This window comes from Gymnoscopelus microlampas, assembly GCF_963454915.1.
Source record: "Gymnoscopelus microlampas genome assembly, chromosome: 14".
Taxonomy (NCBI): Eukaryota; Metazoa; Chordata; class Actinopteri; order Myctophiformes; family Myctophidae; genus Gymnoscopelus; species Gymnoscopelus microlampas.
Window position 1 is genome coordinate 3,647,679 of NC_139951.1, and position 72,089 is coordinate 3,719,767.

At 41.1% G+C, this 72,089-nt stretch overlaps 3 protein-coding genes and 1 long non-coding RNA gene across 6 annotated transcripts in view; 2 read left to right on the top strand and 2 right to left on the bottom strand.

Moving 5' to 3' along the window:
- The first annotated feature begins 1,787 nt into the window (after positions 1-1,787).
- Positions 1,788-17,460, top strand: LOC311060929 (myosin heavy chain, fast skeletal muscle-like). Its single transcript, XM_084079330.1, has 39 exons — positions 1,788-1,997; positions 2,092-2,235; positions 2,503-2,659; positions 2,753-2,780; positions 2,871-2,979; positions 3,115-3,207; positions 3,296-3,359; positions 3,579-3,677; positions 3,761-3,864; positions 4,303-4,441; positions 4,698-4,816; positions 5,413-5,562; positions 5,656-5,826; positions 6,265-6,568; positions 6,815-6,879; positions 7,158-7,245; positions 7,359-7,476; positions 7,602-7,725; positions 7,831-7,967; positions 8,353-8,608; positions 9,100-9,342; positions 9,470-9,646; positions 9,736-9,881; positions 10,011-10,101; positions 11,175-11,564; positions 11,678-11,804; positions 11,976-12,094; positions 12,183-12,379; positions 12,472-12,655; positions 12,745-12,910; positions 13,054-13,178; positions 14,530-14,838; positions 14,947-15,150; positions 15,232-15,357; positions 15,976-16,146; positions 16,230-16,334; positions 16,435-16,530; positions 17,150-17,285; positions 17,397-17,460. The coding sequence occupies exons 1-39, from the start codon at positions 1,791-1,793 to the stop codon at positions 17,405-17,407; spliced, it is 5,799 nt and encodes a 1,932-aa protein (XP_083935456.1). The 5' UTR covers positions 1,788-1,790; the 3' UTR covers positions 17,408-17,460.
- Positions 17,461-32,394: 14,934 nt separating this feature from the next.
- On the top strand, positions 32,395-49,545 carry LOC311060990 (myosin heavy chain, fast skeletal muscle-like). The gene is made up of 41 exons (XM_084079442.1): positions 32,395-32,461; positions 33,135-33,175; positions 33,301-33,519; positions 33,609-33,752; positions 34,017-34,173; positions 34,265-34,292; positions 34,383-34,491; positions 34,627-34,719; positions 34,808-34,871; positions 35,077-35,175; positions 35,261-35,364; positions 35,796-35,934; positions 36,203-36,321; positions 36,923-37,072; positions 37,166-37,336; positions 38,418-38,721; positions 38,971-39,035; positions 39,327-39,414; positions 39,527-39,644; positions 39,770-39,893; positions 39,999-40,135; positions 40,522-40,777; positions 41,179-41,421; positions 41,549-41,725; positions 41,815-41,960; positions 42,080-42,170; positions 42,255-42,644; positions 42,755-42,881; positions 43,053-43,171; positions 43,265-43,461; positions 43,554-43,737; positions 43,827-43,992; positions 44,135-44,259; positions 44,394-44,702; positions 44,809-45,012; positions 45,092-45,217; positions 45,833-46,003; positions 46,087-46,191; positions 46,292-46,387; positions 48,695-48,823; positions 49,433-49,545. Exons 3-41 carry the CDS (start codon positions 33,313-33,315, stop codon positions 49,451-49,453), a joined length of 5,802 nt encoding a protein of 1,933 aa, XP_083935568.1. The 5' UTR covers positions 32,395-32,461; positions 33,135-33,175; positions 33,301-33,312; the 3' UTR covers positions 49,454-49,545.
- A 3,065-nt stretch (positions 49,546-52,610) lies between these two features.
- Positions 52,611-56,633, bottom strand: LOC311059865 (uncharacterized protein). The gene is made up of 4 exons (XM_084077966.1): positions 56,580-56,633; positions 55,441-55,474; positions 54,474-54,588; positions 52,611-53,440 (listed from the first exon to the last, which is right to left on the bottom strand). Exons 2-4 carry the CDS (start codon positions 55,471-55,473, stop codon positions 53,268-53,270), a joined length of 321 nt encoding a protein of 106 aa, XP_083934092.1. The 5' UTR covers position 55,474; positions 56,580-56,633; the 3' UTR covers positions 52,611-53,267.
- A 9,862-nt stretch (positions 56,634-66,495) lies between these two features.
- LOC311060438 overlaps positions 66,496-72,089 on the bottom strand; it is a 7,125-nt gene continuing 1,531 nt past the window's right edge. Inside the window, exons 2-6 of one of the 3 annotated variants that reach the window (XR_014602258.1) lie at positions 71,544-71,621; positions 70,570-70,668; positions 70,191-70,287; positions 67,337-67,693; positions 66,496-66,915 (exon numbers count right to left, since the gene is read on the bottom strand). This is a non-coding gene — a long non-coding RNA (uncharacterized lncRNA). Of the gene's footprint in view, positions 66,916-67,211; positions 67,694-70,190; positions 70,288-70,569; positions 70,669-71,543; positions 71,622-72,089 lie in introns of those variants that run through there. The other 2 variants (XR_014602260.1, XR_014602259.1) reach the window with 2 other exon arrangements.

Sequence of the window (72,089 nt, forward strand, 5' to 3'; positions counted from 1 at the left end):
TTTACTTAAAATGAATGAAACATTGGAATATTGGATCAGAGTAGGCTATTTTGGGTTAACGACCCCTTGATGGTAGGGCTCGCTTGGCTGCTTGATTTGATACGCAAGCTGTGATAACAACCTTGGACCGTATCAGCTGTGTGAGAGAGGCTGTGTGTGCATTTATACATTACAGAGTCTGCTAAGGAATGCATTTTGGTGAAATGTAATGCTGAAATGAAATGTGAAGAGTACAAGGAATGGAAATAACGTTAAGTGGACACTTTTTTATGGTCCGGTCAAGGATTAAGTGACACTGACTATACACCTACAGTGAAGCCTGTCCCGTTAAGCCAGTGCCAGACTATTTGTTGGAGCTGTTAACAACTCATAAACATCTGAACTGTGACCCTGACTACATAAACATCAAAACCCCCAAAAACTAAACTAAAGCTGTCAAATTTAGTGAAGTGCCCTGCTCAAATGGAGCGGAGTGGAAGAATGAAGTAGCATACAATAACAAGTACAGTATTTGAGTATTTCCTTTCCTTACTGAATATTAACATGTTCCAAATAAGGCCTGCTGCAATGAATTCACCTTAATGAAGAAACCCAGCACCCCACCACCTTGCCAATTAAACTATTTTTATACCATAGCCACTGTCATGGTCATAAACCACATAGCCAAGAAGCACTACCAAATATCATGTGAGTGTTGGAAGTATAATTTTACAAGATTATTAATAGATTTGAAATGGTTTTGTTTTTATGGCTAAATGGATACTATTGCAATGTCAACAGGAATTAAAGGACCTTGAAAGGTAACTTCTACTTTTACTTTCTACCCAGCATGCAATGAACACCTAGTATAAAGCATGCTGAGACGGTTGACTCGGACCCATTGCAGAGGAGTTCAGAGTTTCATTTAGTGGTGAGTGAGACTTCATCTGTCCTTCATAGTCCTATAAATGTTTTAGAGATGTTAGTTATTCATAGTCATATAAATATATCATGTTAGCTATTCATAAAAATGACTACGTACATAGTGCCAAATAGCGACAGACATGATCCGAGGTTACAGACACTGAATGAGTGGACAGAATAATTTATGTTATATTGAACAATTTGAATGATTGATACAGTGTATGTGTTTTTACCAGATACTTTCTTAGTCTTCATCAAGTAATTATTTGGAAGAGTACTTTTATATCTACTAGAGTTATTATTAGTTATTAAGTAACAATATTTTTACTCGAGTAGTGCTTGGCTAGACTGCCCACCTCTGAATGTAACCTTAATTCATACAATGGAATTAAAGAAGAAAGAAATCTAGCATTGCTTCAGTACAAATACAAAATTAGAAACACGGTTGTAATAACAAAAAAAATACTTGGTGAAATTAAGAAGAAGCAAAAAACAAACAAACAAATAAAAAAACAGAACGGGCAAGTACAGTATAATTTCAACCTTTCAGATATGGAACTGAATTTTTTAAATGTGTCTCTTACAAAGTGGTGTGTGGCAAGAATGAACATTAAGATTTATACAGTCCAATCTAATTCATGATTATAAATTGTATTAAATCATCAACTCATGTTAATATCCTCAAAATTATGTGTTTTTTCACACGTAGGGATTGCACTCAAGATTCCACTGCTACTGGTAGTGGGTAAAAGTGAGTGTTCATATGTTTTCTAATAAACCTACAATAAGCTATAACCATAAGAATAGTCCTACAATTATGTGCTCAGATCTCAAGTCAGCAAAGGCATCAACACCATCTATTTGTCTGTCTACAGAAAGCCGCCACCATGAGTACGGACGCAGAGATGGAGCAGTATGGCAAGGCCGCCATTTATCTCCGTAAGCCAGAGAGGGAGAGAATGGAGGCTCAAGCTATGCCCTTTGATGCCAAAACTGCAGCATATGTGGCTGATACTAAGGAGCTGTACCTCAAGTGTAAAATTATAAAGAAGGACGGTGACAAAGTCACTGTGGAAACACTCTTGGATAAAGTGGTAGGTAGAGGTGTATCTAAAATCAAATAGTGGAACAGTACAACTGTAATCACAATACATTATGGATTTGTGCTTTTTTTTTTTTTTTTTTTAGGAAAGAACTGTAAAGGAGGCTGATGTTTCCCCTATGAACCCTCCCAAGTATGACAAAATTGAGGACATGGCCATGATGACCCACCTCAGTGAAGCCACTGTCCTGTATAACCTCAAAGAGCGTTATGCAGCATGGATGATCTATGTAAGGTTTTCTACATGCTGAGAACAGTACAGTATTGCACCTGTCGATAGCAAAGAAAGAAAAATACAGTGTACAAGTTCTATCATCAAGTGAAAACCATAGAAAAACAAATGCAAACAAACTCTTCTGAAGTTAACTTGCTCATTAGTTGATGCCACTTGAAACTCATGACTGTAATCCCAGCTCTAGTGATCTGTTGTCCCAGATATGTGGCATGCTCAGTGCTATGTTGTATGATGTTAATGTTCTCTCTCTTCTCCCCTTCAGACCTACTCTGGCTTGTTTTGTGCAACTGTGAACCCCTACAAGTGGCTCCCAGTGTACGACCAGGACGTTGTAAATGCCTACAGAGGCAAGAAGCGTATTGAGGCTCCACCCCACATCTTCTCTGTCTCTGACAACGCCTATCAGTTCATGCTGATGGGTACGTACTACTCAGGACAATGTAAAAACAATAATATAACTATAATGGTTTTGTGGTGTATCCATGGCTAAAAGTTTGCTTTACATTTTACAGATAAAGAGAACCAGTCTGTCCTGATCACGTAAGTTTCCCATCTACTAGGCTTTAAAAAAAGAACATTGTACACAAATTCACTAACTGCATTTCTCTGAATATGTTTATTTATAATCAGTGGAGAATCCGGTGCTGGAAAGACTGTGAACACCAAGCGTGTCATCCAATACTTTGCAACAGCTAGTTCTGGTGAGGGGAAATCGGCGGCCGATAGCGGTAAAATCAAGGTATATGTACAGGTTTTTAACTTCAACATATACATGTTTTTGAACATAAAGCATTTGTATGCAATATTATATAGCAATTCAATGTACAAGAATTCTGACCAAATTTTCAATTGGGCGATGTCTAAAACATTCTAGGGGTCATTGGAGGATCAGATTATTGCAGCCAATCCCTTGCTGGAGGCCTATGGTAATGCCAAGACTGTGAGGAATGACAACTCCTCTCGCTTTGTAAGTGTAAATAATTTTATGAGAAAACCTGCAATAATTCCACAATGTGATGCAAGAGGGATGCAACAAATTGTGCTGTATCAAACAGGGTAAATTCATCAGAATCCATTTCGGCACAACGGGTAAACTGGCCAGTGCTGATATTGAGACATGTAAGTATGAAGTTCACAGATGATAAATTATACATGCCTTCATTTGAGGATTACATTTTGAGTTATGTACAACCCATATAGATTATTATTATTATTTATTTTATTTTATTTTATTTTATTTTATTATTACTATTACTAATATTACCCATATAGAATAGTATTATTATTATAATACTAAAAATAATTATTATTAATATGAGTTATGTGCAACCCATATAGATCTGCTGGAGAAGTCCAGAGTGACCTACCAGCTTCCTGCAGAGAGAGGTTACCACATCTTTTTCCAGATGATGACCAACCACAAACCTGAGATTATTGGTAAATGGAATGACTGATAATGCAGCGAGAACATACATTAATGAATAAAAACACATGATCACCCTTTTTTAATCCCTTTTAAGAAATGTGTCTGATCACCTCCAACCCCTACGACTTCCCGTTGATCAGCATGGGTGTGATCACTGTGGCCAGCATTAACGACAAAGAGGAGCTGGACGCTACGGATGTCAGTAAACATTATTTTAATATTCTAATACTCACTGTGCGCTGCAGTGCTCTGCAAAATGTATTTTCTAAAGCAGTGGTTCTCAAAGTTTTCAGGCCTTGACCCCCCAAAACAAATCCTATTTGAACTGGGGACCCCCCACCCTGACAAGCACTTGGAATGGTAGCGGTTGAGGCATTACATTTAGTTTGACTCGGTTTCACAGATTTGTGAAAATAGCCGATCTACATGTTTTCAAATTCTTCTTAGATAATATTTGTCAATTTTTATAGTATAGTTTGTTGATTACTTTTGACACCGTAATGGTCTTAAGTAAAAGGTCTTAAAAGTCCTTAAATTGTCACTTTAGAAATGTGCAGATACCCTGTATACACATATACTGTCTGTTAATCTAATGCTTAATCTCAATCTTTTGAATACATCTCTGCTGCTTATCAGGATGCTATTGACATCCTGGGTTTCGACGCTGAGCAGAAACAGTACATCTACAAGTTCACCGGTGCAGTGATGCATCATGGTGTCATGAAGTTCAAACAGAAGCAGCGTGAGGAACAGGCTGAGCCTGATGGCACAGAAGGTAAGCTGCATATTCAACTAAGGAATGAAAATAATGCATACTTTGTCAGTATTGAATTATTTTACGTCTAAATGAACTAAGCTAAATATATTTTCAATATATTTCCTTTTTTTGTTTTTTATATATTATACTGTTTAGAGCTATGATCCTAGATTACTATGTCTATGCATTTGACGTATTACCTTGTGTTTACCTACCTACTGTTAATCTCTCTAAGGATTAAATGCCAAAATTGCAAATTGTATGAACATTTCAGAGGCTGACAAGATTTCCTACCTGTTGGGCATAAACTCAGCAGAGATGCTTAAGGCGTATTGTTACCCCAGAGTGAAAGTTGGAAACGAGTATGTCACTAAGGGACAGACTGTGCCACAGGTGAGTAAATTACATTATTTCCATGTTCTGATTTCATAAACACTTTATATTCTCAACACAGCATACCATTAGAACTCTAATACCTTTTTGAGTTGTGTCCAGACTGTCTTAAATCATCTTCTGTAAAAACACCCGGGACAGACTCTTCTCCCTTCTGGCTCCCAAACAGTGGAACAAACTCCCCATTGCAGACTCACTCCCAATCTTCCGCCGTAATCTGAAGACTCACCTCTTCAGACTCCATAGCCCGTAGCACTTGCCGTAGAACTTCCCCTAGCCTTGATGACCTTGCAGGCTTATGCAAAGGCTAAATGTAATTTCGATGGCATGTTATGTAGACAGATGCCAGGTTAATCTGTAGACCTGGCATCCAAGTGTATAGTTTCAATGTGCAGATTATAGATTGTTTTAGATTATAATGTTTAGACTGATGATAGGTTCTTGGTTTACCTATGATCCTAGATTACTAATGCAATGCATTTGATGCATTACCTCATGTTTTCCTTGCTTACTGTAAATCACTCTGGATGGAGCGTCTGCTAAATGCCTAAATTGTGTAATTCACACCCCTACTAATAACGTTCCTATTTCCATAGGTAATGAACTCAGTTGGTGCCTTGGCCAAGTCCCTCTATGAGAAGGAGTTCTTCTGGATGGTCGTTAGGATCAATGAGATGCTGGACACCAAGCAGCAGAGAAACTACTACATTGGTGTGCTGGACATCGCTGGTTTTGAAATCTTTGATGTAAGCATGGACTTGTTTTAAGTGGGAGACTTGTTATTTTTGTCACAGTTACATAATTACAAGAAATTGGGCTAATGATATTTCCACTCACAGTTCAACACCCTGGAGCAGCTGTGCATCAACTTCACCAATGAGAAACTGCAACAGTTTTTCAACCACACCATGTTTGTTCTGGAGCAAGAAGAGTACAAGAAGGAAGGAATTCCCTGGGATCTCATTGACTTCGGCATGGACTTGGCTGTCTGCATTGAGCTAATTGAGAAGGTATTATTATATTTTATTACACGGCTTGGTTGGATGCTTAATTCTGATTGGTCAATCACTGAATTCAGTGGTGTGTTATTTCTGGATAATGACCGATGAGCTCAATAACAGACCGCTGTCTAATCAAAGGCTCAGAGCACCTGTGCTAGTAGATTTTGTGCACCTGCGCTAGTTGATTTTATGTAAACAAACACACAATGTCATTTACAGCTAAACATTGATCTCAAGTGAAGAAGCAAAGAAGCGAGAAATAGAAATGCAGTAACCGAAAATTGATTCTATTTGATCAACACTTCCTTGTTTTCCGAGGTGACCGTGTCCGCACGGCGTAACACTTATGGAACACTTTGTTGTGCTTTAATGGACATGATGTTAATATAGTTTTTGTCATTGGCACTTCGTTTGTGGTGATTTGTCTCTTTTGTCTCCTTTACAAAGCCATTGGGCATCTTCTCCATCCTTGAAGAGCAGTGCATGTTCCCAAAGTCTTCAGACAAAACCTTCGCCGAAAAGTTGCTTGACCAGCATCTTGGGAAGAACAAGGCCTTTGAGAAGCCCAAGCCGGCCAAAGGCAAGGGTGAGGCCCACTTCTCCCTGGTCCACTACGCTGGAACTGTGGACTACAGCATTACAGGCTGGCTTGAGAAGAACAAGGACCCCCTGAACGACTCTGTCATTCAGCTGTTCCAAAAGTCTTCAGTTAAACTGCTGCCTGTGTTCTATCCTCCTCCCGAGCCTGAAGGTATGTTTGTTAATATAATATAATGTGTTCTATCCTCCTCCTGAGTCTGAAGGTGTGTTAATTAATCAATATAATAATAATATAATGTGTTCTATCCCCCACCTGAGCCTAATAATATAAACACTCCGAATCTGACAAGAAGGGAGGAATATTCATTCTGTATAACAAAAAATACAATGTCTGTTGACTTTAACAAAGAAAAGGAGGGATGCGGGATCCACTCATGATTCTTACAAATATACACAGATACGACAAAGAAGGGAGGCAAGAAGAAGGGTGGTTCCATGCAGACTGTGTCTAGTGCTTTCAGGGTAAGAATATTTATTCATTATTATCAACATTATAGTCCTGTAAAAAATAGGCATGTCTTTTCATGTTGGAATTAAACAATTTCTGTATCACATGATGTGAGCTTGTAGAGCAGCTATCTTTGAATGGCTGAAGTTTAAAACAGGGCTTAAGTGGTTAATGTATGTTTTAGAAAAATCTAAATCTGTAAAGTAACTAGAATCTAAAGAGTTCCAATAATTCTACTGGGGGGAAAAGTACAATATTGTCTTACTTTTTGCTAAAATAATTGTCTCAATAGGCGAACTTGGGGATGCTGATGACCAATCTGAGGAGTACTCATCCTCACTTTGTGCGTTGCCTGATTCCCAATGAGTCCAAGACTCCCGGTAAACACTGAAAATAAACATTTAAACAAATGATTGTGAGGTGGCCATTGAATGCAACTTTGGCCAGTGTGTAACTATTTTGTCCTAATAATAATGAAGCAACATCTTTACAGGCCTGATGGAGAACTTCCTGGTCATCCACCAGCTGAGGTGTAACGGTGTGCTGGAGGGCATCAGGATTTGTACAAAGGGCTTCCCAAGCAGAATCCCCTATGCTGACTTCAAGCAGAGGTATTCATTCCTTTTTCCAGCAACTTTTAGTTCCACACCTATTAACACAAAATGACCCACTTTTACAAAACAGGTACAAAGTACTGAATGTCAGCGCAAAATGACCATGAACTTTAAAAAAACAGGTACAAAGTACTGAATGCCAGCGCATGTCCCGATGGCGCGTTCATGGACAACAAGAAAGCCTCTGAGAAGCTTCTTGGGTCCATTGCCGTACCTCATGATGAGTACAAGTTTGGACACACCAAGGTAAACACACTCCCAATCTGGTTTAACATTATCCAGAGATGACTAAAAGTAGATTTTACGTTTTTTTAGTTGCTCAATGCTCAGTGTTTGTAACACTGTATTCAGGTGTTCTTCAAAGCTGGTCTGCTGGGTGTCCTGGAGGAGATGCGAGATGAAAAGCTGTTTGCTCTGGTCACAATGACTCAGGCTCTCGGACGAGCTTACGTCATGAGGAAGGAGTTTGTCAAGATGATGGTTAGGAGGTAATATGAAAACATCAATTCAATATTAAGTACAATTTGTAAGTAAACGTTGTCATTGCTGTTCAATAAAACAAAAGTAAAATGTCAAATCATTATAATAAAAATAGCAAAAATTGCCGAGGAAGCTTTTGATGACTGTGGTAAGGAAAAACACTCCCCTTAAACAGGAGAAGAAACCTTGAGCAGATACGGGCTCTAAGACGGATGGCCATCTGCATTTACTTTCCCGGGGGTTAACAACAATAATACCAACAGCAATAATAACGACAACAACAGAAACGACTATGACACAATAATAACAGCTTTAATAACAGCCTGCAGTCGTATTACATGGAAACCCTCGATCTTCAGCTAAATCATGATCCATTGAAACCGCTTTCCACAGAGAGGCCATTTACACCATCCAGTTCAACGTGCGCTCATTCTGCAATGTGAAAAACTGGCCATGGATGGGGCTGTACTTCAAGATCAAGCCTCTCCTGCAGAGCGCTGAGACTGAGAAGGAGCTTCAGAACATGAAAGAGAACTATGAGAAGATGAAAATTGACCTGGCTGCTGCCCTGGCCACGAAGAAGACACTGGAAGAGAAAATGGTATCTCTGGTGCAGGAGAAGAATAACCTTGCACAGTCAGCGGCATCAGTAAGTAGCTACAGTTGTACAGGAAGTGTTGCTAATATTTCATATGGTTTATCATCTTTTATCTAATGTAGAATGTAGATGTAGACCATGGCAGAGAATGTCTGGTGGTCGAACGGCTGTTGGCATCGTTGTATAGCTACATGGCTACCAGCACAAAGGCCTGACCCAATTTGTCGTTCTTCTGAGGGGGAGGTTGAGTCTTTATATGCCACTGCTCCTCACCCACACACTACTATAGTATATCCTTTTGGAGTACTGTAGGTTGATAGCCTCCAGCTTCTTCCTTGTCCTCACCTCCACCTCCGTACCGTCCAGGCTCTGACAACGATAGAGCCTGCCTTTTTCACCAGCTTGTTCAGTCAGTTAATGTCCGCTGTGTTAATGTACCCCCCCCCCCCAGGAAGCAGCTGCAAAACAAATAATCTCATATATCTCACCCAGAACAAATGCTGCAACAAGTTCCCTCACTTATCTTTTTCATTGACAACCAGGGAGATGAAGCATTGAATGATGCTGAGGAGAGATGTGAGGGTCTTATTAAAAGTAAGATCCAGTTGGAGGCAAAGGTCAAAGAGACGACTGAGAGACTGGAGGACGAGGAGGAGATCAATGCTGAACTGACTGCCAAGAAGAGGAAGCTGGAAGATGAATGCTCTGAGCTCAAGAAGGACATTGATGACCTGGAGCTCACCCTGGCCAAAGTGGAGAAAGAGAAACACGCCACTGAAAACAAGGTTCAACATTATACACTCTAGCCGTCTCATCAAGTTATAGAACAATAATGATCCACTCATGATTATACACTCAAGCTTTCTTATCAAGTTATAGAACAATAATGATTCATTCATTCTGCATATTTAGGTGAAGAACCTGACTGAGGAGATGGCCTCTCAGGATGAAGGTCTTGCTAAGCTGACCAAGGAAAAGAAGGCCCTCCAAGAGGCACATCAGCAGACTCTTGATGACCTGCAGGCAGAGGAAGACAAAGTCAACACTCTGACCAAGGCCAAGACCAAGCTGGAGCAGCAAGTTGACGATGTGAGTTCATCAAGTCAATTGGCTGTTTTGAACATATACGGTATGTTTATTGTGGTACTGAATAATAAGACAAATATATTGTTGTGCAGTTGGAGGGTTCTCTGGAGCAAGAGAAGAAGCTCCGCATGGACCTTGAGAGAGCCAAGAGAAAGCTTGAGGGTGATCTGAAACTGGCCCAGGAATCCATCATGGATCTGGAGAATGACAAGCAGCAGTCTGATGAGAAGATTAAGAAGTAATGTGGACCACAATATGAATAATTGATAATTGATATTAATAATAAATCATATGAATACAAATAACAATATGAAATGCGATGGATGAAAACTACCACTAAAATATGATGTATGACTGTATTCCACAGGAAGGACTTTGAAGTAAGCCAGCTTCTGAGTAAGATTGAGGATGAGCAATCTTTGGGGGCCCAGCTACAGAAGAAGATCAAAGAACTCCAGGTATTTCTTTTATTCAGCTTCTTTAAAATCATTGATAACTAGAAAAAGTTCTCCTCGGAGCACAGGTCTCCGCCAGGTCAGGTAGATTAGTGTGGCCTTCTGGTGGTGCTATAATAGGCCAATGTGAAAAGGGTGCCATTTCTTCTTAGGCCATTCACGGCAATCGGACACTGCATTCACGATTTGAGGGCTTTTTGTTCCAAAAATGTGTTTTACTAAATTAGACCTGCTGGTGGCGCTATAACAGGCCAATGTGAACAGGGTGGCATTTCTTCCTCGGCCTAGTGGGAATGTGCGTGCAAAATTTCATGGAAATTGCACACTGCGTTCATGATTTGAGGCATTTTGTTCAAAACGGACCTCTCCTCAAACTTTGGAAGCCAATTTAGCCAATTAGAATGGAATATGAAAAATCGGACAGATCTGTGTTGATCACATGACTATAGAGTGTGTATAGATTTGTGTGATTTTTTGACAGAATGTGTAGGAATAAAATCTAAAAATGTGTTTTGCACAAATCGGCCTCCTGGTGGCGCTTTAAAAGGCAGATATAAAAAATGCAGGGCAAAGGTTTTTCCTTGGCTTCCAGGTAGTATGCGTGCAAATTTTCACGCAGATCGTGCAGTTATAGGTAGGTATAGGTAAGAAACGCAAAACGGCCTGTTATAGCGCCACCATGAGGCTGATTTGAAAATGTTCAAGTGGCATTTCTTCCTCGGTCTAGTGGGAATATACGTGCAAAACTTCACTGACATTGCATGTTGCATTCATGATTTGAGGCATTTTGTTGAAAACGAACCAATCCTGCAAACTTTGGAAGCCAATCTTAGGCAATCAGGATGGAATATGGGAAATCGGACAGATCCGTGTTGCACAAATTGGCCTCCTGGTGGCACTATAACAGGCCAATCTGAAAAACTCGCATTGACCGAGCTAACGGTGCCGGCGATTAGCTGCTCACAGACACACAGACGGTGAGGGTGCAAAACATACTCTCTCGCCAAGCCTTTCGGCCTGGTGGAGACAATAAGTAAGTGTAAATTAGGATTTTAATACGTTCATTAATTTGAAAGGCTCGTATTGAAGAACTGGAGGAGGAGATCGAGGCAGAGCGTGCCGCTCGTGCCAAGGTTGAGAAGCAGAGAGCTGACCTCTCCAGGGAACTTGAGGAGATCAGCGAGAGGCTGGAGGAGGCCGGTGGAGCCACTGCTAGTCAGATCGAGATGAATAAGAAGCGTGAGGCTGAGTTCCAGAAGCTGCGTCGTGACCTCGAAGAGTCCACCCTGCAGCATGAAGCCACTGCTTCTGGTCTCCGTAAGAAACAGGCGGACAGTGTTGCAGAGCTAGGCGAGCAGATCGACAACCTCCAGCGTGTCAAGCAGAAACTGGAGAAGGAGAAGAGTGAATACAAGATGGAGATCGATGACCTGTCCAGCAACATGGAAGCTGTTGCTAAGGCAAAGGTAGAATAGAATGCTTGTGTGTAACTCTTGACAAATACAAGAATTACTAAAACAAGGGAATACATTGTAGGTTACTTCAGTGATTGAATATTATGTCCAACGTTAATCAACAGGGAAATCTTGAGAAGATGTGCCGCACGCTTGAGGACCAACTCAGTGAAATCAAGTCCAAGAGTGATGAGAATGTTCGCCAGTTAAATGATATTGGAGCTCAGAGAGCAAGACTGTTGACAGAAAATGGTAAATGTTCATTGTAAAGTCTACTAGCCTACATGGTTTGTCAATGGTACTTGAGCAAATTCCATAATTAGAGATAATGCTTTGATCAGCAGTCATCCCAGGAATTTAAGGAATATGTATTCAACAAAGATTATTTAAATGTTTGAAACTAATATTCAAATTTCTAACTAGGTGAGTTTGCTCGTCAACTTGAGGAGAAAGAAGGTATTGTCTCTCAGCTCACCAGAGGCAAGCAGGCCTTCACCCAACAGATTGAGGAGTTGAAGAGACACGTTGAAGAGGAGGTTAAGGTAAGGAACAGCTTTTTTTTTTTGTTTAAAAATAGTCTTTTTGTAATTATATCCAGCTGACATTTCTTTGGCATTTTTGTTTTGACAGGCAAAGAATGCCCTTGCCCATGCTGTGCAATCAGCTCGCCATGACTGTGACCTTCTGAGGGAGCAGTTTGAGGAGGAGCAGGAGGCCAAGGCCGAGCTGCAGCGTGGAATGTCTAAGGCCAACGCTGAGGTGTGTCAGTGGAGGAGCAAGTATGAGACTGATGCTGTCCAACGCACTGAGGAGCTGGAGGAAGCTAAGTAAGTGATCAGTGTTTTTAAAACATCAGGTACCACTCACTATACAAAATATTGCTCACAATAATTTGATTCCATTTAAAACTGATCAACAGGAAGAAGCTCGCCCAGCGTCTTCAGGAAGCTGAGGAGCAAATCGAGGCTGTGAATTCCAAGTGCGCCTCTCTGGAGAAAACCAAACAGAGACTCCAGGGTGAAGTGGAAGACCTCATGATTGATGTGGAGAGGGCCAATGGTTTGGCTGCCAACCTTGACAAGAAACAGAGAAACTTTGATAAGGTGCTTTGACATACATTATTTTACAACAAAATCATTCTTGCCTCCTTAAACTGGGGTAAATGACACATTTTGTTACAAATGCTGTGCAGGTCTTGGCAGATTGGAAGCAGAAATATGAAGAGGGCCAGGCCGAGCTGGAGGGAGCTCAGAAAGAGGCTCGTTCTCTCAGCACTGAGATGTTTAAAATGAAGAATTCCTATGAGGAGTCTCTGGACCACCTGGAGACCATGAAGCGTGAAAACAAGAACCTGCAACGTGAGTTTTATCTTTTAATAACGGTAAAGGAATAAAATCGTTAATATTCAAGATCAAGCTTCAACTTTATTCAAATGCAAATACAAATACAAAATAGTTGCTGATTGGAAAGTTCCTCATTCATTATTTTCAATCAACTGCAGAGGAGATCTCAGACCTGACTGAACAGATTGGTGAGACTGGAAAGAGCATCCATGAGCTGGAGAAATCCAAGAAACAGACGGAGACAGAGAAGGCAGAGATCCAGACAGCCCTGGAGGAAGCTGAGGTAAATCTTTTAGGTTCTACATGTCTATATTTTAGATTTCTTTCAATAAGGGTTATATTCAGACAGTGTAGCAGTATCGTCGGTGTCCAGCCGGGACCAGCTAACTCCATTTTCAGGTTTTCTTTTTTTTTTCATAAATCAATGCTATTGAACCCCCTTTACATCTGTGTAAAGTTTTTTTTAATAATAACCTATGAAAAGTATTAAAAAGCGCCTAGGACGAAAACTCCCAACTCCATTGGATCCTCAAACTGTCCGTCAAAACAAACAACTCCCCCCTCCTCTCATGCTCTCCACTGCTGCATACTATATATACAGGGTTTTTGCCAATTGTCAAATATAAATACTACAGATTTAAAAAAACGTAATTCAGACTTTGTTTTTGACCAATTGTCAGATACAAATTTGGACAGTTTTCACTGTGTAATTTCAGCGTTAAACCAATATGCAGGATGTGACTGAATATCACTCAAGTCAGACTGCATTCATGCTTTACCCTCCACCTTTAGCAGAGACTTTAAGTGAACAGTCATTTGCTCTCGGCTCTGGTCACCGTTTTGCGGGTTGTTTTCACCAACCCAGTGACTGGAAGGTTTAGGCAACACACAACAGTGTAATAATAAAATGTTGATGGATAGGTAAATGCAACTGTGGTTGTTATTGTTAGTGCAGTAGGCTACAGATTTGATAGGCTACAGATTCTATTATTCATGAATGTATTTCTTTTATTGATATGCCATTTATTTATTGTTGGTGTGCCATGATTGCTTTTGTTAAATACATTTAGTATTGAGTATTGAGGCAGAATTGTTTGTTGTACTCAACTGTAGAAGAACAACAGTGGTAACAGTTAGATCCATGGATGTTTCCAATGCATGTTAAACTAAAAGTTGTTTAAGTACAGTATTCAGCTTGATCTATACTTAGTATATGAGGATGGCGCACACCATAAATAGCTGATCTCCAAGCTCACAATGCGTTGTGATGTGTTGTGAGCTTTGAGATTCATTGTCAGCTGTTCTTATCAATGATGGACAAAACCTCCTAACTCCACTCAATGATGGACAAAACCTCCTAACTCCACTTGTGCTGGATTTGGGTAAAGTGGTGATAATATAATGACACATGCAAGTATCTGATAATATATAAAGTCACAATACCAAGTTTGATGAGGCAGTATTGCTTTGTTTTAAAAATATAAGGTTTTCTTCATTTTCTGAAAAATTCATATTTTGTTTTTCATTTCCTGAACAATTACCATTTTGGAGTTAGCTGGTTCCGGCCGGACAGCAGTATGATCGATGTTACATTAAAAGGTCCGACAACCTTTTGATCCTGTATTACATTTTAGGGTACTCTGGAGCACGAGGAGTCCAAGATTCTTCGTGTCCAGCTGGAGCTCAACCAGATCAAGGGTGAGGTTGACAGGAAGCTGGCAGAGAAGGATGAAGAGATGGAGGGGATCAAGAGGAACAGCCAGAGGGTGATTGACTCCATGCAGAATACTCTGGACTCTGAGGTCAGGAGCAGAAACGATGCCCTGAGAATCAAGAAGAAGATGGAGGGAGACCTGAACGAGATGGAGGTTCAGCTGAGCCATGCCAACCGCCAGGCTGCTGAGGCCCAGAAGCAGCTGAGGAACGTCCAGGGAACGCTTAAGGTGCAAAACATATTAGATAGACACATATTCAAACAATAGAACTGCACTGAACAAGTCACATGCTGATATTTCTCTTAACGTGATCACCTCAAATGTGATTTATTTTAGGATGCCCAACTGCACCTTGACGATGCTGTCAGAGGCCAAGAAGATGTGAAGGAGCAAGCTGCCATGGTGGAGCGTAGGAATGGCCTCATGGTTTCTGAGATCGAGGAGCTGAGAGTGGCTCTGGAACAGACAGAGAGAGGCCGCAAAGTGGCTGAACAAGAACTAGTGGATGCTAGTGAACGCGCTGGCCTGTTGCACTCCCAGGTAAGTCAATGGAAAAACTCTCAACATATTTAACTTACAAGTCATGCATACTTGCATTGCTAAACTGAATCTTTATTTTAGAACACAAGCCTTCTGGGCACCAAGAAGAAACTTGAGAGTGACCTGATCCAGGTCCAAGGCGAAGTGGATGACAGTGTTCAAGAAGCAAGGAATGCTGAGGAGAAGGCAAAGAAAGCCATCACTGATGTAAGTTAGGATGACCGCCCCTTATCCAATATACCAGGACAATTAGACATCCTTTTGGCATGCTTAACATACAATACAATACAGCAAGCTCATTGCATGCGCATGTTGAAAACCGTTGCTCTATAATAGGCTTCAACAGAGGATGTATTTTAGAATGCTAAACTTGTCTTATTCAAACAGCCATGATGAAGATAATAGGGAAAAAAGGAACATCGCTATGTTCAGACTTTATATCAGAAATATGTGCTCAGGTAGACAAATAACAACAACAATTCTGAACGCAGCATTCTGAGGCGCTGGCTTCAGACAGATATGGCTCAGAATCCTACAGTGCAGACTGAACTGGTACAAGAATGTATTCACTTGATATTTACCTTGTTTGTTTCCTTCTGGTCTTATGACACTAGTATCTGTTTATTACCTTATTATGACCTGTTTATTATCAATAATTAACTATTTTCTCACAGTCAATATGTGAATTTATATAAGTATAATCTTTACCATGTTTGTATTTTTGGATTGGCTTGGATTTTCTTGGCAAGTGTGATAAAGCAGCATAATGTTTTCCTTGATGGACAATTAAGTCTATTTTTTATCTTAAAAAACATTACTTTCCAGGCTGCTATGATGGCCGAGGAGCTTAAGAAGGAGCAGGACACTAGTTCTCACTTGGAGAGGATGAAGAAGAACCTGGAGGTCACAGTCAAGGACCTGCAGCATCGCCTCGACGAGGCAGAGAACCTGGCCATGAAGGGAGGCAAGAAGCAGCTCCAGAAACTGGAGTCTAGGGTAAGATTTAGTTTACTTCAACACAGCTTATAATCAATGAAATAAGAAGAAACAATTTCATATTGCATCATTCCATTGTGAAGGTGCGTGAACTGGAGGGAGAGGTTGAAGGAGCACAGAGAGGCGGAGCAGACGCTATTAAAGGTGTCCGCAAGTACGAGAGGAGAGTGAAGGAGCTGACATACCAGGTACTGTATATCATGTTCACTTAAATAGCCATCATGCCACTGATTAGATTAATAGATGGCATGAACATACAACTGATGTTATAAATTCACTTTACTTCAGACTGAAGAGGACAAGAAGAATCTTGGCAGGCTTCAGGATCTGGTAGACAAACTTCAGATGAAGGTGAAGGGCTACAAGAGGCAGGCTGAGGAAGCGGTAAGACAAATATACATCTTTAGTTGTGGTCGCCATGGGCATAGTGTTGTTGTCATAGTTTAACTAATGGAATAATTAAAGGTATACTGTAATAGGAATCAGTTATGTAATGTCAATATGACCAACAGCAGAGCATTTTTCAGTGTCCATCTTACTGCTTTCCAGTAGCGGCACATGGAATCTCTAGCTTGCCATGTTTCTGCAGTATAGCATGCACACAGCGGTACTGCAATGCACTGCACACATGGGCGGGGGAAGCTCTGACCTTATACTGTAACATGGGTGCTGAAAGGAAAAGCATGCACATGCTGCAAACACAGGCAGTTTCAGGCATAATGGTAAAAGTACATTTCCAAAATGGACTACAGAAAGCAACAGATTTTGTTTCCTATAATCTGCAATTTTTGGCTCGGGGTGCCGAACAAGAACAAGAAAACAGCCACGATTGTGCCATTCTAATGAGAACCTGTCAAGGCTCACTCATTAACATGCTACATGGGCCACTGTATTTGTCACATTCACACATTGATTACAATTTCCTGAAATTGTCTTGTTTGGACTAATTGTAAGATGCTCTTTTCAAATATTGAGGCTTTCAACCATCTCTATCATATTGTAGGAGGAAGCAGCCAACGCTCACCTGTCCAAGTGCAGAAAGGTTCAGAATGAGCTGGAGGAGGCTGAAGAGCGTGCTGACATCGCTGAAGGCCAGGTCAACAAGATGAGGGCTAAAAGTCGTGACTCCAAGGTAATACGTGTTCAATATGAAGGTTCATTATGTTGACTATCTTTAACTAAGATTCAACTGAAAATTCATGTTGAATATCTAAAATTATATTCTTTACTTTTGTTACAGGGAAAAGAAGCTGCTGAATAAGTTCTCCAATTCAAGTCACCGTACAAAGTCATAAAATATGACCCATTGTATTCAATAAAAGTGCATGGTAACAAAAGCATTTTGTTGTTTCTTGTATTCATTAGTTAGTCTTGTCAATACTTTTTATTGTGTGGTTTGAATTCTGGGTCCAACTCATATGTCCACTATACCATTTTATAAACATAAACAAATGAATATGTATATTATCATATGAATTATGATGTTTAAAGCTGGTCAATACTGAATCCATTATTTTTTGGTCCAGAAATAACCTCTGTTAGGCCAAAGACTTCACGGTGAAAGTGGGGACAATGTTATCACAAGGAAAAAAGAAATTACCTACCTGAGTTTTATTTTAGAGGACAATCTTTCCAGTGAAAAAATGGCAACAAAAGTAATCAGGAAAGTCAACCAAAGAAGAAGATGTTTTAGCAGGATACTCGTTGGTCAGTAGGAATACACTGAGGACTCTAGCTGGATCACTCATCCAATGTCATTTTGACTATGCATGTACCTCATGGTAGCATATTACTTTTTTTGCATTTGCTTTTTATAGCTATATATACTCACCATCTATCTAACATTAACTTGGAGATAAATCTTTTTTTTTTTTCACAACAGTATGTCACACCACTGTAGTGTCCCTTGCTGCAACAAACGCAAATCACCCTATTTGAGGTTTTACGAGTTTCCTGTGGATAAAACAATACGGGCTCTAAATTTGGCCAAACTGGCTAAAGCCACTAATTTGGGATTTAGGACTAGGCAAGGGGCGTTTCCCCACAAAAGTTGCTATTTTGGGACACCTGCCTTACCCGCAAAACACCTGCACTACCCGTTATATTATGCAAAGGTGTGGTGTGGGGGTTACAATGATAAAACCAATCACAGTGCCAGATGCCATTACCTTTAAGAGAAGACTGTGCAAGCCACTGGCCCTCATTTATCAACGCGGTGCAGCCCGAATAATGAGCGTACGGCGTGATCACCGCACCTTTCGGCATTTATCAATATATCCTGACGTGGGCTTAATCCTACTTTACGCTGAGATCTCACGTCTGGTCGAGACCAGTTGTTGACATTGGCTGCGCCCGTTTATTCCATTCTAGACCTGCAGAGCAACATTGTCTGACTGTCTGACAGGCATCTAGACCCATAATCCACTCCAAAATGTATATCTACACTAATAAATAATCGCTGTGAAAATATAACATTTTATAAAGTAATTTAAACAAACTGCTTTTGCTTTAACAGTCATTCTCCCGGTGGCCATGAAAATATAACAGCAGCGCCGTTGCACCGGCAGAAGCGCTGTATATTTTGAAAATAGCAGATATACAAGCTCACAAGCCAGCGTTGCATCGCGACGCGTTGTGAGCTTATAGATGGGGACTCGCCCATCCGACGGTCCGAGCCTCACTGGGAAATGGGAATAGCCTACACATGACGGCTTTATTTCAGTGTAACTCGAACGCACACTGCTCGGTATGGGTTAAATACATTAATGTACAAACGTATTCCTTGATGTGATTGGTATCATAATAAGTCATTCATGTAGGCTACAAGCCTACGTGACAACCGCTACGGTACGGATAACATGAAAAACACAGCTGGGCGGCCGTGTGTGTGTGTGTGTGTGTGTGTGTGTGAGTGAGAGAGAGAGAGAGAGAGAGAGAGAGAGAGAAAGAGAGAGGGGCGTGTGCGTGTGCGGCGAGGCGAGGCGAGGCGAGGCGAGGCGAGGCGAGGCGAGCGAGGGAAGCTATTTCTTATTGGCTTTTCATGTCTTTGGTCATATTCTGGTTCGTCTTCATGTCGTAAAATCGGGGCGTTTTGAGAATATTTAAGGGCGTGTTATTTAAATGACGCTCGTTTCAGCCGTGACATTTATCAACGCTGGGACCAAGTGTAAGCTCGGATCAGCTGTGTAGGATGCGTTGATAAATGTGACTTCGACGTTGGTGTACGGCCGAATATATGGAAAAATATACGCCGGTTTATACGCTGCGTTGATAAATGAGGGCCATTATCCCCAATCCAATCTTACGCACTCCTTTCATCCCTGTCTGCAGTGTTGCCAGGTCTGCTTTATTATAAGCCAGATTGGGTTTGTTTTTCTGAAGTCGCTTGAAAATACTGGTAGAATGGTTGTAAGCATGTAGATCGTCTATTTTCAAATAGCCAACATATAAAAATATAGTCACTTCTTTTGGGCTTGTTTTCTTGTTTTCTTTTTTCTCCTCTTTTTTTTGTCTTACATTTTGATCCCACGATTTTGTGACCCCATTTTTTACACCCAGTGCCAATTGTCTATGTTATCCTGGGCACTACACTCCCTCTGCCAACCTAGGGAGCTCATGCCTCCTTCAATGCATGAGAGCCAACTGACCTTCTTATCACCTGACAGGGGAGAGTTTCCCCGGTTGGGTGTAGCGCGTGGAAGGAACACGTTATTCCAACCAGTTCCTTTCCCCTCCATCAGGCGCCCCGGCTGGTCAAGGGGAGGCAGTATTGTCACCAGGATTACTGCATGTTTTTGTGAGGGTACCTACCTTAGGAGACACGGGGAGAACACGCAAACTCCACACAGAGAGGCCCTTTCGCCAACCCCACCGAGGGTATGGGCACTGATGACGCGGAGGAGAGGAGGGCTGGGGAACATACGCCTACCAAGGGGGGGAAGGGGGAAAAAAATGGAAGGGGAGAGGGGGGAGAAGGGGGAAGGAGAAAAAGAGAAGAAATAGAGAAAGAAAAGGAAAACAAACGTGAAAAAGATGAAAAATGCAACAGGCCCGTCTTTTTGTGCTTCTCCCCAGTGATTCATCCAAGTACTTTAAGAGTATACACGATAGATTCATGAAAATTGGGACTTTGACAATTTTAGGTATGCTTGGTGAGGATCCAAAGTTCGGGGGCTATGCCATGAAAAAAAAACACAGAAAAAAAAATCTTTATTTTTTCTTTATTGTTTTAACCATCTAAATGGACCAAGAAACAGCATTTCTCACCATCAACTAACCTATTTGTACTATTTCATTTTTACAATATGTAGGCCTACATTGGCAAACTTTGACAGATCCTCCCTGTCTCAGCTGTTCCTTGTGTATGATTAGGACCTGAGACTATAAAGAGGAGCTGTTGCCAGCTCTTAGAGTCTCCCCAGCAGAGCAAACCAGTTTATAAGAACCCGTGGTTATTTTGACTTTCTTTATTTCAGTTCTGATGGGCTGGTCATAAGTATTGTTTGGCACGTTATCGGTTACAGTAGTTTAGTTTTATTTTGTTCTGGTAGTTATGGGAGTCTGGTGAGACGAGGGTCAGATAGTGCTTGGCTCACCAGACTTCCCACTTTTGAGTTGAGCCAGCTCATCACTTTATTGTGTGCAGGACTTTAGTCAGGTTTCAGTTTTGGCTCACTATTATTCATGTTGCTACAACATTCATCATTTCTTGGTGTATATAAATTAACACACTTGATGTATTTTGTATTGAAGAATAAACCTTCAAACAAGTGTGAAACCTGACTGTGTTCTTTTATGTTGTAGCCCCTTGGGTGTTCGAGCCAAGGTTAAAGGGGCCGTTATAATGGATATTCACTGATGAGTGATGATTTTGTACCTCAGTGAAGTTAGCACCCCATATGATGAATAAAATGGTATCATACTTTAGTGCTGGATTTGTGCTCCATTGTGCCGTACATTTTATAATTTGTGCTGGTATAATTTTGTAGGTATTTTAGAGTTAAATGTAAATCAATATTTATAAAATAAATAGAACTATTGTTGATTTTGTATCAACAATTGGGGGGGGGGGGGGGGCTCAGCATTACTCATAACCATACAAATATTTATATAAAAATAAAAGCACAATCGTTGATTTTAACGGCACAAATTAGAGCATAATGAGCACAAAGGAATGAGACCATTTTTTGACCAAAACCAATGTAGAGGGGTGCAAGGCTCAGCTTTACTGCTAAAATTCAGTCTATTATATTAGCATTTCATATGAGACTACATTTGTTAAAAACGGTTTAAAAACCTAATTCATAAAACGACACAAGAAAGTAAAACAATATTCACAAGTGTTAAAAATATATATGTAAAGCATGGATATTTGCATGTATTATTTCATGTGCATTGTATTTACAGTTATTTCTTATTTTTCATTTAAGGTTTTTCACCTTACAACCTTACAACTTACAACAACTATACACTACCTGCATAAGCTGTACTGCAACAACAAAAACTAAAGTAAAGAAGAACTAAAAGGAAAACCAAAGTTGTGGTATCACTGAAACCCAGTTAAAACCTCCTATGGACTGTACCATCCCTTTCAAGCGGGGAAACTGCAAATATACTACATAGCTTGACAGTAGTAGATCAGTATAGCAGTTAGTAGTAGTAGTTTGATTAGTAGCAGTGAGTAGTAGTTATAGCGGTTTCACACTATGGTCCCGGGTGCGCACTCGAGACCGCTTGGCAGTTTTCGCGCTAGTGTGAATGTTGCGCATCGTTCCCCGAAACGGATCGCCGTTCCGTTCCCGAAACCACCTCGGGAGGTAGTCTCGGGTGCGATTCTTGCGTCCTCGGTTACGGTACACTGCAATGTGAAAGCAAGCGTATCGTTTGACGGAAGTGGCCCGCTATTTGTAATAGGTGACGGTATATAAACTCGACAAAAACAGTCAACAAAAACACGTCGCAGATCAATCCACAGGGGTTCAACCATGGCCGGATCGGTTACATGGCGGCTTTCCGACATGTCGCCTTTCCGACGTTAACGAACCCTATACCTAACCCTCACCCTAACCCTAACCGCACGCGGAAGCCACTAGTCGGAGTGGCGAGATGTCGGCATGGAAGACGGTTACCAGCCGGATCCCGCGGGTTAATTTCATCATTAAATTATAAAATGAACCCGCGGGATGATGAAAGATTTAGTACCGCATCATCCCGCGGGTTAATTTTATCATTAAATGACCAAATGAACCCGCGGGATGATGCGCTAAAACCCGCAATATTTATATATAAAACTTTTTTTTAAATTTATATAAAACATTACATACAGAAATAGAATGAGAGCGCAAGATAGAAAGAGAGGCCGTGTCATGGCCATATAATGACAGCAACAATATATATATATATATATATATATATATATATATATATATATTATATAGTATATCTTGTGGATATCTTGTGGAGTTTCAGCTACTATGCATCCCAGAAATATATAGCTTATAAGGCTTTGTAATTTGAAATTTGTAAGTAAATATGGTAACTCATTTAGATGTAGGCCTACGTAGGTTTATGGTTTCCCAATGACTATAGCCGTTTCAATCATGATGCAATTTCTCTTTCATAACAGATACATACATGTGCCAGATAATTCCCACACAAAGAGAGTAAAAAAAGAAAAGACGTTACTTATTTAGTAAGACATGAGAAACAGCACATGGAAGTACAATTCACAATACAAGGTTTCAGTCATTCAGCCCGACTTCACTGTGTAGGCTAGTTGCCTTTTCATAAATGATATATTTTTTAACTTAAGCTGTCGTGAAAGTTTATAATATTTAGAGAAATGTAAAGTTTCAAATACAAAAGTAGTAGTAGTTGTGAAGGTTAGCAAACTGGACATTTAGACTGAATGTTTCCTGTATCCTCATCTTGCGCTAATGCACACAAGTGTTTCACCAGGTTTTATTTGTGTTGTTTCTCATAAGCGTGCATCCGTTGTCTGTCAACAACACAGCAGTCTGTGCCTTGACTTCTGTGCGCTCAGTGCGCTCCTGACTCTCTCCCCAGCGGCAACCCTATATTTATGCGCGACCAGCACAAACATTGTCGCATAGTTGATGACGTCTGTGTCCACTGGCGAAGCACTATGTGCATGCCGCCACCTATAGGATCGGGGGTATATATGGTATATATGTATATATGGGTATGTATGTATTCGGGCGCGTTAGAGCCTTGGCCAGTGTGAATGCTGGCCAGCCAAGCGCACTCGGGAACGGAGCGGTCTGGAGTGCGCACCCGGGACCATAGTGTGAAACCGCCCTTAGTTTAGTGTAGTTCAGTTTAGTTCAGCCATGCCAAATAAGCCGAAAGTCCACACCCCGGACCGGGATCGCTCCGTCAGCGGACGCTGGAGGAGACAATGCGGTCGCTTGCGACGCGTTGTGAGCTTATAGATATCGTCCCTCGTGCCATTCTCGGCGCGTTGTGAGCTTGTAGATCTGCCATTTTTGGTCTGGTATTTTTGTGGGGGTCGTATTGTATAAAATGTATAAAAATCCTTTGAAAATAGCAGATCTACAAGCTCACAACGTGTCGCAAGCGACGCGTTGTGAGCTTGTACAGTAGATCTGCTTTTTTTGGTGTGGTCTTTTTGTGGGGGTCCCTCGTGCCCAGAAATGTAAGGCCTACATTGGATGCTATTGGAGCAAGCTGTTCCACAATAACTCTTTTAACGCCATCAATTGCTACTTAATCCACCCACGCCGTAGACGCGTTTTGGGGGTTCCGTGGTTTTCCACTAGCTGGCACCTTTCCGCATCTTTTGGTGTCTTTGACTCGTCTGGGTCACAAACGGTTAACCAGAAATCATGTGATCAAAACAAAAACACATAAAAGCCTCCCAGGAACAGGGTTTTCTGTGGGTGTGGGTACGTGTTTTGAGCAGAGATAGACGTGAGCGGAGACAGAGAGAGTTGAGAGACAGAGAGTTGAGACAGAGTTGAGAGGGTTACATGGCGGCTTTCCGACATGTCGCCTTTCCGACGTTAACGACCTAACCCTCACCCTAACCCTAACCGCACGCGGAAGCCACTAGTCGGAGTGGCGAGATGTCGGCATGGAAGACGGTTACCGTTGAGAGACCGAGAGAGAATTTGAGAGAAATCAGACAGTTTGGTGAGATTATTGGTGAGTTTATTGGAGTTGATAGTGAAGGGAGTTGACAGAAAGAGGAGGGGAAGAGCAGATTGTGTTTGTTGTGTTTGTAAAAAAAAAAAAGAGAGAAAAAAAAGTATTTGTTTAGTTAGTTTAGTGTATGTATTTTATAGCTTGAGATCTGAGAAAGGAGTTTGAGAGAGAGCGGTGCGAGGGGGAGATCAGAGTGAGTTAGTTTTATGTAATTGTATTTTGTATTGTAGCCTTTAGTGTATTTGTATAGTTTATTTGTAGTTTAGTTTGATAGAGCCATGCCAAGGGCTAAGAAACAGCTCAAACGTCCTCTCCCCGGTGGTAGCAGTAGCTCGTCGGCCGCCGCTACGGGCTCCATGCGGCAGTGTACCCTGGAGGAAACCATGAATTTCTGCGACAGAAAACGTCTAATACCAGAGACCGATTCCGACCTCTCTGGCGAGGATGAAGTTTGTGTCGAGAGTGTACCGGTGTGTGTTGGGACCAACACACCTCCACGTCGGAGTAGCAGAACCACCATTGTACCTCCCGATCGCCGCAGAGAGGCCGTTGAATCGCCGTACAATTCTTCCCAGACCTCCACACTGGCCACAGACGTGGATTCTGAGGATGAATGGCGTCCGATGAGAGAGGAACCAGATCCAGGGAGGAAAGGTTCTTTCCTTGACAGTGGTAAGAACTTTATTCATTCATAGGCCTACTATTCATTCATCTGCTTTATATTGTTAATGTTCAAACCCAATACACACAGGCGCTGTAGCCTGGTCTCCATAGAAAACGACCCTGTGTGTGTTGGGCTTGTAAAAAAAAATGCATACAAATCTAAAATTAGAAAATGGCAGATCTACAAGCTCACACGCGACGCGTTGTGAGCTTGTAGATCTGCTATTTTTTATTACACCCCGAAGTTGGAGCCCTCTGTGTGCAAGCGTTTATTTATTCATTCATCTCTGAATGAATAAATAAGCAGAGGTGAGGGGGAGGAGGAGGAGTCGTCTACCTTACCACCTGTTGGCAGTGTAAAGAGAGGTAAGAAAAAAGTTTTTGTGCTGAATGCAAAGTGTTCATGCACCCGGGGAGTGTTACGCAAAGTACCACTCGGATCCACACTACTCACCTCACACTGAATAGAACACTACTCATGTACATTACTGAATAGAACTGTCGTGTATACAAATCTTTTGAAGATGGCAGATCTACAAGTTCAAGGCAATGCGTTGTGAGCTTGTAGATTGTCTATTTTCAAATAGCCAAGTGTATATAGAGTTGAGTAATAGTAACTAAAGTTTTCAAATAATTGTAGTGGAGTAAAAGTACAATGTTTGTCTCTGAGATGTAGTGGAGTAGAAGTAAAAGTACAATGTTTGTCTCTGAGAAGTGGAGTAGAAGTAAAAGTACAATGTTTGTCTCTGAGATGTAGTGGAGTAGAATTAAAAGTACAATGTTTGTCTCTGAGATGTAGTGGAGTAGAAGTACAATGTTTGTCTCTGAGATGTAGTAGTGGAGTTGCAGTAAAAGTACAATGTTTGTCTCTGAGATGTAGTGGAGTAGAAGTAAAAGTACAATGTTTGTCTCTGAGATGTAGTGGAGTTAGAAGTATTGAAAAGTGGAAATACTCCAGTGAAGTAAAAAAGTTGTATGCATTACCTGTACACAAGATGTAACAATAAAGTACAAACTTGAACCTCGAATAGTATTTTGTTTTTTATATGTATACTGGAAGCAAGCTAATTATCCTTTTTCTAACTAAATGGTGATGCATAGTTTTTTGTTTCGGCCTGGCGAGAGAGTATGTTTTACCCTCCGTCCGTCCGTCCGTCCGTGTGTGTGTGTGTGTGTGTGTGTGTGTGTGTGTGTGTGTGTGTGTGTGTCCGTCCTTCTGTCTGTTAACAGCTAATCTCCGCCACCGTTGGCCCTGTCACTGTGAAACTGCACACACACATTCCCTGGATGCCACAGCAGAACCTTTGCCCCACATTTTTCAGATCAGCCTGTCATAGCGCCACCATGAGGCCGACCTTTGCAAAACACATTCTTTGCTATTACTCCTACAGATTTTGTCCAAAAAACACGCAAATCGGTACACAGTATCTCTATAGCCATGTGATCAACACGGATCTGTCTGATTTTCCATATTCCATCCTGATTGGCTAAAATTGTCTTCCAAAATATGCAGGATTGGTTCATTTGCAACAAAATGCCTCAAATCATGCACGCAGTATGCGATTTCAGTGAAATATTCCACAGACATTCCCACTTGGCCCAGGAAGAAATGCCACTTGAAAACGTTCACATCAGCCTCATGGTGGCGCTATAACAGGCCAATTCACGTTTTTAGCTATAACTGCACCGATCTGCGTCAAACTTTGCACGCACACTCCCTAGAGGCCAAGGAAAAACCTTTGCCCTGCATTTTTCACATATGCCTTTTAGAGCGCCACCAGGAGGCTGAGTTTTGTAAAAACACATTTTTGGCCCTTACTCCTTCAGATTCTGTCCAAAAATCACGCAAATCGGTACACAGTATCTCTATAGTCATGTGATCACGATGGATTTGTCCGATATTTCATATTCCATCCTACTTGGCTAACATTGGCTTCCAAAGTTTGCAGGATGGATCCCTTTTGAACAAAATTCCTCAAATCATGAACGCAGTGTGCCATTTCAGTGAAATGTTACACACACATTCCCACTAGGCCGAGGAAGAAATGCCACACTTTTCATATTGGCGTGTTATAGCGCCACCAGCAGGTCTAATTTAGCAAACCACATTTTTGGAACAAAATGCCTCAAATCATGAATGCAGTGTCCGATTGTCGTGCAAGGCCTAAGAAGGCCTGGCACCCATTTCACATTGGCCTATTATAGCGCCACCAGGAGGCCACAATAATCTATCTTGTGGACTATATTGTTTATTGTTTCATGCCATTGGTGTTTGTGACACAAACAGATATGCAATAGATTTAGTGCACTGAAAGATGCACTTGGATGTAAACTGCACAACTGCTCTTGAATATAAAACTCTGAAACCAAGCTATATTGCCGATAAGTAAAGAACAGCACATGCTAACAACAATTTTCCTGGGTAAAGTAGACAGCCATACCTCTCTTTTGAGATATTTCGTGTAATTTTAGTCAAAACACAACACATTCTGTGAGTCTTCAAAGATAGGGCAAAATGCTCAATCTCTGGCACTGGGCTGACACTTCACAACTGATCTTTGAGTGTAAAACTCTGTAAAAAATACTTTCTGAGGTGTTTTGTTTCGTGTTTTTTTTTTGTAATTAGTTTGATAACAACTATGGTTCACATATCTGATACCACGGACGAGAAAAATAAAAGGCTACAGAGGGATTTCTGCTCCAGAGAGCATCTTTCACTAAAAGCCTGTTTTCTCAGGTTTCCATTTCAAAAGGGGTGATTTTGCTGAAACCAAGCTATACTCAACTGCCAATAAGTAAGGAACCGCACATGCTAGCAACTCACTTTTTTTTGTCAAAACACAACATATTCTGTGGGCCTTCAAAGATAGGTAAAAATGCTCAATATCTCTGGCAGTGGGCTGACCCTTTACTGAAAAACTCTGGCAGTCAAAGAGATAACTTGGCCCATGCAAAATAAGCAATACGTTACCATGTAAAAATGAAAAGAGATGAAAGTACATGCTGATTTACTAAATCATAATAAAATACATCAAAGAGAGAATGTCAGGTTATGTCAATAGGATCACTCGGTTGTTGTTGTTGTTGTCATGACCTGACCTTATGGTTCCCTTTGATGTACCCCAAAATCAAAGGGAAGTATAAATCCTTTGAAAACGCACTTGTAGATCTGCTATTTAAAAAAGGTTTTTTTTTGTCCTGCCCAACATCCCTTTTCATTTTCAACAAAAGTATGTACTAAATTTTGTGTGCTTACTGTAAGAAGCTCTGGATAAGAGCGTCTGCTAATGCCGAAATTGAGTCTCAGCTGTTGTCAGATGTACGAAGTGGGGCTCCAAGGATAAATGGTTGGGGACCACTCTGTCTGTCCTACACCTCAGATTACCCATGTTTTGGATGTTTTTTTTTGGTCAAAAACGGCTAAATCAGTTCTAATCAATTTGAAAATCTTAGATTTGATTTAAATTTCCATTTGACAACATTTATCTATTAATCAAAATTATAACCATCAAAATAATAATAAAAGTAAATATAAAATTTCAATATACATGTACAAAATTAACATTTAACTTTGATTATGCAATGAACAAGAAAAAAATAAATGAAGTCCTCTATAATTTTCTAAAATAGATCTACTCAAGTTGCAACGATATAGATGTATGGATAGATAGATAGATAGATATATAGATAGATAGATAGATATAGTAGAGGCCCTATGAGGGGTCCACGGGCACCCTCTTATTTTTCTAGTTTGGATTTTTGACATCCATAGGACCTCTAATATAGGGATTTTGATTATCCCAAGAAAGTGGTCCAAAGTGTGTTTTTTTTCCAATGTTTTATTACCCCTATGAGACTTACAGGATTGCTGTCTGGAACACCGATGAGATTGTCTTTCAGAGATGGACTTTTTTTGATAAAATACAAATGTTGTATTATTACACCAGCGGGTCTTGCAAAATACTTAAAAGTTGATAACAAATAGTACAAATACTCTTTTAGTAACGCCTCAATACCAGCACCCACACATCAAATAGAGTAGTACCGTCTGAATGCCAGTGCCCACACATCAAATAGATTTGTACCGCCTGAATGACAGCACACACTCATCAAACAGAGTAGGCGCCGCTTACTCACACTGGGTGTGATTTTTTTTTATTGCAATAATGCAATGTTATTGTTACATGTGACAATTGAGGGAGACATGGGACTATCCTAAACAACGGAGAGACTCGGAGTAGAGACACTGCTCCTTTATGTGGAAAGGAGCCAGTTAAGGTCAACTGTAACCGTTGGGTATACATTTATTGTTGACAAAACCTGTAATGTCAGTACTCAGGTACAATGTTGTATACTGACACATAATTGTTTTTCCCTCTGAAAATATATACAAATTGATATATTTAAACAAATTTTCTCAATTCATAACTATAGTTTGAAAGAGTATGGGTTACTTTAAACAATCATCATCAATGTTGATGTATGACAGAACAAGCAAAACAAACTGAAATCCTTGGTCCTAGGTAGAGCACAGACCATCCCATGGTCTCCTCCGATATGCATCAAGGCCGCTTATTTTCACCCAACAGTGAGGAGTTTCCCAAGGAGGACGTGACGCATGTGTACTGTAGAATCAAGACGAATCAAGAAGGCTTTAATCGTCACTGACTTATTAACTTATTAACTAACTTATTAACTTAGTGTGTATGTTCTCGGGTGTTTTGGGTCTCGCAACATACACCTTCGCCCGGGTGACCCAGCCGGGGTTGATCAAGCCCCGACTTACGTCCCAGTAGGTACCCACGGTCAGTCCTCTTAGGGTAAGACAGGGCAACTCAATCCACACTGCTTGCCTAAAGTAGTCCGTCGTGACTGAGGATGACTTCTGCTACTATTTGTGGGTCCTTCGATGACTGTACAGTGCCATGCGGGCTGCATACTGTGGAGCAAGTGAAATCCTGACCCGATGTGGCAGGTGCAGGCTTGGCCAACTTCCGTCCTCTGACTTCAAGGTGTCAACTTGCCAGTTGGACTCCTTTTTGGCAGAGTCCAGGCCAGGAGGAGCGATCTACACTGGCATCCTCAAGGATGCAGGCCTGATGACACACACACACACACACACACACACACACACACACACACACACACACACACACAGACACACACACACACACACACACACACACACACACACACACACACACACACACACACACACACACACACACACACACACGCACACACACTTCTACGGCATGGCTCTGTATAGCGTGTGTAAATAGATGCGCCGGTGCGTGCGTTCTTTACGCCGAGGTGCTGTGATTGCGTTGCTCCGGCAAGCCTGAAAATCTTAGTAAAATCCTGTAGTGTGTGATCATCTGTGATGCGCCATTATTGTGTCCACCAGGCCGAAGGCGTGGCCTATCCGTCCCTCCGTCTTTCCATCTGTGAACAGCTAACCGTTGGCCCGATCAAAGCGAAACTGTGCATTTTTCATATCTGCCTTTTATAGAACCACCTGGAGGCAGATTTTGTTTTATATTGCGCCTACAGATTTTGTCCAAACATCATGCAAATTGGTACAACGTATCTCTATAGTCATGTCATCAAGACAGATCTGTCAGAGTTTCAGTGTGCGATTTCCGTCAAACTTTGCACAGACATTCCCACTAGGCCAAGGAAGAAATGCCACCTTATATTTTTCAAATCAGCCTCAAGGTGGTGCTATAACAGGCCAATTTGTGTTTTTACCTATAACTGGACCGAGCGGGCGTGAAACTTTGCACGCACACTCCCTAGAGATCAAGACAGATTGGTCTTTAAGTATTCCATCTGAGTGCCACGTGCTCCATCTGCTATTTTTGAAAAATCTTGAGGATTTGTGCAAATCTTTGCTTCTGGGGGTCTCTGGAACAAAATATTTTGAGATGGGAGTCCGCGGCCAAATAAATTATCTATTTGGGGGTCCTTGACATGGAAATGTTTGAGAACCAATGCACTAGGCAGAGGAAGAAATGCCACCCTTTTCACATTGGCCTATTGTAGCGCCACCAGGAGGCCTTGATATCCTTGATTCTTCTTTATTCTTCTTCTCCACTTATTCTAGTTATTATTATTATTATTGTCCCATTGAGATTCAAGATATATTTTACATGGGAGCCCTGTTAGTAGCAGCAGTACAAAAAGTTGCAACTGACACAACATTGTGTGTGCATGTTTAAGATAATCCAATAAAAATAATCTGATAATATTTTCCTGTAGTGTGTGAGGCAACCAGATTTCCAAATGCTTTAAGATTTTAAAACTCTTGTCTGGGACCAGCTTAAAGAGGTACTGTAGCTCACCCACATTTCTTTGTTCTTTCAATTGCTCACCCCATAAAATCATGGAGAATTTGTTTTTGTTGCATTCCTGATCCATTGACCAATATTCCAATATTTATAGTTATTTAAAGTAAATAGGAGGCCAATCTTAACAAGAGCAATATGATATTTAAATGATTTGCCCATAACCTGGACAGTAGCAGGCCTCTCAGTGATTACAAAGAGTTGTTTTGGAGTTTATACTTTTTGAAAATATAGTTTTACCTTGGCCTCCTATTTACTTAAAATTAATGAAATGCTGGAATATTGGATCAGAGTATTTTGGGTTAACTACCCCTTGATGGTATAGGGCTCGCTTGAATGCTTGATTTGATAGGCAAGCATGTGACAACAACCTTGGACCGTATCAGCTGTGTGAGAGAGGCTGTGTGTGCAATTATACATTACAGTGTCTGCTAATGAATGCATTTATGGTGAAATTTAATGCTGAAATGAAATGTGAAGAGTACAAGGAATGGAAATAACGTTAAGTGGACACTTTTTTATGGTCCGGTCAAGGATTAAGTGACAATGACTACACCTACAGTGAAGCCTGTCCCGTTAAGCCAGTGCCAGACTATTTGTTGGAGCAGTTAACAACTCATAAACATCTGAATTGTGACCCTGACTACATAAACATCAAAACCCCCAAAAACTGAAGCTGTCAAATTTAGTGAAGTGTCCTCCTCAAATGGAGTGGAGTGGAACTATGAAGTAGCATACCATGGAACTACAATATTTCAGTATTGACTTTCCTTACTGACTATTAACATGTTCCAAATAAGGTATCTGACAAGACCTGCTGTAATGATTTCATCTTAATGAAGAAACCCAGTACCCCACCACCCTGCCAATTATACTATTTATACCACTATTTATTGCCACTGGCATGGACATAAACCACGTAGCCAAGCAGTATCAAGTGAATGAATGTTGGAAGTATAATTTTACAAGTTTATTTTTATGTGTACAACAAGAATGAAAGGACCTTGAAAGGCAACTCCTACATTTACTTTCTGCCGAGCATGCAATGAACACCTAATATAAAGCATGCTGAGATGGTTGACACGGACCCATTGCAGAGGAGTTCAGAGTTCCATTTAGTGGTGAGTGAGACTTTATCTGTCCTTCATAGTCCTATAAATGTTTTAGAGATGTTAGTTATTCATAGTCGTATAAATATATCATGTTAGCTATTCATAAAAATGACTCCGTACATAGTGCTACATAGCTACAGACATGATCCGAGGTTACAGACAATGAATGAGTGGACAGAATCATTTATGTTATATTGAACAATTTGAATGATTGATACAGTGTATGTGTTTTTACCAGATACTTTCTTAGTCTTTCTTAGTACTTTTATATCTACTAGAGTTATTATTAGTTATTAAGTAACAATATTTTTACTCGAATAGTGTTTGGCTAGACTGCCCACCTCTTAATGTAACCTTAATTCATACAATGGAATTAAAGAAGAAAGAAATCTAGCATTGCTTCAGTACAAATACAAAATTAGAAACACGGTTGTAATAACATAAAAATTACTTGGTGAAATGAATAAGAAGCAAAAAACAAACAAACAAACAAATAAAAAAACAGATTCATCCTTTCAGATGTGGAACTGATGAGAAATCTTTAAATGTGTCTCTTACAAAGTGGTGTGTGGCAAGAATGAACATTAAGATTTATACAGTCCAATCTAATTCATGATTATAAATTGTATTAAATCATCAACTAATGTTAATGTCCTCAAAATTATGTGTTTTTCACTCTTAGGGGTTGCACTCAAGACTCTACTGCTACTGTAGTGGGGAAAAGTGAGTGTTCATATTGTTTCTAATAAACCTACAATAAGCTATAACCATAAAAAATAGTCCTACAATGATCTACTCAGATCTCAAGTCAGCAAAGGCATCAACACCATCTATTTGTCTGTCTACAGAAAGCCGCCACCATGAGTACGGACGCAGAGATGGAGCAGTATGGCAAGGCCGCCATTTATCTCCGTAAGCCAGAGAGGGAGAGAATGGAGGCTCAAGCTATGCCCTTTGATGCCAAAACTGCAGCATATGTGGCTGATGCTAAGGAGCTGTACCTCAAGTGTAAAATTATAAAGAAGGACGGTGACAAAGTCACTGTGGAAACGCTCTTGGATAAGGTGGTAAGTAGAGGTGTATCTAAAATCAAATAGTGGAACAGTACAACTGTAATCACGATACATTATGGAGTTGTGCTTTTTTTCTTTTTTAGGAAAGAACTGTAAAGGAGGCTGATGTCTCCCCTATGAACCCTCCCAAGTATGACAAAATTGAGGACATGGCCATGATGACCCACCTCAGTGAAGCCACTGTCCTGTATAACCTCAAAGAGCGTTATGCAGCATGGATGATCTATGTAAGGTTTTCTACATACTGAGAACAGTACAGTATTGCATCTGTCGATAGCAAAGAAAGAAAAATACAGTGTAGAAGTTATATTATCAAGTGAAAACCATAGAAAAATGAATGCAAACAAACTCTTCTGAAGTTAACTTGCTCATTAGTTGATGCCACTTGAAAATCGTGACTGTAATCCCAGCTCTAGTGATCCGTTGTCCCAGATATGTGGCATGCTCAGTGCTATGTTGTATGATAATGTTCTCTCTCTTCTCCCCTTCAGACCTACTCTGGCTTGTTTTGTGCAACTGTGAACCCCTACAAGTGGCTCCCAGTGTACGACCAGGAGGTTGTAAATGCCTACAGAGGCAAGAAGCGTATTGAGGCTCCACCCCACATCTTCTCTGTCTCTGACAACGCCTATCAGTTCATGCTGATGGGTACGTACTACTCAGGACAATGTAAAAACAATAATATAACTATAATGGTTTTGGTGTATCCATGACTAAAAGTTTGCTTTACATTTTACAGATAAAGAGAACCAGTCTGTCCTGATCACGTAAGTTTCCCATCTACTAGGCTTTAAAAAAATAACATTGTACACCAATTAACTAACTGCATTTCTCTGAATATGTGTATTTATAACCAGTGGAGAATCCGGTGCTGGAAAGACTGTGAACACCAAGCGTGTCATCCAGTACTTTGCAACAGCTAGTTCTGGTGAGGGGAAATCGGCGGCCGATAGCGGTAAAATCAAGGTATATGTACAGGTTTTTAACTACAACAAATACATGTTTTTGAACATAAAACATTTGCATGCAATATTATATAGCAATTCAGTGTACAAGAATTCTGACCAAATTTTCAATTGGGCGATGTCTAAAACATTCTAGGGGTCATTGGAGGATCAGATTATTGCAGCCAATCCCTTGCTGGAGGCCTATGGTAATGCCAAGACTGTGAGGAATGACAACTCCTCTCGCTTTGTAAGTGTAAATAATTTTATGAGAAAACCTGCAATAATTCCACAATGTGATGCAAGAGGGATGCAACAAATTGTGCTGTATCAAACAGGGTAAATTCATCAGAATCCATTTCGGCACAACAGGTAAACTGGCCAGTGCTGATATTGAGACATGTAAGTATGAAGTTCACAGATGATAAATTATACATGCCTTCATTTGAGGATTACATTTTGAGTTATGTACAACCCATATAGATTATTATTATTATTTATTTTTATTTTATTATTATTATTACTAATATTACCCATATAGAATAGTATTATTATTATAATACTAATAATAATTATTATTAATATGAGTTATGTGCAACCCATATAGATCTGCTGGAGAAGTCCAGAGTGACCTACCAGCTTCCTGCAGAGAGAGGTTACCACATCTTTTTCCAGATGATGACCAACCACAAACCTGAGATTATTGGTAAATGGAATTACTGATGATGCAGCGAGCAACATAAATGAATGAATAAAAACACATTTTCACCCTTTTTTTAATCCCTTTTAAGAAATGTGTCTGATCACCTCCAACCCCTACGACTTCCCGTTGATCAGCATGGGTGTGATCACTGTGGCCAGCATTAACGACAAAGAGGAGCTGGACGCTACTGATGTCAGTGAACATTATTTTAATATTCTAATACTCACTGCGCACTGCAGTGCTCTGCAAAATGTATTTTCTAAAGCAGTGGTTCTCAAAGTTTTCAGGCCTTGACCCCCCAAAAAAATCCTATTTGAACTGGGGACCCCCCACCCTGACAAGCACTTGGAATGGTAGCAGTTGAGGCATTTAGTTTGACTCGTTTCACATATTTGTGAAAATAGCCGATCTACATGTTTTCAAACTTTTCTTAGGTAATATTTGTCAATTTTTATAGTATAGATTGTTGATTACTTTTGACACAGTAATGGTCTTAAGTAAAAGGTCTTAAAAGTCCTTAAATTGTCACTTTAGAAATGTGCAGATACCCTGTATACACATATACTGTCTGTTAATCTAATGCTTAATCTCAATCTTTTGAATACATCTCTGCTGCTTATCAGGATGCTATTGACATCCTGGGCTTCGACGCTGAGCAGAAACAGTACATCTACAAGTTCACCGGTGCAGTGATGCATCATGGTGTCATGAAGTTCAAACAGAAGCAGCGTGAGGAACAGGCTGAGCCTGATGGCACAGAGGGTAAGCTGCATATTCAACTAAGGAATGAAAATAATGCATACTTTGTCACAAGTATTGAATTATTTTACGTCTAAATGAACTAAGCTAAATATATTTTCAATATATTTCCTTTTTTTGTTTTTTTTATGTATTATACTGTTTAGAGCTATGATCCTAGATTACTATGTCTATGCATTTGACGTATTACCTTGTGTTTACCTACCTACTGTTAATCGCTCTCTGGATTAAATGCCTAAATTGTAAATTGCAAATTGTATGAACATTTCAGAGGCTGACAAGATTAGCTACCTGTTGGGTATAAACTCAGCAGAGATGCTTAAGGCGTATTGCTACCCCAGAGTGAAAGTTGGAAACGAGTATGTCACTAAGGGACAGACTGTGCCACAGGTGAGTAAATTACATTATTTCCATGTTCTTATTTCATACACACTTTATATTCTCAACACAGCATACCATTAGAACTCTAATATCTTTTTGAGTTGTGTCCAGTCTTAAATCATCTTCTGTAAAAACACCCGGGACAGACTCTTCTCCCTTCTGGCTCCCAAACTGTGGAACAAACTCCTCATTGCAGACTCACTCCCAATCTTCCGCCGTAATCTGAAGACTCACCTCTTCAGACTCCATAGCCCGTAGAACTTGCCGTAGAACTTGCCCTAGCCTTGATGACCTTGCAGGCTTATGCAAAGGCTAAATGTAATTTCGATGGCATGTTATGTAGACAGATGCCAGGTTAATCTGTAGACCTGGCATCCAAGTGTATAGTTTCAATGTGCAGATTATAGATTGTTTTAGATTATAATGTTTAGACTGGTGATAGGTTCTTGGTTTACCTATGATCCTAGATTACTAATGCAATGCATTTGATGCATTACCTTGTGTTTTCCTTGCTTACTGTAAATCACTCTGGATTAAGAGCGCCTGCTAAATGCCTAAATTGTAAATTGTGTAATTCGCACCCCTACTAATAACGTTCCTATTTCCATAGGTAATGAACTCAGTTGGTGCCTTGGCCAAGTCCCTCTATGAGAAGGAGTTCTTCTGGATGGTCGTTAGGATCAATGAGATGCTGGACACCAAGCAGCAGAGAAACTACTACATTGGTGTGCTGGACATCGCTGGTTTTGAAATCTTTGATGTAAGCATGGACTTGTTTTAAGTGGGAGACTTATTCTTTTTGTCACAATTACACGATTACAAGAAATTGGGCTAATGATATTTCCACTCACAGTTCAACACCCTGGAGCAGCTGTGCATCAACTTCACCAATGAGAAACTGCAACAGTTTTTCAACCACACCATGTTTGTTCTGGAGCAAGAAGAGTACAAGAAGGAAGGAATTCCCTGGGATCTTATTGACTTCGGCATGGACTTGGCTGTCTGCATTGAGCTCATTGAGAAGGTATTATAACATTTTATTACATGGCTTGGTTGAATGCTTGATTCTGATTGGTCAATCACTGAATTCAGCAGTGTGTTATTTCGGGATAATGACCGATGAGCTCAATAACAGACCGTTGTCTAATCAAAGGCTCAGAGCACCTGCGCTAGTTGATTTTGTGCACCTGCGCTAGTTGATTTTGTGCCGTAACAACATGACAGCCATGTAAACAAACATGCGATGCCATTTACAGCTAAACATTGATCTCAAGAATGTTTTTGAAAACATTTGAAGCGAGAAATAGACAATGCAGTAACCGAAAATGTATTCTGTTTGATCGACACTTCCTTGTTTTCCAAGGCGACTGTGTCCGCATGGCATAACACTTATGGAATACTTTCATTACCGTAAGCAAGGACATACTTTGTTTTCTTGTTACTTTTGGGTCATTTTTTAAATGTATTAATTAAAGGGAAATTTTGCTTCACGGTTTTCTTACCTTTTCTATTATGTTATATGATATCCTAGGATGAGTGGTACAGTAGAAAAATGTCATAACTCCATCACGGGTCCGCCACAGCTAAAACACGGGCACATATGGTTCTTGCGCTAAATCGCGTATTTTTTTTTTTTTTTTTTTTTTTAGATTTGACGTTCATAGTGACAGAACACTATGAAACGGGATTGTCTTGAATGCGCCCCACCGGAAGTCTTACTTCCTTTTAAGTAGCCATGTAATAAGCGGGATATTTTATGTTGCCTAGAGGACGGGCGGGTGGACGGAGGTCACAAATGTAACATACGGACCTGCGAGGCGCACCGTTGCTCGGATCCGCACCAAAATTGGCACCAACACTGGTCAGGGGTCTGCCATCAGAATAGACACAACAGAGATCTTTAGAGGGCTTTAAAGAACAATTATTATTATACTATTTATACTTATATAAATTAAATAAATAAATACTTATATAATTATACTATTACATTTATTATCATGGACTTGGCTGTCTGCATTGAGCTCATTGAGAAGGTATACAATTATTTTGTGCGTTAATAGTTTTTGTCATTGCATTGATTTGTCTTTTTTGTCTCCTTTACAAAGCCCTTGGGCATCTTCTCCATCCTTGAAGAGCAGTGCATGTTCCCAAAGTCTTCAGACAAAACGTTTGCTGAAAAGTTGCTTGACCAGCATCTTGGGAAGAACAAGGCCTTTGAGAAGCCCAAGCCTGCCAAAGGCAAGGGTGAGGCCCACTTCTCCCTGGTCCACTACGCTGGAACTGTGGACTACAGCATCACTGGCTGGCTTGAGAAGAACAAGGACCCCCTGAACGACTCTGTCATTCAGCTGTTCCAAAAGTCTTCAGTTAAACTGCTGCCTGTGTTCTATCCTCCTCCCGAGCCTGAAGGTACGTTTGTTAATATAATAATATGATATAATGTGTTCTATCCTCCTCCTGAGTCTGAAGGTATGTAATTAATATAATAATAATATAATGTGTTCTATCCCCCACCTGAGCCTAATAATATAAACATTCCGAATCTGACAAGAAGGGAGGAAAATTCATTCTGTATAACAAAAAATACAATGTCTGTTGACTTTAACAAAGAAAAGGAGGGATGCGGGATCCACTCATGATTCTAACAAATATACACAGATACGACAAAGAAGGGAGGCAAGAAGAAGGGTGGTTCCATGCAGACTGTGTCTAGTGCTTTCAGAGTAAGACTATTTATTTATCAACATTATATTCCTGTAAAAATGAAACATTATTATTATCAACATTATATCAACGTAAGAAATAGGAATGTGTTTTCATGTTGGAATTTAACAATTTCTGTATCACATGATGTGAGCTTGTAGAGCAGCTATCTTTGAATGGCTGAAGTTTAAAATAGAAAAATCTAAATCTGTAAAGTAACTAGTATCTAAAGAGTTCAAATAATTCTTGTGGAGGCAAAAGTACAATCTCGTATGACATTTTACTAATAATAAGCCTAATTGTCTCAATAGGCGAACTTGGGGATGCTGATGACCAACCTGAGGAGCACTCATCCTCACTTTGTGCGTTGCCTGATTCCCAACGAGTCCAAGACTCCAGGTAAACACTGAACATAAACATTTAAACAATGACTGTGAGGTGGCCATTAAACACAACTTTGGCCAGTGTGTACCTATTTTGTCCTAATAATAATGAAGCAACATCTTTACAGGCCTGATGGAGAACTTCCTGGTCATCCACCAGCTGAGGTGTAACGGTGTGCTGGAGGGCATCAGGATTTGTACAAAGGGCTTCCCAAGCAGAATCCCCTATGCTGACTTCAAGCAGAGGTATTCATTCCTTTTTCCAGCAACTTTTAGTTCCACACCTATTAACACAAAATGACCCACTTTTACAAAACAGGTACAAAGTACTGAATGTCAGCGCAAAATGACCATGAACTTTAAAAAAACAGGTACAAAGTACTGAATGCCAGCGCATGTCCCGATGGCGCGTTCATGGACAATAAGAAAGCCTCTGAGAAGCTTCTTGGGTCCATTGCCGTACCTCATGATGAGTACAAGTTTGGACACACCAAGGTAAACACACTCCCAATCTGGTTTAACATTATCCAGAGAGGACTAAAAGTAGATTTTACGTTTTTTTTGTTGCTCAATGCTCAGTGTTTGTAACACTGTATTCAGGTGTTCTTCAAAGCTGGTCTGCTGGGTGTCCTGGAGGAGATGCGAGATGAAAAGCTGTTTGCTCTGGTCACAATGACTCAGGCTCTCGGACGAGCTTACGTCATGAGGAAGGAGTTTGTCAAGATGATGGTTAGGAGGTAATATGAAAACATCAATTCAATATAAAGTACAATTAGTAAGAAAACGTTGTCATTGCTGTTCAATAAAACAAAAGTAAAATGTCAAATCATTATAATAAAAATAGCAAAAATTGCAGAGGAAGCTTTTGATGGCGGTGGTAAGGAAAAACACTCCCCTTAAACAGGAGAAGAAACCTTGAGCAGATACGGGCTCTAAGACGGATGGCCATCTGCATTTACCTTCCCGGGGGTTAACAACAATAATACCAACAGCAATAATAACGACAACAACAGAAACAACTATGACACAATAAATAACAGCTTTAATAACAGCCTGCAGTCGTATTACATGGAAACCCTCGATCTTCAGCTAAATCATGATCCATTGAAACCGCTTTCCACAGAGAGGCCATTTACACCATCCAGTTCAACGTGCGCTCATTCTGCAATGTGAAAAACTGGCCATGGATGGGGCTGTACTTCAAGATCAAGCCTCTCCTGCAGAGCGCTGAGACTGAGAAGGAGCTGCAGAACATGAAGGAGAACTATGAGAAGATGAAGACTGACCTGGCTGCTGCCCTGGCCACGAAGAAGACACTGGAAGAGAAAATGGTATCTCTGGTGCAGGAGAAGAATAACCTTGCACAGTCGGCGGCATCAGTAAGTAGATACAGTTGTACAGGAAATGTTGCTAATATTTCATTATCTAATCTTTTATCTAATGTAGAATGTAGATGTAGACCATGGCAGAGAATGTCTGGTGGTCGAACGGCTGTTGGCATCGTTGTATAGCTAAATAGCTACCAGCACAAAGGCCTGAACCAATTTGTCGTTCTTCTGAGGGGGAGGTTGAGTCTTTATATGCCACTGCTCCTCACCCAGACACTACTATAGTATATCCTTTAGAGCCTGCCTTTTTCACCAGCTTGTTCAGTCAGTTAATGTCCGCTGTGTTAATGTACCCCCCCCCCAGGAAGCAGCTGCAAAACAAATCTCATATATCTCACCCAGAACAAATGCTGCAACAAGTTCCCTCACTTATCTTTTTCATTGACAACCAGGGAGATGAAGCATTGAATGATGCTGAGGAGAGATGTGAGGGTCTTATTAAAAGTAAGATCCAGTTGGAGGCAAAGGTCAAAGAGACGACTGAGAGACTGGAGGACGAAGAGGAGATCAATGCTGAACTGACTGCCAAGAAGAGGAAGCTGGAAGATGAATGCTCTGAGCTCAAGAAGGACATTGATGACCTGGAGCTCACCCTGGCCAAAGTGGAGAAAGAGAAACACGCCACTGAAAACAAGGTTCAACATTATACACTCTAGCCGTCTCATCAAGTTATAGAACAATAATGATCCATTCATGATTATACACTCAAGCCGTCTTATCAAGTTATAGAACAATAATGATCCATTCATTCATGCTATTCAGGTGAAGAACCTGACGGAGGAGATGGCCTCTCAGGATGAAGGTCTTGCTAAGCTGACCAAGGAAAAGAAGGCCCTCCAAGAGGCACATCAGCAGACTCTTGATGACCTGCAGGCAGAGGAAGACAAAGTCAACACTCTGACCAAGGCCAAGACCAAGCTGGAGCAGCAAGTTGACGATGTGAGTTCATCAAGTCAATTGGATTTTTTGAACGTATACAGTATGTCTATTGTTGTACTGAATAATAAGACAAATATATTGTTATGCAGTTGGAGGGTTCTCTGGAGCAAGAGAAGAAGCTCCGCATGGACCTTGAGAGAGCCAAGAGAAAGCTTGAGGGTGATCTGAAACTGGCCCAGGAATCCATCATGGATCTGGAGAATGACAAGCAGCAGTCTGATGAGAAGATTAAGAAGTAATGTGGACCACAATATGAATAATTGATATTGTTATTTTTATTCATATTATGTATTATTAATATGAAATGTCATGGATAGAAACTACCACCATACTACGATGTACTGTATTCCACAGGAAGGACTTTGAAGTAAGCCAGCTTCTGAGTAAGATTGAGGATGAGCAATCTTTGGGGGCCCAGCTGCAGAAGAAGATCAAAGAACTTCAGGTATTTATTTTATTCATCTTCTTTAAAATCATTGATAATAAGTATGTGAAAATTTGGATTTTAATATGTTCATTATTTTGAAAGGCTCGTATTGAAGAACTGGAGGAGGAGATCGAGGCAGAGCGTGCCGCTCGTGCCAAGGTTGAGAAGCAGAGAGCTGACCTCTCCAGGGAACTTGAGGAGATCAGCGAGAGGCTGGAGGAAGCCGGTGGAGCCACCGCTAGTCAGATCGAGATGAATAAGAAGCGTGAGGCTGAGTTCCAGAAGCTGCGTCGTGACCTCGAAGAGTCCACCCTGCAGCATGAAGCCACTGCTTCTGGTCTCCGTAAGAAACAGGCGGACAGCGTTGCAGAGCTGGGCGAGCAGATCGACAACCTCCAGCGTGTCAAGCAGAAACTGGAGAAGGAGAAGAGTGAATACAAGATGGAGATCGATGACCTGTCCAGCAACATGGAAGCTGTTGCTAAGGCAAAGGTAGAATAGAATGCTTGTGTGCAATTCTTGACAAATACAAGAATTACTAAAACAAGGGAATACATTGTAAGTTACTTCAGTGATTGAATATGTCCAATGTTAATCAACAGGGAAATCTTGAGAAGATGTGCCGCACCCTTGAGGACCAACTCAGTGAAATCAAGGCCAAGAGTGATGAGAATGTTCGCCAGTTAAATGATATTGGAGCTCAGAGAGCAAGACTGTTGACGGAAAATGGTAAATGTTCATCGTAAAGTCTACTAGCCTAAATGGTTTGTCAACGTTACTTGAGCAAATTCCATAATTAGAGATAATGCTTTGATCAGCAGTCATCCCAGGAATTTAAGGAATATGTATTCAACACAGATTATTTAAATGTTTGAAACTAATATTCAAATTTCTATCAAGGTGAGTTTGCTCGTCAACTTGAGGAGAAAGAAGGTCTCGTCTCTCAGCTCACCAGAGGCAAGCAGGCCTTCACCCAACAGATTGAGGAGTTGAAGAGACACGTTGAAGAGGAGGTTAAGGTAAGGAACAGCTTTTTTTTTACAAATAGGCTTATAGTTGTCTTTTTGTAATTGTATCCAGCTGACATTACTTTGTCATTTTTCTTTTGACAGGCAAAGAATGCCCTTGCCCATGCTGTGCAATCAGCTCGCCATGACTGTGACCTTCTGAGGGAGCAGTTTGAGGAGGAGCAGGAGGCCAAGGCCGAGCTGCAGCGTGGCATGTCCAAGGCCAACGCTGAGGTGTGTCAGTGGAGGAGCAAGTATGAGACTGATGCTGTCCAACGCACTGAGGAGCTGGAGGAAGCTAAGTAAGTGATCAGTGTTTTTACAACATCAGGTACCACTCACTATACAAAATATTGCTCACAATAATTTTATTCCATTCAAAACTGATCAACAGGAAGAAGCTCGCCCAGCGTCTTCAGGAAGCTGAGGAGCAAATCGAGGCTGTGAATTCCAAGTGCGCCTCTCTGGAGAAAACCAAACAGAGACTCCAGGGTGAAGTGGAAGACCTCATGATTGATGTGGAGAGGGCCAATGGTTTGGCTGCCAACCTTGACAAGAAGCAGAGAAACTTTGATAAGGTGCTTTGACATACATTATTTTACAACAAAATCATTCTTGCCTCCTTAAACTGGGGTAAATGACACATTTTGTTACAAATGCTGTGCAGGTCTTGGCAGATTGGAAGCAGAAATATGAAGAGGGCCAGGCCGAGCTGGAGGGAGCTCAGAAAGAGGCTCGTTCTCTCAGCACTGAGATGTTTAAAATGAAGAATTCCTATGAGGAGTCTCTGGACCACCTGGAGACCATGAAGCGTGAAAACAAGAACCTGCAACGTGAGTTTTATTTTTTAATAACAGTAAAAAAAAGAAAAAGCATTACACAAGATCAAGCTACAACTTTATTCAAATGCAAATACAAATACAAAATAGTTGCTGATTGAAAAGTTCCTCATTCATTATTTTCAATCAACTGCAGAGGAGATCTCAGACCTGACTGAACAGATTGGTGAGACTGGAAAGAGCATCCATGAGCTGGAGAAATCCAAGAAACAGACGGAGACAGAGAAGTCAGAGATCCAGACAGCCCTGGAGGAAGCTGAGGTAAATCTTTTAGGTTCTACTTGTCTATATCTAAGATTTTTTTCAATACGTTTTATATTCTGACAGTTTAGCAGTATATGATCGATGTTACATTAAAAGGTCCTACAACCTTTTGATCCTGTATTACATTTTAGGGTACCCTGGAGCACGAGGAGTCCAAGATTCTTCGTGTCCAGCTGGAGCTCAACCAGATCAAGGGTGAGGTTGACAGGAAGCTGGCAGAGAAGGACGAAGAGATGGAGGGGATCAAGAGGAACAGCCAGAGGGTGATTGACTCCATGCAGAATAATCTGGACTCTGAGGTCAGGAGCAGAAACGATGCCCTGAGAATCAAGAAGAAGATGGAGGGAGACCTGAACGAGATGGAGGTTCAGCTGAGCCATGCCAACCGCCAGGCTGCTGAGTCCCAGAAGCAGCTGAGGAACGTCCAGGGAACGCTTAAGGTGCAAAATATATTAGTTAGACACATATTCAAACAATAGAACTGCACTGAACAAGTCACATTGATGTTTCTCTTAACGTGATCACCTCAAATGTGATTTATTTTAGGATGCCCAACTGCACCTTGACGATGCTGTCAGAGGCCAAGAAGATATGAAGGAGCAAGCTGCCATGGTGGAGCGTAGGAATGGTCTCATGGTTTCTGAGATCGAGGAGCTGAGAGTGGCTCTGGAACAGACAGAGAGAGGCCGCAAAGTGGCTGAACAAGAACTAGTGGATGCTAGTGAACGCGCTGGCCTGTTGCACTCCCAGGTAAGTCAATGGAAAAACTCAACATATTTAACATACAAGTCATGCATACTTGCATTGCTAAACTGAATCTTTATTTTAGAACACAAGCCTTCTGGGCACCAAGAAGAAACTTGAGAGTGACCTGATCCAGGTCCAAGGCGAAGTGGATGACAGTGTTCAAGAAGCAAGGAATGCTGAGGAGAAGGCAAAGAAAGCCATCACTGATGTAAGTTAGGATGACCGCCCCTTATCCAATATACCAGGACAATTAGACATCCTTTTGGCATGCTTAACATACAATACAATACAGCAAGCTCATTGCATGCGCATGTTGAAAACCGTTGCTCTATAATAGGCTTCAACAGAGGATGTATTTTGTAGAATGCTAAACTTGTCTTATTCAAACAGCCATGATGAAGATAATAGAAAACAGGAACGTCGCTATTTTCAGACTTTATATCAGAAATTTGTGCTCAGGTAGACAAATAACAACAACAATTCTGAACGCAGCATTCTTAGGTGCTGGCTTCAGACAGATGGCTCAGAATGCTACAGTGCAGACTGAACTGGTACAAGAATGTATTCACTTGATATTTACCTGGTTTGTTTCCTTCTGGTCATATGACACTAGTATCTGTTTATTACCTTATTATGACCTGTTTATTATCATTAATTAACTATTTTCTCACAGTCAATATGTGAATTTATATAAGTATAATCTTTACCATGTTTGTATTTTTGGATTGGCTTGGATTTTCTTGGCAAGTGTGATAACGCAGCATAATGTTTTCCTTGCTGGACAATGAAGTATATTTTTATCTTAACAAACATTACTTTCCAGGCTTCTATGATGGCCGAGGAGCTTAAGAAGGAGCAGGACACTAGTTCTCACCTGGAGAGGATGAAGAAGAACCTGGAGGTCACAGTCAAGGACCTGCAGCATCGCCTCGACGAGGCAGAGAACCTGGCTATGAAGGGAGGCAAGAAGCAGCTCCAGAAACTGGAGTCTAGGGTAAGATTTAGTTTACTTCAACACAGCTTATAGTCAATAAAATAAGAAGAAACTATTTCATATTGCATCATTCCATTGTGAAGGTGCGTGAACTGGAGGGAGAGGTTGAAGGAGCACAGAGAGGCGGAGCAGACGCTATTAAAGGTGTCCGCAAGTACGAGAGGAGAGTGAAGGAGCTGACATACCAGGTACTGTATATCATGTTCACTTAAATAACCATCATGCCACTGATTAGATTAATAGATGGCATGAACATACGACTGATGTTATAAATTCACTTTACTTCAGACTGAAGAGGACAAGAAGAATCTTGGCAGGCTTCAGGATCTGGTAGACAAACTGCAGATGAAGGTGAAGGGCTACAAGAGGCAGGCTGAGGAAGCGGTAAGACAAATATACATCTTTAGTTGTGGTCGCCATGGGCATAGTGTTGTTGTCATAGTTTAACTAATGGAATAATTAAAGGTATACTGTAATAGGAATCAGTTATGTAATGTCAATATGACCAACAGCAGAGCATTTTTCAGTGTCCATCTTGCTGCTTTCCACAAGCGGCACATGTAATCTCTAGCTTGCCATGTTTCTGCAGTATGACATGCACACAGCAGCGGTACTGCAATGCGCTGCACACATGGGCATTTTGGATGCTCTGACCTTATACTGTAACATGGGCGCTGAAAGGAAAAGCATGCACATGCTGCAGACGCAGGCAGTTTCAGGCATAATGGTAAAAGTACATTTCCAAAATGGACTACAGAAAGCAACAGATTTTGTTTCCTACAATCTGCCATTTTTGGCTCGGGGTGCCGAACAAGAACAAGAAAACAGCCATGATTGTGCCATTCTAATGAGAACATGTCAAGGCTCACTCATTAACATGCTACATGGGCTACTGTATTTGTCAGATTCACACATTAGAACAGGGATGCCAATATCGGACTGTCAGAATCCAGGAGATTGGTTTGGGGCGTGGCTAGTGGGGGTCTGGGGGTTGGGGCGTGGCAAGTGGGGGTCTGGGGGTCTGTGTTTTGGTGAATTTTGTGAGTTTGATACTTGTATCAGGCTTGCTTTGCTAGCACTGGGAAATAATATACACTGTACAATTTCATCCATTAAAAAGTAGGCCTACAGAAATTGATTTGATGACTGAAGCAATGTAAGACCCATCTTTAATAATAACCATTCATTACTTAAAAGTTAATATCTCTGTATGATGGCATGCACTGACCACTCCCCCGAATCGGGGGGTCTGGGGGTCCTCCCCCAGAAACTTTTTAACATAGTAGATGTAATTTCCTGTGTTCTGGTGAATTTTGGGAGTTTGATACCAAATCCAGGAGAAAACCAGAAGAAACTAGAAAAAGTGCTCCTCGGAGCACAGGTCTCCGCCAGGTCAGGTAGGTTATTGTGGCCTCCTGGTGGCGCTATAATAGGCCAATGTGAAAAGGGTGGCATTTCTTCTTAGGCCTTTCAATGGGATGACACTGCATTCATGATTTGAGGTATTTTGTTCCAAAAATGTGTTTTGCTAAATTAGACCTGCTGGTGGCGCTATAAAGGCCAATGTGAATGTGAAAAGGGGGGCATTTCTTCCTCGGCCTAGTGGGAATCTGCATGCAAACTTTCACGGAAATTGCACACTGCATTCATGTTTTGAGGCATTTTGTTTAAAACTGACCAATCCTGCAAACTTTGGAAGCCACTGTAAGCCAAATAGGATGGAATATGAAATATCGGACAGATCCATCAGAATCTCATGACTATGGAGATGCAGTGTACCAATTTGCGTGTTTTTTGGACATAATCTGAAGGAATAATCTCCAAAAATGTATTTTACATAAATCGGCCTCCTGGTGGCGCTGTAAAAAGCAGATGTGAAAAATGCAGTCCAATGTTTTTCCTTGGCCTCTAGGGAGTGTGCGTGCAAAGTTTCACGCAGATCGGTGCAGTTATAGTTAAAAATGCAAATCGGCCAGTTATAGCGCCACCATGAGGCTGATTTGAAAATGTTCAAGTGGCATTTCTTCCTCGGCCTAGTGGGAATGTGCGTGTGCAATTTTATGGAAATGGCAAGCTGCGTTCATGATTGGAGGCAGTTTGTTCAAAACGGACCAATCCTGCAAACTTTGGAAGCCAACCTTAGCCAATGAGGATGCAATATGGGAAATCGGACAGATCCGGGTTGATCACATGACTATAGAGATACTGTGTACCGATTTGCATGACGTTTGGTTAAAAGCTGTAGGTGTAATGAGAAAAAATTGGTTTTGCACAAATCGGCCTCCTGGTGGCGCTATAACAGGCCCATGTGAAAAATGTGGGGCAGAGGTTCTGAATTGGCATCCAGGGAGTGGGTGTGCACAGTTTCGCAGCGACCGGGCCAACGGTGCCGGAGATTAGCTGTTAACACACAGACAGGACACACACACACACACACACACACACGGACGGACGGACGGACGGACGGAGGGTAAAACATACTCTCTCGCCATGCCTTTCGGCCTGGCGGAGACAATGACGATCCAGGAGAGTGTCAGGATACATGGTCAAAAACCAGGAGACTGCAGATGCAGGATCCAGGAGTGTTGGCAGCCCTGTATTACAATTTCCTGAAATTGTCTTGTTTGGACTATAATTGTAAGATGCTCTTTTCAAATATTGAGGCTTTGAACCATCTCTATCATATTGTAGGAGGAAGCAGCCAACACTCACCTGTCCAAGTGCAGAAAGGTTCAGAATGAGCTGGAGGAGGCTGAAGAGCGTGCTGACATCGCTGAAGGCCAGGTCAACAAGATGAGAGCTAAAAGTCGTGACTCCAAGGTAATACATGTGTTCAATATGAAGGTTCATTATGTTGACTATCTTTAAAGGTAGGGTAAGTGATTTGCTTTGGTTAAAATAAGTGTTAAGTAGCTCTATATTCTGATAGTAATCATTGCTATAGAGTGTTTGTTCAGTATTAGGAGTCTCCATTTCTCTCCAGTTCTTTAAACAGAAAATGCATTTTTGTTTCAGTTTCAGTTTCATTTCCAATGTTATCCAATCAGGATAGAGAACTCAATCAGGATACAGATTAAACAAGTGAAATTGGAAGTGATGACAGTGACACTAAGAAATGAGCAGACAAAATTGGAACTGGAACACTATACAAATGAAGCTTAAAAATGGGTACTTTCTCCTGATTGGCTGAGATTTTGACACCTACCGAAACATTTATTTTCTGTTTATTAAAGAGCTGGAGAGACAGGGAGACTCCTGTTACTGAACAAACACTCTATAGCAATGATTACTACCACAATATAGTATTTTAACCTTTTAACAAAATACTTTTTGTTTTAACCAAAAATATCACTTACCCTACCTTTAACTAAGATTCAGCTGAAAATTCATGTTGAATATCTAAAATGATATTCTTTACTTTTGTTACAGGGAAAAGAAGCTGCTGAATAAGTTCTCCAATTCAAGTCACCGTACAAAGTCATAAAATATGACCCATTGTATTCAATAAAAGTGCATGGTGACAAAAGCATTTTGTTGCTTCTTGTATTCATTAGTTAGTCTTGTCAATACTTTTTATTGTGTGGTTTGAATTCTGGGTCCAACTCATGTGTCCACTATACCATTTTATAAACATAAACAAATGAATATGTATATTATCATATGAATTATGATGTTTAAAGCTGGTCAAAACTGAATCCATTATTTTTTGGTCCAGAAATAACCTCTGTTAGGCCAAAGACTTCACAATGAAAGTGGGTGACAATGTTATCACAAGGAAAAAATGAATTACCTACCTGAGTTGTATTTTTTTTTTTTAAACTTTGTTTATTGGATTTTTCTGCAGCAGTATTCAGCATTAAAAGGTTACAGAAAAGGTACAGAAAAGCTTTTTAAAGCAGCCAATAAAATACAACATTTCAATAGACACATTCAATTATCACCCCAAACATGAAGACATGAATTAAAAACAAAATATATATCCATATAAAAAAATGTATATATAAACAGACCAAACAAGACAAACAAAACTAGAACAAAAACACCAGTCAAGCAATACGACACGTTTAAAATCCGCTATACAGCACCACACCCCTGCCACAGCAAACCCATCATATCAGTGATCCACCAGACCTCACACATCCGTATCTCTGATCAAAGATGGATTCAACTTCCGGACAAATTGAAAGAATGGACCCCATACCTTCCCAAACCTATCGGGAGAACCACTCAATGAGAATCTTATTTTTTCTAGTTTTACACCTGAGTTGTATTTTAGAGGACAATCTTTCCAGTGAAAAAATGGCAACAAAAGTAATCAGGAAAGTCAACCAAAGAACAAGATTTTTTAGCAGGATCTACTCGTTGGTCAGTAGGAATATACTGAGGTATGGAGTTACATTTGTGTCTTTATTAACCAAACAAAAGAAAAATATTTGAGAGAGAAAAAATATAAACAGAGCAAAGAATAGTTTTGAATGAAAACAAAATAAAACAGCAAGCAAAGAATTATAATTAGTAAGCAAAGGAAATTATATAAAAAGAACAAAAACATTTTTTTCATTAAAACAAATTAAAAACGCAATCAAAAAAAGTATTTGCAAGCAAAAAAATATAAGACTTGAAAGAAAAGAAAAAATAATTGAGAACAAAACTTTTAAAATTCAAGAGTAAAAAAATAAGGAAAACTGTTTAAACTACATAAAACAAAATACTTAGTAAAATGTTTGGGTAATAAAATGTGTTGTGCTAAATAACATGTTTTTAATGTTTTTTTTCCTTGTTTGCCAATGAAAGTTTTTTTTTTCTGATTGCAAAACGTCTTCTCTCTCAAAACCTAAGTCTTTGGTCTCGATTCTTTTTTTCTCTCTCTCGGATTTTTTTGTGTGAGGGGTTGAAGTTCAGAAGGCGTGTCCTACGCTGAAAAGATGTAAGACACCTCTCCATTGGTCACTCGGAGTCTGAGTGACAGCGCCTCCCTTCCTTATGTAGTTTGTTGAATGCAGGGATGGAGGTGTGTTACGGCCAGCACTGTTTTTTGATTGATTGAAATATTAGCAGTTTGCCAAAAAAAACAAACAAACATGAAAGTACAGTTTAATGCAAGGTCAGCTAAGAGGATTTAAACCCAAGAAAGCCTATGACTTGTTTCCATTAGGGTCCTTCCTACTGAATTCATAGAGACATTTATGACAGACAGTATATACACTACTATGCAAAACATCATAAAAACAAAACATAAATATATGTACAGTAAACAGTTTGAGTAAACAGATTTATGGAATACTTTATTAACAGTAGGATACAGAGGTACGATTTTTACAATGATGTTATAAGGATAACACACAAAGGCTTGTTTCCATTGTGGTCCTCTGGGACTGAGGTCAGAGCTCCATCCCAACTCTGGGCGCTACACTATTGAGCATTTTAGGCTATTAGCGATTCAGATGATTCCCTAATGCTAGGTTTCTGTTCTACTTACAGTTTGTGATCTGTATTTAAAATTGTTGTATTGTTGTTATTGTTATAGTAGGCCAGTGGTTCCCAAACTTGGGACCGGGACCCTCAGAGGCGGTCCCCAGATTAGCTTAATGGGCAACATAGTTTTCTCTCTCAACAGTAAACAAACCAACCTATACATACCAAGTGTATACAGGTTAACATATTTTTAAGTGACAATTTAATGACTTTTAAGACCTTCTTAAGGCATTGTGCGCAGTGCGCTTGTAGTTTGGCTATTTTCACAATATTTATCTGTGGAACCGAGTAAAACTAAATGTAATTCCTACAATTTCAAGTGCTTGTCAGGGTGGGTGGTCCCCAGTTCAAGTATGATTATTTTGGGGGGTCCCCAGTTCAAATATGATTATTTTAGGGAGTCACAGCCTGAAACGTTTGGGAACCCTTGAAGTTATAAAATAAAGCTATACATTATTTCATGTTATATTCATTATTCTAATTAAGGCAAGGCTGAAGTGACTGGCCTACTGGTCAGGCCCATTCCAGATAGACTGCTTTGGAAACGTTTAGTCTGATAGTGCGCTTACTTTATGATCCATCATCCAAGGCCTGAGGGTTCGAATCCACTGCGGGTCACTTTTTTATGATAGGTTAGTTAGTGTCAGGTTAAGGTAATGTATAGTTTTCTGTGAGGCTATTGAATTACGCTGGCAGCATCACAAGAGCAGAGGTGAGGGACCCACATACCCATCAAGAGACTACTGACTCACTCACTGAAACTCATACCCTAGGGAAACCTGGTGGTAGACTTGGGTTGGATTTCATTTGCCCCATTGAATTAAAAAGGTAATAGTACAGATTATTTGGGACTGTAGCTTTAAATGCCACATGCATATTTTCAACCTGCCAACAATACCTTAAATCCTAACAAATGCAGTTCTAACTTAGTATGCAGAAGCACTTTTTGTTTTTGCATTCTCAACCAGCATTTCAGTATACACAGACAAGGCCTAAATTGAGCAGAAATGTATTTATCCAACATTGACTTTCCTATAATTAGCATAAACTGCATTTGAAGGTCAAATTAACAGATAGCAATTCACCATGTATTCATACAACTACATTTTCAGTGAAAAAGATTTTAAAGATGTATTTTTTTAAACAGTTACAATGTCAGTGTTACACTGCCAGTGCCCTTGAAAGGTGCAAACATTTCAAAAGTTAGGGAGGGTAAGTGATTTTCTTTCGTTAAATTAAGTGTTAAATAGCTCTAGCTCTAGATTCTGATCGTACTCATTGCTTTAGAGGGTTCAGTAACATGTCTCTCCGGCTCTCTAACAGAAAATGCATTCTCAGGTTGGGATGCCAATTTTATCCAATCAAGATAGAAACCTCAGTCAAGATACAGAAGTGAAATTGGAAGTGATGACACAAATAAATAAGCAGACACAATTGGACCTGGAACACTATAAAAATGAAGAGGGTGTTCTTTGCATTTCATTTCTACACCACAGCTGACATTTTTAAACAATGTACCCCCTCCTGCTGTGATGTCATCCAAATGTCATAGTATATGATGTCCTCACATCAGGACAGTGCAATTTAGGTTCATAATCGTCCAAGTTCACTTTTAAGTTTGTATCCTTAACACAAGTAAAAATTGACAATGGACTGGAGTAAAAAAGTGACAATGTACAGTTATTTACAAGTTACACTCTGTCAAAGCTTGCACCATTAATGTCAGAAAGCAAGTTGGTCTTAAAAGACTCGTAATCTTCAAGGTGGGCTGTTGGAAGTGTTACAAGCACTAACAATTGGATAACAAACAGTGTGGCCTGTGGACTAGACAGTTGTGGTCAACTATTTTGATTTTCTTTCTCTCCGACACCAGCAAATGCCTGTGTCCCTGCCCAGTCAGCCATTGCATCACCATGGGCACAGAGGGTCTCTCTTCTTCAGCCGCATCTTCTGGTTGTACATCTTAGAAAGGACAAGAGATCAGAATCAACATCTGAAGTAACAAGTTTCAAAGCTTAAACAACTCATTCACAAGAATCACCAATACAATACACAACGGACCAAATATGATTATGATCGGAAACTGTATTATTTGTCTGACAGTCCGATATCCAGATAATGAAATTGTGTTGTGCTACTGACAAGATACACTACGATCACTTGAGAACATTGCTTGCCCTGTACCCGGTTAGTTAGTGGCTCCACTTCTTTTTCCTTTATGAAAATAAACAAAATACTACGGAGCTTGCACAAAAACACATTTCACCCATTGTTTTACACCTGTAAACCTGTGATGTGACAATAAAGATCATTGTGACAAAGACTATTCTGATTCTAAAATTGGTTAAAATCTGGGCATATGATGTGCTGTATGAGTGTAGGACAGGGTTTCTCAAAGTGGGTGCCGTGACGCCCAGGTCCAAGTCCAGGGGTGCCGCAAAATACTTTGATAATGTTTGGAATGTATCAATATCACTTCAGTTTAACACTTAGAACCTCTACACTTAATAAAACGGAGTTGAGGTGCACCGTACTTGGTGCGTAATCTCTTCACCAAAATTAGCAATCTACAAGCTCACAACGCGTTGTGAGCTTGTAGATCTGCTATTTTTGGTGAATGTTCCCCTCAGAATAGGAATGCTAGGGTTCAAGTGGTTAAACGTCAAGTATAATGTTATTTGCAATGTGTCCTGTAATGGAAACAGATATTCTCTCAGTTTTCCTTGTGACAAACTGTAATTTAGGGGGGAGGATTTAAATAATACATACCATAATGTGACATAAATGTAAGGTGCTGTAAAGTAACAATGTAATTCAGGGGTGCCGTGGATGAAAAGTTTATTTACACGGGTGACCTGAGCCCAAGAAGTTTGGGAACCACTGGTGTAGGATCTCCTAAGGTATAGGAGATCCTACACCAGTGGTTCCCAAACTTCTTGGACTTAGCTTAGGACCTAAGCCAATATCAAAATGTCTTATGGAAGGTTTTACCTACCCTCAAGTAAAAGATATTGGAAGTTATCCAAGATCTTCGACTCCTCCACATGATTTGCCGAGCCTTGTGGAGACATTTCTGGGACCAGGTGTGACACAATGTAATGCACGTCCACCTAAGAAAACAAAAGAGTATTACAGCCCAACAGTTTGATCCAATTATGAAAATACCACTTGGCACTTGAGGAAATGTTAAGGCATTCAAAATAATACAAGACTAGAAAAAGCGCTCCTCGGAGCACAGGTCTCCACCAGGTAAGGTAGGTTATTGTGGGCCAGCAATGTTGGGAATGCGCCAATAAGGATGGAATATGAAAAATCGGATGGAGCCGTCTTGATCACTTGACTATAGAGATAATGTGTAACGATTTGCATGATGTTTACTGCAACACTCCATTGGCTATCTCTTGATGAGGTCGTAAACCTCAAGGCCTTCATGAAGCTGTTGCAGCATTGGTATGTGTTTAGTGCGCATGTGTAGGACAAGAGCCCTTACAAAAGGAAAAGAATAACAGACATCAAATTTTATGACAGCCATTTTAAAATGTACAATTACAATTTAGGCATTTAGCAGACACTCTTAAGAGTGATTCACAGTAAGTAAGGCAAACACAAGCAGGGGTTGACACTAACGGTTGCCCGACTGCCCGTGGCAAGTTAATAAAACGTTCAGGCAAATGTTGTTTGCCTTCAGGTTGCCCGATGGGCAAGTGCATTCCGTCTTTATTAAATAATATTGGCTATTTATGAAGAACAATGCTACTTTTTTACAATTGGCAGATGCACTCATTCAAAGAGACTGTCGCCACTCTGCAGTTATCGATTGGATTTAACATTGATTTGTTCTTATTGTTCAAGTCACACAAACGCAGGACAACACTGGAAAACAACTTAATATTTTGTCTCTGTTGTCCCGCAATGACCACAAGGTGACCAAATGTATGTGAATGTGAACAAATTATCCTTACCTGGGCCTCTGGCCTGCATGGTTGGTTCTGCATTCTGCCAGGGAGACAAGGAGAAGTTATTGTCATTGAGGCCATAATACATGGCTACAGGCTGTAGGAGCCTGAATGTGTACCGTGTTGTTTTCATATTTTTGATTAGGCTGCTTTGATTTTGATTAAGAAACACCTTTCTTGGGTACTATCATTTCGGTCAATTAGGACATTGGTGTGGTTTCCCCTTTTACTGTACCGTGTACAGTAGCACGTCGGTGTGGTGAGACAAAATAGAATGCTTAAGTCAGGGGTCTTCAACAGGGGGTCCGTCACCGTAACCTAGCATCCCTCCCTACTACTGAAGAGAACTTTAGCCAAAAATAGCAGATCTACAAGCTCACAGCGCCTCGCACTACAAGCTTGTAGATCTGCTATTTTTTGGAAAGATGTTTGGTGTAGAGGGGGAAAAAAAGCAGACCAAGTACAGAGTGAAAGGTCTTTACTAAGTAGTTCAGCCCTCAAATACTAAGTATTTGAGGGCTGAAGTGGTTAAATGTCTGAAAATACACATTAACATGAATCCAACATGACAGTGTCTGTCAAACAAGTCTATGAAGCTATCTATGAAATATATGAACAAGTTTAATCTTCATTTTATACACTATGTATTGGGGCCCTGCTTCATCTCTCTCTGAGCTAGGGGGTCCTTGGCCTGAAAAGCGTTGAAGACCCCTGGCTTAAGTTTCATACTCATTTGGGTTCCCAGAACAACAATTATGTCAATATATAAACAGTTACGCAAACGTCAGAATGTACCTATTTGGATGCGTCGTAGTTGAGAGCCTAGCACACTAAGCTGCACTTTTCATTTACTCAATGATAATAGTTGCATCAAACAACGCTAAAATAATTGCAGCACATCACAATAAGAGCATGAACTAACGTTATTATGGATGATTGACCTGGTAACTGGAGTAGCTACATAATACACATGCAACGACATGCTGCAGGCTGGCAATAGGCGTTGGACGCGCGAGTCACGGAGTGACGGCCACTAGCAGCACAATTATGTATTTTAAATTACTATCTTATATAATTCAATTAAATAAAGTCGCCATAGGCCTAATATGTGAAAAGGTTAAAAGGAGGGAAGTTAAAATACTTACGCACTGACTATCTGCCAAAGTGTCGCACCACAAAAATCTGCCACAGCTGGAGAAATGTACTGGACAGGAGTAGAATGTTGTTGTTGGCCGGGGGAGGGGGGTGGTTAAGGAAGTTGTCAAGCTGTCACTCAGACTCCGAGTGACCAATGGAGAGGTGTCTTACATCTTTTCAGCGTAGGACACGCCTTCTGAACTTCAACCCCTCACACAAAAAAATCCGAGAGAGAGAAAAAAAAAATCGAGACCAAAGACTTAGGTTTTGAGAGAGAAGACGTTTTGCAATCAGAAAAAAAAAACTTTCATTGGCAAACAAGGAAAAAAAAACATTAAAAAACATTTTATTTAGCACAACACATTTTATTACCCAAACATTTGACTAAGTATTTTGTTTTAGGCCTATGTAGTTTAAACAGTTTTTCCTTATTTTTTTAATCTTGAAGTTTTGCTCTCAATTATTTTTTCTTTTCTTTCAGATCTTATATTTTTTTGCTTGCAAATATTTTTTTTGATTGCGTTTTTAATTTGTTTTAATGAAAAAAATGTTTTTGTTCTGTTTATATAATTTCCTTTGCTTACTAATTATAATGTTTTGCTTGCTGTTTTATTTTGTTTTCATTCAAAACTATTCTTTGCTCTGTTTATATTTTTTCTCTCTCGAATGTTTTTCTTTTGTTTGGTTAATAAAGACACAAATGTAACTCCATACTGAGGACTCTAGCTGGAGCACTCATCCAATGTCATTTTGACTATGCATGTCCCGGTAGCATTTTCTTTTTTTTGCATTTTCTTTTTATAGCTATATATACTCACCATTTATCAATGCTAACATTAACTTGGAGATAAATCATTGTTGCCTTTTTTCTCTCTCTCAACAACAGTATGTCACACCACTGTAGTGTCCCTTGCTGCAACAAAGGCAAATCACCCTATTTGAGGTTTTACGAGTTTCCTGTGGATAAAACAATACGGGCTCTAAATTTGGCCGAACTGGCTAAAGCCACTAATTTGGGATTTAGGACTACGCAAGGGGCGTTTCCCCACTAAAGTTGCTATTTTGGGACACCTGCCTTACCCGCAAAACACCTGCACTACCCGTTATATTATGCAAAGGTGTGGTAAAACTAATCACAGTGCCAGATGCCATTGCCTTTAAGAGAAGACTGTGCAAGCCATTATCCCCAATCCAATCTTACGCACTCCTTTCATCCCTGTCTGCAGTGTTGCCAGGTCTGCTTATTATAGGCCAGATTGGGTTTGTTTGTCTGAAGTCGCTTGAAAATACTGGTAGAATGGTTGTGAGCTTGTAGATCATCTATTTTCAAATAGCCAACATATAAAAATATGCACATTGTTTAATGGCCAACATATGTAGGTTTGAAATGCTCATGTGGCCTATTATAGTCACTTCTTTTGGGCTGTTTTCTTTTTTTCCTTCTTTTTTTTGTCTTAAATTTTGATCCCACGATTTTGTGACCCCATTTTTTACACCCAGTGCCAATTGTCTATGTTATCCTGGGCACTACACTCCCTCTGCCAACCTAGGGAGGCCAGGGCCGAGCTCATGCCTCCTTCAACGCATGAGAGCCAACTGACCTTCTTATCACCTGACAGGGGAGAGTTTCCCCGGTTGGGTGTAGCGCGTGGAAGGAACACGTTATTCATTATTACAATATGTATTGTGACCAGGATTACTATGTTTTTGTGAGGGTACCTACCTTAGGAGACACGGGGAGAACACGCAAACTCCACACAGAGAGGCCCTTTCGCCAACCCCCACCTAGGGTATGGGCACTGACTAAAGGAGGAGAGGACACGCCCCCAGCGCCCACAGCGTCCCCTGAGGGAAATCGAACCCAGGACCTTCTAGCTGTGAGGGAACAGCGCTACTGACTGCGCCAGGGCTGGGGAACATACGCCTACCAAGGGGGGGAAGGGGGGAAAAATGGAAAGGGAGAGGGGGGAGAAGGGGGAAGGAGAAAAAAAGAGAAGAAATAGAGAAAGAAAAGGAAAACAAACGTGAAAAAGATGAAAAATGCAACAGGCCCGTCTTTTTGTGCTTCTCCCCAGTGATTCATCCAAGTAGTTTAAGAGTATACACGATAAATTCATGAAAATTGGGACTTTGACAATTTTAGGTATGTTTGGTGAGGATCCAAAGGTCGGGGGCTGGTCGTGGGTTCGATCCCCACCTATGCCATGGGAAAAAAAAACGCAATGAATTAAAATAAAAAATCTTTATTGTTTTAACCATCTAAATGGACCAAGAAATCGCATTTCTCACCATCACCTAACCTATTTGTACCATTTCATTATTACAATATGTAGGCCTACATTGACAAACTTTGACAGATCCTCCCTGTCTCAGCTGTTCCTCGTGTATGATTAGGGCAAGAGGAGCTGTTGCCAGCTCTTAGTGTCTCCCCAGCAGAGCAAACCAGTTTATAAGAACCTGTGGTTATTTTGACTTTCTTTATTTCAGTTCTGATGGGCTGGTCGTAAGTATTGTTTGGCACGTTATCGGTTACAGTAGTTTAGTTTTATTTCTTGGTGTATACAAATTAACACACTTGATATTGAAAAATAAACCTTCAAACAAGTGTGAAACCTGACTATGTTCTTTTATGTTGTAGCCCCTTGGTGTTCGAGCCAAGGTTAAAGGGGCCGTTATAATGGATATTCACTGATGAGTGATGATTTTGTACCTCAGTGAAGTTAGCACCCCATATGATAAACATGAATAAAATGGTGTCATACTTTAGTACTGGATTTGTGCTCCATTGTGCCGTACATTTTATAATTTGTGCTGGTATAATGTTTTAGCTATTTTAGAGTTAAATGTAAATCAATATTTATAAAATAAATAAATAAAACAATTGTTGATTTTTTAATCAACAATGGGGGGGGGGGGCTCAGCATTGCTCATAACCATACAAATATTTATATAAAAATAAAAGCACAATCGTTGATTTTAACGGCACAAATTAGAGCATAATGAGCACAAAAGAATGAGACCATTTTTTGACCAAAAATAATGTAGAGGGGTGCAAGCTCAGCAAAGCTCTTAAACATATTACCTAACTCATTGGCCACTGTTACATGGGCCACTGTTACATGGACAGTTGTATTCGGAATGAATACACTTCTATTCGGAATGAATGAATGGATGAATTCATTCCGAATAGATTTGCTCATGTAAACACCCCAATTGGAATAGAATATTCCATTCCAGTCTGACCCGAATGTATTTTCATTCGGAATAGGAGGGGTGGTATAGACCGTTTGAATCGGGTTAAATCAATCGGAATTGACCATGTAACTAAAATGATATTCACTTTATTCCAAACGCTCCTGTCTGTTTGGAATACATGCATTCCTTTGCGCATGTCCGTGCTTAGTAGGGCTGTCAGAATTGTCCAAAAATGACCTATCAAATCTCTAATTCGGCCACAGTTGGTGCTGAGAAGCGCTCGCTCCTGCGGGATAAAATTAATGATTCTAATAGCGTCATTTAATAAGCCTGTAATGGTTAAGCCCAGACTTGTCCAGGAGAACGGACGCTCCGAGGATTGCTGGCCTAGGCTACACTTATATGGATCTTTTTCTAAACAGGTATTTTAGTCCTCAGTTTTTAAAAAGAATCCCTGGCCACATGACAAAGATTTAAAAAAAAAATCCCTGTCCACACGTAAACACAGAAACGCATTGATCAGCATGCAAGTTTCAATTTTAAATCAGATTTTATTTTTATTTATTTTATATATGAGGGGCCAAATACATATACATTTTAATCGCATGTTAAGGCCCAATACTGCAATAGCTGCATTATTTTAATAGCATACGTGTGTAACCATGAGGCTTGAGGTACATAATAGACGGACAAAAAGAATTATATTTAAAATATATAATCTTTATTTACTATTTCAGTATAAAAATAGATTGTCTTTATTACAAATACATCGATCACAATATATGATCAAAGTATAAAAATAGATTGTCTTTATTACAAATACACTGATCACAATTTGATATAATAAAAAGAGAGACAGACTGAAGTTCATATAGATGCTCACCCTAACCAACTGAACCCCTATCATAAAAGTAGGCTAAAGCAGTGACCACCTGTTGATCACCACCTGTTATGACATGGAAATGAAACAATGAATATCAAAGCATAACAACAGCAGTTCATGAACCCCATTATATTACCAACGTGCATAGCCTATATATATGAGCCTAAAGACTCACCGCAGACACCAGACTGTTTGCCCCTAGTCTCTGGACAGACGTGAGTCCACACACACAATGCTGACTGTTGCACACTATAAGACAAACATTTATAGTTAGCATTTAGCTTCGCCATATCTATCATAAAACACAGTCACATAATGATATAATATACAGAAATGCACGGTAATCATAACGAACGAGAGAGAGCTAGACTTACAGATTAACTGAATGAATGAATCACCCGGCGTAGCAAACGCCACACACACAGCACACACCCGGACCGCAATGGTACGGCTATTTCCCCAACCTGAGGGAAATCAGGACAGGTCGTCTGTATTACTACTTATACATAAAACAAAAGAAACAACAACAAAAGAAAACCTTAACAAAAGAAGCGAGCAATACCTTTGTATCGCCAGACGTAAACACAACGCTTCAGACGTAAGCACAACGCTTCGCCTCTTCACTGCCTGTCGTTCCCTATGGAAGACCATACACGGTATAAACAACTAAACAGTGCACATAAACCTAGCGACACGATAATACTTGCAAGCTTTGTTTTATACTACATTTAAGTTACTCACCAGGACACTTTATTACACGAACACATAAACGCCCCACTCTCTCTCGTCGTGTAACAGGGAACCATGCGTGGGGAAATGTTTGCTGCTGCCGTCGCCCGCTCCCTACCAAGGAAGTTTTTGAAAGGAAAGGACAGAGTCCGTCCGTTCTCTAGATATATGACGTGACACTCACGGGTGGCAAAATCGCACCGGAAGTTCGATGAATAACATTGCAGTGGATGGAGCCGGCTGGAGCAGCTCATGAACAAACATTATTTGTGAATGATTGAGACCATTGTGAAATAATCGCTTCAGGAAAATAAAAGAAAACATATCACACATTTCTTCCTGCTGTCTTGTTTTTCCATTTACACTCTACATCATTTTATGTAAGTATCCAAAGAGCAGAGAGAGAGTAATCTCTCATAGAACAAACAGCAGAGGTCGCTGTTTTTCATTTTCAGTTGGGTCTGGCTACGCGAGACTACAGAAATTACATAAACTCCTACTGAAAATGTATTAGCTGTGATTAGGTGTTGACTGATTGATTGGCAGACAGCTGTCAATCAATGCCTGTCAATCAATCTATGAACACCTGGGAGTTGGGAGCTGCCCAGTGAGAATTTTACTCTCTCTGTAGTCTCGCGTAGCCAGACCCAACTGAAAATGAAAAACAGCGACCTCTGCTGTTTGTTCTATGAGAGATTACTCTCTCTCTGCTCTTTGGATACCTACATAAAATGATGTAGAGTGTAAATGGAAAAACAAGACAGCAGGAAGAAATGTGTGATATGTTTTCTTTTATTTTCCTGAAGCGATTATTTCACAATGGTCTCAATCATTCACAAATAATGTTTGTTCATGAGCTGCTCCAGCCGGCTCCATCCACTGCAATGTTATTCATCGAACTTCCGGTGCGATTTTGCCACCCGTGAGTGTCACGTCATATATCTAGAGAACGGACGGACTCTGTCCTTTCCTTTCAAAAACTTCCTTGCTCCCTACTAGGAAGTGTTTGCTCCAGCCGCCATCCGGCCAGGCTGAAATACACGCTGATGCCAGAGCCACGCCCACATTACCCCCACCCGGCCACACTCACCCCCCTAGAAAAATCAGTGTCCCACTGATCTCCAAGTTTGTCTTTGGCACCGAAGGACCCCGCCCCCGTATGCCAATGAAGAGTACATGCCAATGTACTCTTCCCACCTAGATGACGGATGGCCGATTGCGGCAGATTAAAGGGATTAGAATGCACACCAGCATTGCTACGTTGTGACCGACGCACCTGCACCGGGAGCCTGACTTTCTCCTCCGGTGCCCTCCGTTCTCTGGGTGGACACGGTTTCACCGGTTCAGATCGTGCTCCCTGATCTCGATGCTGGGACTGTTCCTCCTCAGAGTCATCCGACCTACCATGCTCGCTTTGTTCCGGCCCCATCTCCTTGGGATCCGCCCCCCAGCCTTCACTACAAACCCCAATCCCAATCATACTATCATCTTCACTTTCCTCGCTTCTACTCTCCTGTCCTTGCACCCCCCTAATCTCTTCTCTTTCCCCCAGCACCCCGGTACCACAACGCCGGACCTCAGAGCGGTGAACATTCCTGAGCGGTCCCGCCGCATCTACCGGCACCATGGTATACACAGGCTTTTCAGGACCCAACCGCTTGACGACCCGATGAGGAATGGAAAGCCATAAATCCTGAATCTTATTCCTACCAATTACCTTCCGATTCCGCACATAAACCAGTTCCCCTGGCTGCAAGTCTGCATCCTTGGATGCCGGGCCCCAATACCGACGCCGAGACTCCACTGCTTTCTGCATTTGACCACTAGCCTGCTCGTAGGCCACCTGTAGCCGCTCTTGATGTCTCTGTACCCACTCTCCCACACCTCCAACCTCTTCGTCGCCTCCACCCAGCATGAGGTCTAGAGGTGTGCAAGGGGCTCGGCCAAACAGGAGAAAATATGGGGAATAGCCCGTGCTCTGATGTTCTGTCGTATTATAGGCGTATACCACCTCTGGCAAATACTCGGCCCACCTCCTCTTCTTCGCTGGAGGAAGAGCACGGAGCAAGTCATGGAGTGTTCGATTAAACCGTTCGCACTGCCCGTTACCTTGCGGATGGTACGGGCTCGTCCTACTTTTCTTCATCCCATACAACTTATAGAGCGACCGCACCACTTCGCCCTCAAAGCACCTGCCTTGATCTGATTGCAGCCGAGCTGGCACGCCATAAGGCTGGATCCAGTGCTTAACCAAGCACCTGGCAACCGTGGTAGCCTGTTGGTTCCGAGTCGGGACTGCAACGGTAAACTTCGTAAACACATCAGTTAAAACTAAAACATTCTCTCTCCCGTCTGATGAAGACTCCAATACTGTAAAATCCATGGCCACTACTTCCAGTGGTCTAGATGCCAACACGCTCCCCATAGCAGTCACTACTCTTGGCTGTGGAGCTTTTGACACAATGCACCGCTCACAGGACTTACAAAAATCCTCCACATCACGATACATCCCGGGCCAATACCCTCGACCACTCACCAGCTTAAAGGTCCGCTCAATACCTTGATGACCATGCCCTCCATGCATCTGAACCAAGACTTCTTTTTGCAATGCCCTAGGCATGATTACCTGCTCCTGCTGACCCTCCCTTGGGCTCTCTCGCTTTCGATACAGCACCCCCTCCCGTTCTACCACCCTTTCCCACTGCCGCAACAGCTCTAATGCCCTAGTGGACTCTGCTCGTCTCTCCTCTCGGCTTGGCCTCTCCCCTCGCCGCCAATACTTAAGGAAAGATGCAACCTCTGGATCGGCCTGTTGTAATAGGGACAAAGACTCCGAACAGTAAGACGGAAAGGTAGTAGTAGAGACCTTGGCTGGAGAGGCCACCCCTGCCTGCTCTTCACTCCACACCTCCTGCCAACCCCCCGGCCTGGCGGTGTCGTCCGTTGGATGTGAACCCGGGCGGGTTATTGCAGGTGCTGGTTTCAAGTCCAAGATAGAGTACTGCCTTGATAAAGCATCTGCAGCTGCATTCTGCCGACCTGGTCGATAAACAATCTCGTAATCAAACCGGGCTAACTCCGACACCCACCGCTGTTCCACAGCCCCTAATCTTGCGGTTTGTAAATGGCTCAACGGGTTGTTGTCCGTCAGTACAGTGAACTTGTTACCGATTAAATATTCCCGAAATTTATCTGTCACTGCCCATTTAAGGCCCAGCAACTCTAACTTCATAGAACTATAGTTCTCCATATTCCGCTCCGAGGACCTCAATCCCCTGCTGGCATACGCCACCGGTCTTCTCCGCCCCTCAACCTCCTGAGACAGCACAGCTCCCAGACCCTGGTGACTGGCATCAATCTCCACCGTGAAGGTCTTGGTGAAGTCCGCGTATGCCAACACCGGGGCCAAAACCAACCTCTGCTTCAGGCCCTGAAACGCCTCCTCACATGCTGGACTCCAATGTTGATGGAACTGGTGCGACGAAAGAGGACGCCTCTCCTTCTTTGAGCCACCAAGTGCCGAGAGAGCATGAAGAGGTGCTGCCAGACTGGCAAAGTTCTTCACAAACCTACGATAGAAGGAGGCGAAACCTAGAAAGGATAACAACTCTGCCCCATTCCGGGGGCTTCTCCACTCCGCTACCGCACGTATCTTCGCTGGATCGGTCGACACCCCATAACGTGACCAAGATATACACTTCCGATCTGAAGAACGAGCACTTACTGAACTTCACTTTCAAGTTACACTGTTCGAACCGTAACAAGACCACCTCCAACCGACGTAGGTGTTCTTCAAAGGTGGAAGAGAAGACCACGACATCGTCAAGATAGAGCAACAATGCTTGGAATCGCTGGTCACCCAGGATGCGCTCCATAAGCCTTTGAAATGTCCCTGGTGCATTGCACAACCCAAACGGCATCCGGTTGAACTCATACAGCCCAAATGGTGTGCAAAAGGCCGTCTTCGGTCGATCTCTCTCAAGCATCTCTACCTGATTATAACCGCTCGCTAAGTCCAGTGTCGAGAACCATTTTGCACCACTAAGAGAGTCCAACGATTCTTCAATGCGAGGCAATGGAAACGCATCTTTACGTGTTTTGGCATTCAACCGCCTATAATCCACGCACAGCCTAATCGAACAGTCTTTCTTTCTCACGATCACCAAGGGGGAAGAGTACGGGCTACTGCTCTCCCTAATCACTTTCTGTTCCAACAACTTCTTGATGTGGGTTTTCACTTCCTCATACTGACTGGGCGGGATCCTTCGGTACCTCTGACTCACCGGGGCATCATCAACAACTGGGATTTCATGATAAATTAGATTTGTGCAACCTAAATCACTATCTGAGGATGCAAATACATGAGAAAATTTGTACAACAGTTGTCTGGCTTGTCTTGCCTGCTCCTCCGAGAACCCCGGGAAGCGCAGTGCAGCGATCTCGGGGGACAGCTCTCTATCTCCTTGTGACCCATGCTGCTCCCTAATCATAACCTGCTCTTCCTGTGGACCCACCCGTTTAAAATGAACCGAAACGCCCTCCCCGGCCACTACCTCAGCCAGATGTAGCGATGCGAGGCGTGTCTGCACTGTTAAACAATCCACTGTGAATTCACAGTAAATTACTGGATAATAATTGCCGTACTTTCACAGTAAGTTTCACAGTAATTATCTCACAGTACATTACTGTAATTTCACAGCTGTGAAATCACCGTAATGTACTGTGATTTACCAGTATGTAGTACAGTTATTTACTGTATATATTATTACCATTACTGTGAAAGTAATGTAATTTACTGTGATTTACCAGTACATAGTACAGTTATTTACCGTATATATTATTACCATTACTGTGAAAGTAATGTCATTTACTGTGATTTACCAGTATGTAGTACAGTTATTTACTGTATATATTATTACCATTACTGTGAAAGTAATGTAATTTACCAGTATGTAGTGCAGTTATTTACTGTATATATTATTACCATTACTGTGAAAGTAATTTCATTTACTGTAAATGTACATACAGTAAAGTATTGTAAAATTGACTTTAACTGTGATTTTACCATAACATGCTTTGTGGATCTGCTCAATGAAAAAAAAAGAAAACAAGGACTATTAACGTAAACTTTTTATTTAACAATTAGTTAAAGTGCAACATTTGGATGAAAGTACAATATCAAAAAGAGAACCATTTTCACAGATTAATAAGTTTTTCTTTTTTTCACAAGCATCTTTAATCCTGTCACCCACCAAGAGAGGTAGCAATCTAAGAAAGCACCAGTTTTGAACCGCATGCCCACTTAGTCTCTCACTGTCAGGAGAGAGGTCTGCCGGTTTGTCATTGCCATCATATCCTTGATATTTGAATTGGTTCTTACACCGATTTAGTTGCAGGTAATCAAAATGCTTCTCCTTAACTAAATGACCAATGAACAAAGCAAGGTCATAAGTCACAACGCCCTCAAACAAGTCATGGCCTAAGCATGGTGGGAGGCCAGGCTGGCAAACATGTTCATCAGAAACATCTGAACATGACTGACTAGGCTCAGGTTGACCCAAATGCTCTGTGGGAACTAAAACTGAATTATCTAGATCCTCTACACGTCTATCCTTATGTTTCCTGGAAACATGTGAGTCTAAACTGGATGCAACTGTAAAGGTGCAGTCACAACCTCTGAATGGGCATTTGGTTTCCAATCCTTCTTTTAAATGTGACCTCAAATGCTTCATAAGGGATGTTACAGTATCACACTTAAATGAACAAGACTGAGCCACACACTTTAGGGCTGTGTCAAATGGCTTGCAACACTGCAGAGAAGATCCCAGTCTGTTGTGGTCTCTATACATATGCATTTGCAAAACAGTGACTTTGCGGTACTTCCGTGTACAGTCAGGCACACCACATTGATATTGATAGTTGGGAGTGTTACTGTGCAGCTTTGTGTGCTGAATAAACTGAACAACAGTCTCAGACACATCCTCACACATACTAAATTTGCAGTGAAACATTGTTCAACAAATGGATGAGGAAAAACATGAAATAAACTGGCAGAAATAAACAGGTAGGGCTGTCACAATTACCAAATCAAAAATGGTTTAGAGTTCATTGTATTTTGGTGGGAGAAACAAAGTTGTGGTTTCTCTGCAGCTCTGTCAGTAGGCACAGAGGTGCCGAGGCTCAGCACTGTCTACACATGGAGGAGACATACGTGGTCACTGTTGAGATGCTGGAATTGAGGACGAAGGGAGCGGTGTCGCCGGTGTCAATTCGCCAGTGGAGTCCTCCTAGCAAGCCGTCGGTATGCCAGTGTGCCTACAGTGACAAAGAAGACCATTAGTGAGCATGCCCAAGAGAGCTCAAGCTGACACCAAACTTTCTCCAGGATCTCTAAAACTAGAACCTCAGTCAATTTGTCAATCACATTATTCTCTCCGCCAGGAGAGTTTTGTTTTCACTTTCTAAATATGACACACCGATTGGTCAAGCCTCACGTGACACGTGACAATACGGTGAAATACTGTGATCTGATTGGCTAGTGACGCATAGCGGCCTATAAATACATGGCGTCACTTTGACAGTGTCTGTGCCACTGTCAAAGTGAGGTAAGACAGGAACCATCACGAAATGGCTGAGAAATGGTGGATACTGTAACAATTAGATAGGATACATAATTGGACAGATAGGACAGATAGGACACTTATATAGACAGGAGGGATATGACACTTACACAGACAGGACGGATAGGACACTTATACAGACAGGAGGGATAGGACACTTATACAGACAGGACGGATAGAACACTTACACAGACAGGACGGATAGGACACTTACATAGACAGGACGGATAGGACACTTATACAGACAGGAGGGATAGGACACTTACACAGACAGGACGGAAGAGGACACTTACACAGACAGGACGGATAGGACACTTACATAGACAGGACGGATAGCGGCTAGGTAAGACAGCAACCATCACGAAATGGCTGAGAAATGGTGGATACTGTAACAATTAGATAGGATACATAATTGGACAGATAGGACAGATAGGACACTTATATAGACAGGAGGGATATGACACTTACACAGACAGGACGGATAGGACACTTATACAAACAGGACGGATAGGACACTTATACAGACAGGACGGATAGGACACTTATACAGACAGGACGGATAGAACACTTACACAGACAGAAGGGATAGGGCACTTACATAGACAGGACGGATAGGACACTTATACAGACAGGAGGAAGAGGACACTTACACAGACAGGACGGATAGGACACTTACAAATACATGGCGTCACTTTGAAAGAGTCTGTGCCTCTTTCAAAGTGAGGTAAGGCAGGAACCATCACGAAATGGCTGAGAAATACAGACAGGACCGATAGGACACTTATACAGACAGGACGGATAGAACACTTACACAGACAGGACGGATAGGACACTTACATAGACAGGACGGATAGGACACTTATACAGACAGGAGGGATAGGACACTTACACAGACAGGACGGAAGAGGACACTTACACAGACAGGACGGATAGGACACTTACATAGACAGGACGGATAGCGGCTAGGTAAGACAGGAACCATCACGAAATGGCTGAGAAATGGTGGATACTGTAACAATTAGATAGGATACATAATTGGACAGATAGGACAGATAGGACACTTATATAGACAGGAGGGATATGACACTTACACAGACAGGACGGATAGGGCACTTATACAAACAGGACGGATAGGACACTTATACAGACAGGACGGATAGGACACTTATACAGACAGGACGGATAGAACACTTACACAGACAGAAGGGATAGGACACTTACAAAGACAGGACGGATAGGACACTTATACAGACAGGAGGAAGAGGACACTTACACAGACAGGACGGATAGGACACTTACAAATACATGGCGTCACTTTGAAAGAGTCTGTGCCTCTTTCAAAGTGAGGTAAGACAGGAACCATCACGAAATGGCTGAGAAATGGTGGATACTGTAACAATTAGATAGGATACATAATTGGACAGATATGACACTTACATAGACAGGACGGATAGGACACTTATACAGACAGGACGGATAGGACACTTATACAGACAGGACGGATAGGACACTTATACAGACAGGACGGATAGGACACTTATACAGACAGGACGGATAGGACACTTACATAGACAGGACGGATAGGACACTTACATAGACAGGACGGATAGGACACTTATACAGACAGGAGGGATAGGACACTTACACAGACAGGACGGATAGGACACTTACATAGACAGGACGGATAGGACACTTATACAGACAGGAGGGATAGGACACTTACACAGACAGGACGGATAGGACACTTACATAGACAGGATGGATAGGACACTTACATAGACAGGACGGATAGGACACTTACACAGACAGGACGGATAGGACACTTACATAGACAGGACGGATAGGACACTTATACAGACATTGTGTCATGTTAAATGACACAGACAGGACGGATAGGACACTTATACAGACAGGACGGATAGGACAGTTATACAGACGGATAGGACACTTGTGTCATGTTACTATGACACAGTAACATGTTCTATTTGTTGTAGAATTAGAACATAAGAAGTAGAACATTCCCAGAAGTAGAACATTCCCAACATTCCCAACACAAGTCTGCTGGCGGAGAGTTGTGCTCCGAGGACCACTTTTTCTAGTATCTACTTTGTATTATTCTATGCCAAAGTGTATTTAGCCCATTATGTGTTATTGCCAGACCCAAAGGGTATGGCTTACATGAGGCTCTGTACCTGTTTCGTCCATACATGGGCATGCCCCCTTTGTCCTTAGGTCCCAGCCAGAAAAGTCTGTCCCCCTTTCGTCCATACATGGGCATAGCATGGACCTCTGAAAAGGGACAAAACCGGCTTAGCCCTGACGTAGTGCTCTGATCTTATAAAGTCAGAGCACTACTCTATAAGATCTTTCGTCCATATATGGGCCTTCTACATACATGGGGATGTCGGAATTGAAGACCTAAATCCTCTTTTCCTCTGCACACACTCTGCACACACGTCAAGCCTAAAATGATTTATGCTTTTCAGTTATAAAATGGTTTGTAGGTGTGTTACATACTAGGACTTCATTCTGGGTTTGGCAGAACCAGGTCTCCTGGTCTTGTTTACTTACAATGAATGATATTTTTGGTGACCCAAGCAAATCTCCTCCGGTGTCAACTATTGGCAGCGGTTGGAGTCCTCCGAGCAAGCCGTGGGTATGCCAGTGTGCCTACGGTGACAAAGAAGACCGTTAGTGAGCATGAACCTCAGTGGCCTCAGTTACATGCACAAAATGTATTCAGAATGAAGGAATTCATTATGAACAGATATTCATACCCAACTGTTTACATGGAACCTGAATACAAGTATTCATAGTCCTCAATTGTTTACATAACCGAAGCATTCATTCGGAATATAACTTTGGACTATGAGATGGCCAACCCATAACCTGTTATCCCTTAAGAAATGAATAACCGACAAACACTAACAGCTATTATCTGATAAAAGAAAATAAAAATATATTTTGAAGCGCAGTCCCTGCAACCACACGCGACCTCCACCAAAAACAACCCAGAACTAAAAAACACAGCATCATACACCCATACATTGCAATTGGCAATGGCACTGTAATTCGCCGATGGGTTTGTAAATAGTGCATTTTATTATGCGGGGAAAAAACTGGTGCATTTGTATTTTTCTAAATGGGTAAAATAGCGCATTTCTGCACGCATAAAATGTCTCGAAATGGCCATACCTGCTTGGACATGGGCATAAAGCATTATAGTCGACCAAGGGCAGACGTGTAAAATAATACATGTATTCCAAACTCCCAGTAGCATTCGGAATAAAGTGTTATGGTGATCTGTACCGATTCAAACGGTATATACCACCCCTCAGACCGGAATGAAGATTTATTCGGGATTGGGATATTCTATTCCAATTGAGGCGTTTACATTTTTACTCTGATGACTGATGACAGATGAATTTCTGCATGTAAATGGGGTTATGGGGCCAGTCAATTTTTCAATCACATTATATCTACTTTGTATTATTCTATGCCAAAGTTTATTTAGCCCAATATTTTCAATAAGTAAATATACTTACAATGAATGATATGTTTGGCGACCCAAGCAAATCTCCTCCGGGTAAGCCGTGGGTATGCCTACAGTGACAGAGAAAACACTTGTGTGCACACACACACACACACACACACACACACACACACACACACACACACACACACACACACACACACACTTTGTTATACAATTTTGATGTGGTACCATAGTACAGGGTTGAACAGGTTGATCAAAAAATATAAAACTCTGCATTCTCTATTAATGCAAACTCTCCATCATTTAGCTGGGGACCACCTGGAACCCCCTCAATGGTCTAAACTATTCATGAATAATTATTATCTACATCAGCACTTTCCCACTAGAGACACTATATCCTAAAAAACAAACAAACAAAGAAAAGCTGATTTACAAGCTTTAAAAAAGGCATCTTACAAGATCAAAAGCTTTTAAATCTACAATTTCCACTAGTCAAATGTTGTGAAAGTATGAAATAGGGCTTCTTATTTGTTTTGCCATTAGCATATGCAAACAATATAAAGAGTGCACACATTATAGAGACAATTTAACATGA

Coding starts and splice junctions, on each gene's coding strand:
- LOC311060929 (XM_084079330.1), top strand. CDS start 1,791: ATGAGTACGGACGCAGAGATGGAGCAGTATGGCAAGGCCGCCATTTAT. Junction 1,998..2,091: donor AAACACTCTTGGATAAAGTG/GTAGGTAGAGGT, acceptor TTTTTTTTTTAG/GAAAGAACTGTAAAGGAGGC. Junction 10,102..11,174: donor AGAAGATCAAAGAACTCCAG/GTATTTCTTTTA, acceptor TTAATTTGAAAG/GCTCGTATTGAAGAACTGGA.
- LOC311060990 (XM_084079442.1), top strand. CDS start 33,313: ATGAGTACGGACGCAGAGATGGAGCAGTATGGCAAGGCCGCCATTTAT. Junction 38,722..38,970: donor TCCTCCTCCCGAGCCTGAAG/GTACGTTTGTTA, acceptor AAATATACACAG/ATACGACAAAGAAGGGAGGC. Junction 42,645..42,754: donor AAGCTGTTGCTAAGGCAAAG/GTAGAATAGAAT, acceptor GTTAATCAACAG/GGAAATCTTGAGAAGATGTG.
- LOC311059865 (XM_084077966.1), bottom strand. CDS start 55,473: ATGCAGAACCAACCATGCAGGCCAGAGGCCCAG. Junction 54,589..55,440: donor CATGCAGGCCAGAGGCCCAG/GTAAGGATAATT, acceptor TTGTTTTCTTAG/GTGGACGTGCATTACATTGT. Junction 53,441..54,473: donor CCAATATCTTTTACTTGAGG/GTAGGTAAAACC, acceptor GTCCTTTCTAAG/ATGTACAACCAGAAGATGCG.